This window comes from Humulus lupulus, chromosome 9 (assembly GCF_963169125.1).
Source record: "Humulus lupulus chromosome 9, drHumLupu1.1, whole genome shotgun sequence".
Taxonomy (NCBI): domain Eukaryota; kingdom Viridiplantae; phylum Streptophyta; class Magnoliopsida; order Rosales; family Cannabaceae; genus Humulus; species Humulus lupulus.
In genome coordinates this window covers 103542462-103614550 of record NC_084801.1, presented here as the reverse complement: position 1 = coordinate 103614550, position 72089 = coordinate 103542462, and positions in this window count along the sequence as shown.

Here is a 72089-nt window from a genome sequence, read left to right as displayed (position 1 = left end):
AGCTATCATGGCTTCGTGTTCTGCCTCGTTGTTGGATGCTGGGAACACGAAACGGATGGCGCTCTGGAGCTGGTGCCCTTGGGGAGATATTAGGATGACCCCTGCTCCAGCTCCTTTTTCATTTGAGGCTCCGTCTACATAGACCTTCCATGTGGGAAGTTCCGGGACAGGATCTTCCGGGAGGTCATTCATTCCCGAGCATTCCACAATAAAGTCCGCGAGAGCTTGACCTTTTATGGAAACACGTGGTTGGTAGTGGATGTCGAACTGGCTCAGTTCCATGGCCCACTTAAGCAATCTGCCAGAAGATTCGGGTTTTTGCAAGACTTGTCGGAGAGGGTGATTGGTGAGTACTTTGATGGTGTGCGCCTGGAAATATGGCCTCAGCTTCCGCGAAGCAATTAGCAAGCAGAGGGAGAGTTTTTTGATCATTGAATATCTGGACTCGGCGTCCAATAACCTCTTGCTTACGTAATACACAGGGAGCTAGATACGGCCATCTTCCCGGACAAGAGCGGCACTCACTGCGTGCTCTGTCACAGCTAAGTACAAGAACAACGCCTCTCCTTCGACAGGCTTGGACAGAATGGGAGCCCGGGTTAAATGTTCTTTGAGGTGTTGGAAGGCTGCTTCGCATTCGGGGGTCCACTCGAACTTCTTGTTTCCTCGCAACACATTGAAGAAGGGGATGCACTTGTCAGTGGCCTTGGATACGAAGCGGCTGAGAGCAGCTATCCTTCCGGTAACGCTCTGGACATCCTTATGTTTCCGGGGGGAAGGCATATCTATGAACGCCTTTATTTTCTCAAGGTTGGCTTCCACTCCGCGGGAGCTGACAATGAAACCGAGGAACTTCCCAGACGAGACCCCGAAAGTACATTTCTTTGGATTCAGTTTCATCCCGTACTTTCGGATCACGGCGAAAGCTTCCTCAAGGTCGTCACTGTGGTCCCCGGAGGTCTTGGACTTTACCAACATGTCGTCCACGTACACCTCCATGTTCCTCCCCAGTTGGTCCTTGAACATTCTGTTTACTAGACGCTGGTACGTCGCCCCAGCATTCTTCAAACCGAAAGGCATGACCACGTAACAGTAGACACCTTTGTCCGTGAGGAAGCTGGTGTGTTCTTGGTCCGCGACATGCATCTTGATCTGGTTGTATCCGGAGTACGCATCCATGAAGGATAAGAGTTCGTACCCGGAAGTAGCGTCTACCATTTGATCGATTCGCGGAAGAGGGAAACAATCTTTCGGGCAGGCCTTGTTTAGGTCCGTGAAGTCAATGCACATTCTCCAGGACCCATCGGGTTTTGGGACCAGAACTGGGTTTGCCAACCACACGGGATAGTGCGACTCCTGGAGAAAGCCTATGGACATCAACTTGTCCACTTCAGCTTTGACGGCTTCGGCCCTCACTGGGTCTAACGGCCTCCTCTTTTGGCGAATTGGAGTTGCAGATGGGTCTATGTTGAGTGCGTGGCACGCAACATTAGGATTAATCCCCGTCATATCAGCGTGGCACCATGCCAGGATATCCTGATTATCCTTCACAGTGGCCACGATCTTATCTGGAATGGCCGACGGCAGGTTTTTCCCCACCTGAATGACTTTGGTGGGTTCTCCCGGGTTGAGGATCACCTCTTCGACTTCCTCCATCGGCTCTATTTCTTTCTCGATTCCCACTCTTGGGTCGAGTTCGTCAAAGTATGCCTCCTGAGCACCCCTATTTTCTGGTAATTCTTCCTCCAAAGGAACGGCAGCAAACGTCTCCTGGACCGTGTAGACGGATCGGACGAAGACGTTATAACAGCTCCGTGCACTTCGTTGGTCTCCTCGGAGGGTGCCAATACGCCCATCGTCGCATGGAAACTTCAAGCATAAGTGGCGTATCGAGGTTATGGCCCCACAATCGATTAGGATCGGTCGGCCTAAGATGGCATTATACGCCGTGGGGCAGTCGACCACCACGAATGTGCTGTGCTTGAAGGCACAAGCGTCGCTTTCTCCTCTGAGGGTGACTGGAAGTTGAATTTTTCCCAATGGCATGAGTGCATCCCCATTGAACCCTTGAAGCTGGATGGGGCATGGGGCCAGGTCTATCTCGGTTAATCCGATCGCATGGAAGGCCGCTATGAAGAGGATGTTTACGGAGCTTCCGTTATCGACCAAGATCCGTGAGACCTTCTTATTGGCAATCTGGGCTTCCACCATGAGGGGATCGTTGTGGGGGAAGTGCACATGCCGAGCGTCGTCCTCCGTGAAGGTGATGGGAAGGTCCATCATTCGGGGACGTTGAGCAGGTGATTGAACCAAGGCGCACATCTCCCCGGTGTGTTCTAACTCCCTCAAGTACCTCTTCTGGGAGTTGCGGGTGCTTCCGGCAAGGTGCGGTCCTCCGGAAATGGTGGCTACGTGTCCGTCAACGGGTGGCGGAGCAAGGCTGGGCGAATATGGGTTGCCCGGTCCTGGAGCCAACAAGGCAATGGGCGCCGGAGCGGGTGGAGCAGAAGGGCTGGGAACTGAGACCCGGGAGCTTGGGGGTGACCGGTTCCAGGAGCGCTAGCGGTCCCCCTCTGTCCCGGGGAATATGCAGCTCCGTGAACTACCCCCTGTCCGGGATAGATAATGGGTATCCTCACCCACTGACCGAGGTGTCCCGCTCTTGCCAGGGACTCGATCTCATCCTTCAGCTGAAGGCACTCATTCGTGGTGTGCCCCACGTCTCCGTGGAACTCACACCTCTTATTGGAGTCTCGCGGACGCCTTCCTCCGTGAGACACTTTCGGGGGCTTCCTGTAGTTGACCATATTACAGGTCGCCCGATAGACATTCTCTCGCGAGTCTATCAAACTGGTATATTCCGTGAACTTGGGCTCATAGTCCTTCCGGGGTTTCTTTGAATGGTCTCCCCGGTTGGAGTTTCTTCCGCTTCGTTTGCTCCGCGATTGGCTCAAATTTCGTTCTGGGCCTTCCGCTTGCGGCTGCGGCATGCCTGGAGCGATACTACATCCGGTTTGTACAGCTCCGTACCCAGAGAAATGGGTTTGACTCGGCGTCTGAGCAGACGCGGAAGGCCCATACACACTTGGAGTGAATTGGGCTCCTGGAAGCGTGAGGGCTGGTGCGGGAGCTTGCGAAGCAAAGCTCGGCGCAGTCACGGAAGGCGTTGGAGCCGGGGGAACTCCAAAGGCCTGCTGGTAGGCATCCTCAAGGTTGATGATTCCCTGAGCTTTTGACATGAATTCGGACAGCGTTTCTGCCCGTCTCCTTTGCATTTCCCCCCATAGCAGGGAGCCGACAGTAAGGCCCGATTGAAGGGCGATCAGCTTCATGTCATCGCTGACCTTGGTCTTTGCAGCAGCTTCCATCATTCTCTGAATGAAATCTTTGAGGTTCTCATTGGGCTGCTGCTTGATGTTGGTTAAGGAACCAACCTCCATGTCGTGGTCGCGGGCAGCAATGAACTGCCTCCTAAACGCGGACTGTAGCTCCTTCCAACTGTGGATTGATCCGGGAGCTAATCTTTTCCACCAGCCCTCCGCGGACTTGGTAAGGGTGAGTGAGAAGCACATGCATTTGGCGTCCTCACTGACACGCGCCACTTGCATCATTTTGTTGTATTTAGCTAGGTGGGTACGCGGGTCTGTCCTCCCATCATATAATTCTATGTGAGGCATTTTGAAGTTATCCGGGAGGGACGTTTCCGCGATCCTCCGAATACATGGTTCCAAGTCTTCCTCCTCAGAGTCTGACAGGGCCCCACTTTGCTTCCGGACCAGCTTGGTCAAGGCAGCAATCTGTTCCTCGAGCCTCTTCGTATCACTCTCCGGGAGGTCATGTCCCCGGAGCTTGTCATTGATATGATTTCGGAGATCAGCTCCGCGAGGCCGGGCCTTTTCTCCTTTGGCCTTTTCATACTTGGCCTCCAACTTTCTTCTTAGTTCCACCGTGGACCAGCTATCTTCGGAGTGCGAGTTCGCAGCCCGACCGTCCTGGTTGACGGAATCACTGGGGCTGTTGTTCCTTCCCCTAGGCCTGGGTGCCTTAGCACTGGGCCCTTTAGGCACAGAGTGCCCCCTTGGGGCTGAAGGACGTCTGGGCTTAGGAGCGCCAGAGACCTTCTGCGCGCGGGGGGGGCAGTCGGCCTGGTGATTCACGCCTTTAGGAGGTGCAGGGGCGTCAGCGCGTACAGGCTCTCCAACTTTTTCTTTGCCCTTGTTAGGGGCGGCTTTGGATGGTCCAGCAGCGGCTGGATCCGGCATAGCGGCATCAGCACCACCTAAAACAGAGGCGTCCTCGTCCGAGTCGCCTAGGTCTCCGAACTTGCTTTGGAGGCGCTCCATTATGCGCTGCATTTTTTCGGAGAGGCGCTCCTGCTCAGCAAGCTTGGCTTTGGTGACCTCCAGTTCTTCGGCTACTTGGACCAGTTCTGGGTCCTTCTCATAGTAGCAGCCGTCCTTGTAATAACCGTCTTGGACATACTCTTCTTCGTCTTCTAAGTATGTCGTATCTTCAGTCGTCTCCTAGACAGAATTGGAATACATCGATTCCATTACTTGGTTCATGGCTTTTTTCCATTTCTCCTTTTTAGGATCATCCATTGCCTCTTTGAAGGCTAATGGATCCTCCTTGTCTGTATCAGAAAGAAGGACATGTGCTTTATGTTCATAGCAAACAGGTTGTCTCACAATCCTCCCATTAGGATGTTGCACTGGGGTTTCCTTTTTAAGTATAGTGGCTTCCTCAGTATGTCTTTTATCATTTAGAGACAATGATGGAATCTTATCAGCTGTGAGTTCCTCCAAGACTACTTTGCTCCGTGGTTTATAGTTATTCATATAGCCGTGTTCAAGGAAGGTCGTATTTGTTGAAACAAACACCTTTTGCTCCTTGGGACTATAAATGTAACCACCTCTTTTTTCTTAAGCATAGCCCACGAAAATGCATCCTTTAGACCTCAAATCAAGTTTCCTTGATTTAGGTCTAAGAACATGACCAGGACGACCCCAAATGTTGAATTGGTGCAAACTAGGTTGGTTACCATTCCACAGTTCCACTGGCGTTTTGCTTATGGTCATAGATGAGACTACATTAAAAATGTAAGTTTTCGTTTGAAGTGCATATCACCAGAATGATAGAGGAAGTGAAGAGTGGCTTAACATAGACCAGACCATGTCAAACAAGGTCCAGTTTCTTCTTTCTAAAACATTATTTTGTTGTGGCATTCCAGGTGCTATGAGTCAGAATAGAATACCATGCTCCAACATTAAATCTTTGAATTCCAAATCCAAATATTTACCACCTCGATCTGATCGAAGTGTTTAAAGAGTCTTACCTAATTGCTTCTCAGCCTTGACTTTGAAGTCTTGAAACTTACCAAAGATTTCAAACTTCCTAAGCATTAGGTAAGTATGACCATATCTAGAGTAATCGTCAATAAAGGTGACGATGTACTCATATCCACTTGTATCTTGTATGTTGATTAGACCATAGACATCGCTGTGTACAAGCTCTAAAGGCTCTTTAACATTATTGTCTTTCGCTAAGAAAAGATGTTGAGTCATTTTTCCTTCTAGACAAGACTCACAAACCAAAAGAGTTCCAACTCTTAGTTCTCTCGACGGTCCATCTTTTGTTAATCAGTTTATCCTGTCTATTCCTATATGACCAAGTCTAAGATGCCAAAAATATGTTTCATGCTCATTTGAAACATTTTGTCTTTTGTTTCATTTCAATTTAACTACTTAAAATAATTCTGAGTTATTTAGCGATTGTTCATTTGGCTTGAGCATATACAATCCGTTTGTATGTTTCACTTCACAAATTTTGAAACCATTCTTTGAAAATAACAATCACATTATTATTAAAAGAAATGCAAGAGACTATTCATGCAACATAGATAAGGAAACTAAGTTTCTTAAAAATCTAGGAAAACATAAACATTATTTAAAATAAGATACTTGTACCCAAAAAATAAATGGATTGTTCCCTTCTCTCTTGCTGAAACAAGCGCTCCACTTCCAACTGGCATGCTCACCACGCCATCAGCAAGTTCCCTTGATTGCTCAAGTATTTTCATTGAATAACAAACATGGTTAGTGACTCTTGAATCTAAAACCCAGGACGACATATCATCTTCCACTATACAAGCTTCAAGTACAAGTAAATCAGATTTACCTTTCTTTTTTAGCTCATCGAGATACTTTTTACAGTTTATCTTCCAGTGACCTTAAACTCCACAGTGGAAACACTTTCCCTTTGGTTCCTTCTGTTTGGAGTTGTTATCATTGTTGCTCTCCTTGGCTTTTGGTACCTTTTTGCATTTCTTGGTCTTCTTGCCCTTTCTTTTGTCCTTGTCATTGTTCTTCTTCCTCTTTCAGGTTTTATTCGTAGAGGTTGAAGGTTTCTCCCCTATCACATTTGCCTCAACCTTTTTGGTTATGGTTTTATTAAGAGACTCAAATGTTTGCAGTTCATTCAACAACTTGGTCATGTTGAATTTCAACTTATTCATAATATAGTTGGTTGTTAACACAGAGAAAGCAGGAGTGAGCGATTAAAGTATGATGCTTACTTGTGTACGCTCATCAGTGATGGTCTCATGTATTTCTGCTTCATGCATCACGTTGATCATGCTCAAGACATGTTTAGGCACAGAAACACCCTTCTTCATATTAGTAGTCATGTAGGTTCTAGTAGCCTCATGTCTACTTCAATTAGATTGCTACCACAACATGTCCTACAGAGATTCCATGTAACGTCCCAAAATTGCTAATAACGCTTAGTGCCTTGATTAGTGTGCTGGGAGTGCTTAATTGGGAGCATATGTGATATTATGTGATTTTATTGAGTATATATGTGATTATGTGAGTTACACGAGTTGTATTATTATATGACTGATTATGCATTTTTAAGTGTATTAAATGTGCTTAAAGGCCCGCTTTTGTCAAAAATGGGCATTTTTGTAATGTTGACATGTTGATGGTATAATTGTAATTATATGTGTTATATGTTTGAGACCACATTAATATGTGGATATATTTGAGATATTCAGCACGAGTCGGTCCTTTTGAGCAATTAGCGGAATAGTCATAACATGGATTAATACCCGTCTCGGGGTGGGACTAGGGGTATTTTTGTAATTTGGTGAATTATCGAGAAATATTGGGGTATGAGAAATATTATGGGAAACTATTGGTATTTGGAGGAATTAGTGGATTTAATTGAGAATTGTAAGTGAAATTTGAGGTTTAGTGGGAAATTGGTGTCAAATGACCTTTTTTCCATTGTGGGCTTTGGTGAGAGACTTAATAACAGGGGTATAATAGTATTTTTCCAATGAAATAGCTAAAGACTTAGCCGAAGTCTGAAGCATACCCTTTCATTCACATTTTCAGTCTATAGCCCTCTCTCTCACTCACTCTTTTTTTTTTTGAAACCTTGATCATAGACGCAATCTTTGGTGGGAATTGGAAGCTTGCTTTTGGGGATTAAGAGCTACTAAGCTAAGGATTCTAGCTGAGGAACAAGAATCCTAGGAGATAAATCCAACTCTTGAATCTTTTGATTTTTCTTTTGGTATTCTTGGAAGATATTTGGATTTTGAGTTTGGGTATGTTTTAGAGGATTTTAGTTGTTGTTAGTTGTGTACCTGAGTTGCTAATGTCATTTGGTGGTCGAAATTGGGTGGTATGCTATTTTGGGAAGGGTTTGAATCAGTTTAAAATTTCTGAAATCGCAAGTTTTCTGGGTTTTCGTAGTAGCGTCGCGGCCCGTTTGAAGTTGGGTTACCCTCGGACTACCTTGGCACTGCGACCCTTATTGGGCAGTGTCGTGGCGCAAAATCCTTATGAATTCAGGTTGGCCTCTCGGCCTAGTGTGGGGCCACAACACAAGTGTGGGGCATCGCTGTAACACCCTAGATAACTAACACCGTGACACTGTGTATTTTCAATAGTGCTTAACTCTCTAAATGAGTCATTAGGCTATAAACGTGCATCTAAGTGTTATTAATGGCCAGGGTTAAAATTATGGTAAAAAGGAATGGATATTTTATTAAAAACGTTAAGTTGTACATAGGATCTCGGAATAGTGCATACAATGCTGTTTACAATCCAAAATGGTCATTACAATTCAAAAGTTACAATCCACCGACCTAAGCGGCAAAAATAGGGTTAAACCCTAGTTCCCCTGAAACACTTTGGCCGTGGTCGTCAAGCGTCTGCATATATACACGTCGCCACCTAAGCTCTCCACTCAAGACTGGGTAAGCTTTTCTTTCCCTTTACGTGAACCATCTAGTACCCGTGAGCCAAGGCTCGGCAAGAGAACTTATTACTGCATGTATCCAAGTATTAATAAATGATCATGGGGTCCTATGCCATGAATACATGACTGTTAAGTCATCCTGGGGTCCTGCGCCCTAAGTAGATGAATTTTAAGTCATCCTGGGGTCCTGCGCCATGAGTAGATGACTGTTAAGTCATCCTTTGGTCCTACGCCTTGAATAGATGTCTGTTAAGTCATCCTGGGGTCCTGCGCCCTGAGTAGATGACTGTTAAGTCATCCTGGGGTCCTACGCCCTGAATAGATGTCTGTTAAGTCATCCTACAGTCCTGTGCCCTAAGCCATGTGACCATCATGTCACCTGGGCCTTTTAGCCCTCGCTCTGAGTAACTAGCCATAGACTAGCCAAGCGCTTTTGTTTTCTTCGAACATTGGGTAGGACGAGTGTATAATGCTCTGTTGATTAGATCTAATCATATCGACCAACACTCGTTGCGCTATTGCCGCCCTTGACTCATAAGTCGATTCCAATTGACTACTGCATAACACTATTGCCATTCCTAACTGATAAGTCAGAGCTTCACGACCAATACTCAACACTATTGTCGTTTCTGACTAATAAGTCAGTGCACTCACAATGCACAAAATGTCCATATATACAGCACTCAACATGCCTCATCAATAATCATGTATGTGACATAATGGTGCAGTTTTCTTACCTCAGGCTCGAGCATAAAATAAGTTAAGAATGACCCTTGAGCCCTTAGCGGTAATCTATTCATAACCAAATGTAAAATCCCATCAATAAGGAGTAAATAATGCTTCTCGGACCAAGTCCTAGCCTCTGGGACCTCGAATTCTACCAAACTAGGTAGTAGATTCGATCCCGAGCCTTAAAGTTTGAAATCCCGCCATTAAAACCTTATGTTGCCAAAAATGGCCAGGCTGGCCACGACTTGCCCTTAAGGGTCGCGGCGCACTCTCAGACAGAAAGCCCCATGTCTGGGTCCAAAGCACGGGCCGCAGAATGCCCACAAGGGCCGTGGTGCGCCACTAGGACAGAGCCTCACCAAGCCTCTATGGTTTGCACACCCCGCGACACCCAAGAACACAGCCGCGGCACGCCTATGCGAACCCAACACCCATGTTCCTTCTTTAGCCCAAACTCAACCAAAACAAAATCAAATCCATCCAAACACCCCACCCCATTCTCAGTAACAAAACTCAAACTTTAACATATTAAAATCACCACCAAAAACCCCATTCACAATCTAAAATCTCAAGCTTAATGACAGCCAAAACCATAGAGAAAACTAACTAAAACATAGTTTATAAACCCTCACCTCAGCTGTGAATTGGAGCCTTATAGCTGCAGCAATTCAATCTGAAATCCTCAAGCCTTAAATCCTTAAGCTTAGCCTCCAAGATTCTTTGTTTTTCTCAAAAATCAGACCAAGAGAACAAGACCAACCCCTTTGTTCACCATCGACCTTTAAGTCACAACCTAGGTCCTTGAAGTCCCATGGGAAAACTTGTCATTAGCCAATTGTCCCATTAATCATAATTAACATCTCATAATTCCCATCATTCCATAATTTCGTCCTCAAAATTTTACTTGAACAACTCGGGATACTGACTCTGCATATCTGACTCCAGCTCCCAGGTCACTTCCTCGACCTTGTTGTTCCTCCATAATACCTTGACCAAAGGTATAGTTATATTTCTTAGGACCTTGTCCTTTCTGTGTAGTATCTGCACTGGCTGTTCCTCATAGGAGAGATCTGCCTCAAGCTCCAGATCCTCGTAACTCAACACATGAGTCACATCTGACACATACTTCCAAAGAGCTGAAATGTGAAATACATTATGCACGATTGACAATGCCTGTGGTAAGGCCAACCTATAGGCCACCTGACCAATCCTCTGCAAGATATCAAATGGACCTACGAATATAGGGCTCAGCTTGTCCTTCTTTCCAAATCTTCTCACCCCTTTCCATGGCGAGACTCTAACGTAGACATAGTCTCCCACTTGGAACTCCACGTTCCTACATTTAGGATCAGCATAACTTTTCTGTCTGCTTTGAGAAGCGAGCATCCGAGCTCTAATCTTCTCAATGGCCTCATTGGTCCTGTGAACTGCCTCCGGACCCAAGTATCTCCTTTCTCCTGTCTCATCCCAATGAATGGGAGATATGCATTTCCTACCATACAACATCTCATAAGGAACCACCCCAATGATCGACTAATAACTATTGTTGTAGGAAAACTCAATTAAAGGAAAATACTTACTTCAGGACCCACCAAAGTCTAGCACACATGCTCGCAGCATGTCTTCTAATATCTAGATCTTCCTCTCAGATTGTCCATCTGTCTGAGGATGATAAGCAGTACTAAACCTCAACTGTGTACCTGTAACGCCCTACTTCCTTAGAGCCGTTACTAAGTAAGAGTAAAAACGTGCTTTCAACTCGCTAATCAAGGTTTTAAGTCAAACAGTGTAACTAAGCCATAAACAAAGGAAAGACTTGAGAAAAAGTAATTTCCATAGAAAATTATAAAAGTTTTACACTTGGGATCCCAAAATACAGTTTAGAAATATTTACAACATATAAACTGAACCAAGTCGGCTAGACGACAAAATCTAGGTTTATTTAGAAGCATCTCCCAAAATCCTCTGGCTGTGGCAGCCAGGCTGGCCAAACATGTACCCGCCGCCTCACGCCTGCTGTACTCATGGTTGGTTGATCTTCTCTTTACCCTTACCTGCACCACAGAGCATCTGTGAGTCGAAGCCTAGCAAGAAAACCCACAAACAGATAACATATGCAACACATATATCAAGCATATAAAGAGCCCACCAATGGCTAAACACATACGGCCTAGCCGTCCCAGGCGTTTACCAAGCCCTGGGTTCACGGACCATGCCGTGAGGATATCCTAGGTATCCTTCTAGGGACTCGCCCTGGCAACTCGCACTCCACGTGCTCAACGCTGCTCCGGGCCCCTTGCCGTTCTCGGCCTTGCACTCAACGTGCCCAATGTCGTTCCCGGCCCTTCGCCGTTCTTGGTCTACACCGTTCCCGGCTCAAGCCGACCATTCACATCATAATATACATAGCATAACAAGCAAGTATAGAATTCTAGCATAATCAGATAAAGGGCTACGCCCCGAAGTTCTAACATATTGGGCTCGGCCCTGCATATCAATTCTATTCAAACACGTTGGGCTCAGCCCTGCACACAAGCTCTATGGGAACAAGGGTTCTCTTACCTGAGTTCCGAGCTTTCTGAGCACCGATGCCCCGAGCACAGTCCTCTAGCGTGAGCCTCGCCGAAACCCTAGTCACAACACATTAACAATGTTCATCCATCAAATTCTAATCCAATAAATAACTTAGAGCCATATCCCTAACCTCCAGGTCCTTGAATTCTATCAATCCGGATGATAAAATCCTTCCCGAGCCTTACCCCTTGAGTTCCCAGGCCTAAAATACCCTTAAAACTCAAATTGGCACAAAGGGCCGCGGCCCCACCCACAAGAGTCGCGGCTAGCCTCGAAACAGAGGCTAGCACCTCACTGACCCCCACACGGGCCGCAGCGCGCATGAGCTTCTCGGCCTCCCATGGCTGCGCGCGCACACAGGCCGCGGCGCACCCCTCCTAGGGCCGCAGCTCTCACCTCCGAACCCAGAATTCCTCATAAGTTTTCTACCTTTTCTTCAAGCCAATCCTCACCAAAACCAGACTAACAATCCTAGATAATTAACACCACCATTCCAGCTCAATAATAGCACTAAAACCCCATTGAATCCTACTCCAAAACTCAGCTAAGGCACCCAAAATTAGACCAAACTTGACCAACATGCAATCCTCAAAACCAGCAGAAATTCAAGACCAAATCTTAATAATTAGAACTTACCTCTTACTGAATTAAGCTTCTGAACCAGTTCTCCCCATGCCTCAATCTTCAAACTTCAAGTTCCCTTAGATTTCCCCAGCTGAAAACCTTTCGCTTTAAGTTGATTTCCCTTAGGTTTCCCTTGAGTTTTCCTTAGAGAGTGAAAGAGAGAGAGGGAAGTAAGAACTATCTTCAGTTGGGAGGAAATATGAGTCGGTTTCTAAAGTTTCTAAACTATTCTCCTATTTTGTTTTACTTGACTTAAGTCTAAAGGGTTACCTCAAGGGCTCAGGGTACCAAAACGTCCCCGAGGGCAAAATGGTAAATTTCCCCAGTATTCCCACCTAGACATTCTATCCTCAAATATATCTCCAAATATTTATTTTCATGTCCCGATAATCCCATAACACACCTAGTAACCAAATTACCCCTCGACTCACCCCGAGTCCGAATCTCAACCCCGTTGTGACTCTCTGGTTAAGCGCTCCCCAGGACTGTCTCGGATCGTGCTGCACAGACATATCACATATATAACATTTATCACATTCATGCCCCTAATATCCAGACGGGGCCCACATGCATATTTAACTCACTAAACATGCATCACTATCATATACTCACATTAATTCCCCATTAACATATTAAAGCATATTAAATCATTTATTGCCCTCCAGGCACACTAATCAAGGCCCTAAGCTCGATTAGCAAATTCGGGTCGTTACAGTACCCATGGCCCTCTGCAAACTTTCCCAGAACTTGGAAGTGAATGTGGGGTCCCGATCTGACATGATCGACCTCGGTGCCCCATGAAGGTGCACAATCTCTCTCACATAGAGCTTTGCGTACTAGTCAATTGTATAAGTTGTTCTCACTGATAAAAAGTGAGCTGACTTTGTGTATCGATCCATGATAACCCACACCGAATCATGTTGACCCACAGTCTTGGGTAACCCCACCACGAAATTCATCGTGATGTCCTCCCATTTCCACTTTGGGATGTCCAGAGGCTGTAATAACCCTACTAGTCTCTAATGCTCAATCTTGTCATGTTGACATGTCAAGAACTTAGCTACATATTCTATCACATCCCTCTTCATCCTAGGCCACTAGTACAGCGATCTCACATCCTGATACATCTTCGTGGTGCCTGGATGCAAAAAGTATGGAGTAGTATGAGATTCATCCAGAATCTCTCGTCTGATAACAGTGTCCATCGGAACACATATCCGACCCTTGCATCTCAACAAGCACATATCTAACACTATATAATCCCTAGACACTCCAGCTAGGACGTCCTCTCTGATCTTGGTCAGCTGTCAATCATCCAACTGACCTTCCTTTATCCTTTCAAATAGCGTAGACTGTAGCGTAATAGTGGAGAACTGGCCTACCAACAACTCTATGCTAGCTATGGTTATATCCTCGACTAACTCTCTAGATATTAGTTTCATATTGAAAATTTGTCCCGGACCCTTCCGGCTTAATGCACCTGCTACCACGTTGGCCTTTCCTGGAAGATACATGATTTCACAATCATAATCCTTCACTAACTCCAGCCAACGCCTTTGTCTCATGTTGAGGTTTTTCTGTGTGAAAATGTACTTCAAGCTCTTGTGGTCAGTGTAAATCTCAAACTTCTCCCCATAAAGATAATGTCTCCATACCTTTATTGCAAAGACCACTGCTACCAACTCTAAATCATGAGTGGGGTATCTCTGTTCATACTCTTTCAACTAGTGTTAGGCATAAGCAATCACCTTCCCCGACTGTATAAGGACACAACCCAAACCCTGATGTGAGGCATCACAGTATATCACAAACTTCTCCTAATTTTTCGCGAGACTCATAACTGGAGTTGTAATCAACCTCTGCTTCAATTCTTGGAAGTTGTTCTCACACTTGTTTGACCACACAAAATTTTGATTCTTGCGTGTCAATTCAGTCAATGAAGTAGCAATCTTTGACAATACTTCCACGAAATGCCTGTAATAACCTACCAACCCAAGGAAACTCCTAACCTCTGAAGCATTCTTTGGCCTTGGCCAATCCCTGACCGCCTCAATCTTGGCTGGGTCCACCTTGATCCCCTTGTTTCTGACAATATGACTAAGGAAAGTTAGCTGAGATAACCAGAATTCACACTTCTTAAATTTTGCAAACAATATGTGCTTCCTTAGTCTATGTAGAACCAATCTCAGATGCTACTCATGTTCTGACTCTGACAGAGAATGAACCAGAATATCGTCAATGAAGACGATCACAAACTGGTCCAAATAATCCTTGAACACTCTGTTCATCAAATCCATAAAAGTAGCTGGCGCATTAGTCAACACAAAGGACATAACTAAGAACTCATAATTCCCATATCTATTAAGAAAGGCAGTCTTCAGTATATTTCCCTCCTTGATCCTCAGCTGGTGATAACTAGATTGAACGTATATCTTTGAGAATACCCTTTTTCCCTGCAACTGATCAAACAAATCATCTATCCTTGGCAAAGGATACTTGTTGTTAATTGTCAACTTGTTTTGTTTTCTATAATCAATACACGTCCTCAGAGAACCATCCTTCTTCTTCACAAACAAAACTGGTGCTTCACACGGTGAGAAACTAGGTCTAATAAAACCCAAGTCTAACAACTCCTGCAGCTGTACTTTTAGTTCTTTTAATTCTGCTGGGGCAATTCTGTAAGGTGCCCTCGACACTGGATCCATCTCTGGTGCCAGCTCAATCACAAATCCAATCTCTCTGTGTGGAAGCAACCCTAGTAAATCTTCTGGAAACACATCCAGAAACTCACAAACTAGTCTAGTCTCTTCTGGTCCCACTGAGATGACCTGTGTGGTATCAAACACACTGGCTAAGAATCCTATCCAACCATCTTGTAATAGATGTCTAGCACTCAGAACATATATCATAGGTACACGGGGTCCATCCACAGTGCCAAAAAATACAAAAGGATCCTCACCTTTAGGCTCAAAGGTTACCATTTTCCTTCTGCAATCTATGGTTGCCCCATACTTCACCAACCAATCCATACCCAAGATCATGTCAAAGTCAGTCATAACAAACTTTATCAAATCCACTGATAACTCTCTGCCCTCCACTGTCACTCGCAATGATCTGACCATCTTATGGATACTACTAACTCCCCAGTAAGTAATAAGGTCCCAAACCCCACAAGATAATAATCACATGGTCTACACAGTCTATCAATAATTCTACTAGCAACCAAAGAATGCGTAGCACCAGAATCAATCAAAATAGTATAAGGGGTTCCAGTACTAAAAAGCTAACCAGTACTACTAAGGGACAAGTCTCAGCTTCTGCCTGAGTCAATGCGAACACTCAAGCTGTGTCTGAGCTGTCTGCCTTTCTTGGCTCTTCCTTTCTTGTTCTCAGGCATTCCTTTCTCAAATGTCCCACTAATCTACATAAAAAGCATGCTCTTTCTCGGCACTCCCCTAAATGACGCCTCTTGCATCTAGGGCACTCAGGAAAAGTCCGCTAGACCTCACTGCCACCCTGGCGACCCATTGTAATACCACGTGGTCTTCTGTCTGGGCCTAGAGCTGGGAAGGCATCAAGAGCCTTCCTTTTCTGATCATTGGGGCCTCCGCCCCTACCTGAACCCATAAATGGAGGTCCCACCCTCCTAAAGTCTCTTCTGGTTATGTTATACTGCCAGATCTTGTTTTCTACATTGTCATCTGTAAGCGCCTTCTCAACCACTTGTCATAAGTAGTCACTCTAGGAACAGTGGTAATACGAACATAACAGGCTATCCTAGGTTGTAGCCCCTAGAGAAACCTCTCCCTTCTGGTCCCATCAGTGGGCACTAGTTCCCCTGCAAAATTTGCCAGTCTGTCAAACTTTAAAGCATATTCAGTCACTGACAAACTTCCCTGAAATAGTTTGCTAAACTCTTCAGCTTTTACAGCCCTGATGGCATCATTGTAGTACTTTTCATTAAACAGAGTCTGAAACTCTTCCCAACTAAGGGCATTGACATTTCTGGTCTGGGATATCACTTCCTACCAAATTCGGACATCCTCCCGAAAAATATATGCGGCACAAACCACCCTCTCGTTACCAAACACCCTCATAAAGTCTAGTGTAACGTCCTCCTAATCAAGGACCATTACACTGTGTACTTAAAATTGTGTCAGACTTGCTAATCAAGTCACTGGTTTAAAATGTGTAACTATGGTTATTGACAAGGGTTAGGGTTAAAATTTTTTATCAAAAGAACCGTTTAAAAAGTATCATACAAACATGGGATCCCAAAATATTACAACTAAACTTTTAAAAAGGAATATATACATCAAAAATTACATTTAGTCAGTCTAAGCAGCAAAAAATAGGGTTTCAACCATAGTTCTTCTAAGATAACCCCAGCCGTGGTGGTCGAGCAGCTGCAAATGTGCACGCCACCACCGAAGCTCCCCAACTCATGGCTGGTCAAGTTTTCCTTTTCCCTTACCTGCACTACAAAGCACCTGTGAGCCGAGGCCCAACAAGAAAACTCAACATATGCATGAATAAAAAATATAAACCTTGAAATACCCATTCAACAATAATCAGTAACATAAACCCAAAGACACTATCATTTAAATTCAAGAAAATGATCATTGGATCAACTACCTTAGAGTCGTTACTAAGTGAGTTTCAAATGGAAATTGTGCAACTAACTGACTCTACGAGGTTTCTAAAACCAAAAGTGTGACTAAATCAGAAGTTAAGGCTGTAGCTTTTGAAAATGCTTACTTTCATTGAAAACATTAAGTATCAAACGTCTGGGATCCCAAAAATAAGGTTTACAAAATATTTACAACTCAAAAATAGATTTACACCCGGTTAACTATCAAAAGAATAAGTTAATACAGCCATATTCAAAATGCCCCTAACCAAAGCAGTCGGGCAGGCCGAACATGTACGCGCCGCCCCCACGCTCTCCATACTCATGGCTGGTTGACTTTTTCTTTGCCTTTACCTGCAACACGGAGCACCCGTGAGCCGAAGCCCAGCAAGAAAACTCAAACAGTAAATAGCATATGCATATCATATAGTTAACATGTAATCCACAGATAAACAGGTCAACCATCAGACTAACCAAACACGGCCATGCCGCCCCAAGAGCCTTACCAGAGCCTGGGGTCTCGGTCCTCACCGTAAGGATACCCCACGTATCCATTGGGTCCTACCCTGACTATAAGCACTCCATGTGCTAAGTGTTACTTCCGGCCCCACTGCCGTTCCCAGCCTTCGCCGCTCTCGGCCTTAGTCGTTAATTTCAATATAATTACACATATTGTACAATTCGAAATAATCCTTAAAACATATGATAATTCAAATAAGGTTATATCCTAGCATGTAATACAGTCTAGGGCCATGCCCTGTAATAACACCATGGGCCCATGCCCTGTTCTCGAGTGCTACAATTTTCTTACCTTTCAATTCGATAGCTTGATCACTTGACTCCTCGAGCACGATCCCACTCGAGCCCTAGCGCTCACCTAAACACAATTCATAGGTCAAAGTCATCACCAAACCTCAAGTTCAAAACCTAGCCTCGGGACCAATCCCGAGCCCCCCGGGAAGTCATAGATCCACAAAACAAGGTGGTGGAATCAAACCCCGAACCCTAGGTCAAAATCCCTCAAAAATAACCCAAAAACCCCTTTTTGGGAACAGTGTAGCGCTACAGCGCTCAAAAGAGGGCGCTATAGCGCTACAAGCAGAACCGAACATCCCCAGAAACAGGACCTAGCGCTACAGCGCCCAAAGACTAGCGTTGTCGCGCTAGTTGCAGACAGGCAACACCCAATTTCGTTTTCTGCGATTTCTTTCAACCATTTCAACCCCAAACTTGTCCAAATCTTCCTCAAACCCAAAAACAAACTTATCAATACCTCACACTCATCCCAAGCATCCCAAGAACTCATAACCCAAGCTCAAGCAACCCAAATCTCAAAGACTTAAAATTCATACCGTTGATGGAAATTCGACCTTGAGTTGAACCCTAGACCTCCTTAGCTTGCTCCTCCTCAACCTTGGCCTGAATTCCCCTAAAATCCCCATCAATTTAGCTTAAATACACAGCTCAAACCAGTCAAACCCTAAAACTGAAATTTCTTGCTAATCCCTTGCCAATCTTCAAGTCTAGCTTAGGATCCTTGATGCTCAGCCTACCCTAGCTCTCCACTGAGCTTAACTCCAAGAAAAATGAAGGGAAATGGTGGGAGAACCACAAACCGATCCTTTTGAGACAAAACCCCTCTGTTTTTCTCTCTTTTCTTTTTCTTCCTTTTTCTTTCTTTTCTACAGCCTTATAACTCTTTTCTACCAATTCCACTAAGTATAAAGCTTCATTTAACTTATCTCTAAAAAGCTAAATGACCAAAATGCCCTCCCTATTAATTCTAAACCCTTTTGTCCATGTAGGGCCATTTTAGTCATTTTACCCAATTCCCACTAATTCCTCGAGTGTCTCTAATAATTTTTCGCTTGCTACCCAATACCTGATTAATCACAAATATATATATTCCTCATCATCACGATTAACCTCAATATATTTTCTAACTTCCCAATTAAACTCCCCAGGCTTGACCCAAGCCGGGTACAAATTCCCGCTTCGACTTTTCCGCTAACCCGCTCATCCTAGGATCGTCTCGAGTCACAGATCACAGAAATCAATACAGTTGTGCCCAAAATGGCCAAAATTACAAGTATGCCCTTTTCAGACAATCAGGGCCTACATGCATACTAATACTGATAGCCATGCATCTCAAATAGTCAAATAGTCATATAACATGCATTAAATCATAATCATGCATTTAACTCATCAAAGTCACACACATAAATCCCATTTTGCCCTCCAGGCACACTAATCAAGGCCCTTAAGCCTTATTAGCGAATTTGGGTCGTTACAACTATCCCCTCCTCATGAAAATTTCGTCCTCGAAATTTACCTGAACAACTCGGGATACCGCTCCCGCATATCCGACTCCAGTTCCCACGTCGCCTCTTCCACCTTGCTATTCCTCCACAATACTTTAACCAAGGCGATGGTCTTGTTACTCAAGACTTTGTCCTTTCTATCAAGGATCTGAACAGGCCTTTCCTCATATGATAAATCCTGTTCCAACTCCAAGTTCTCATAGCTCAACACATGAGTAGAATCTGATACATACTTCCGGAGCATGGATACATGAAACACGTCATGAACCCCTGATAGAGCTGGAGGCATTGCTAACCTGTAATCCACCTCCCCAACTCGCTCTAGAACCTCAAAGGGGCCAACAAACCTGGGACTCAGCTTGCCCCGAACGCCGAATCGTTTTACTCCTCTCAGGGGTGAAACCTTGAGGAATACATGATCACCGACTTGAAATTCCACGCTCCTGCGTCTCTGATCTGAATAACTCTTCTGGCAACTCTGGGAGGCGAGCATACGAGCTCTAATTTTCTCAAGTACCTCATTGGTCCTCTGAACCATCTCAGGACCTAAATACTTTCTCTCACCTGCCTCATCCCAGTGTATCGGTGATCTGCACTTTCCGTACAGCATCTCATACGGAGCCACTCCGATAGTCTCCTGATAACTATTGTTGTACGAGAACTCAATCAGAGGGAGATACCTACTCCAAGATCCCCCAAAGTCCAACACACAAGCTCGTAACATGTCCTCTAGTATCTGAATCATCCTCTCAGACTGTCCATCTGTCTGAGGATGATAAGCGGTACTAAACTGAAGCTATGTGCCCATTACCTTCTGTAGGCTCTACCAAAACTTGGAAGTGAAAGTGGGATCTCTGTCGGATACTATCGACCTCGGAGACCCATGAATTCGAACAATCTCCTTCACATATAGCTCTGCATACTGCTCCACAGTATAAGTTGTCCTCACAGGCAAGAAGTGGGCAGACTTAGTATACCTATCCACAATCACCCACACCGAGTCATGCTGACCCACAGTCTTCAGCAATCCCACCACAAAGTCCATGGCAATATCCTCCCATTTCCACTTGGGGATGCCTAGAGGCTGTAATAACCTTGCTGGCCTCTGATGTTCAGCCTTAATCTGTTGACAGGTTAAACATCTGGCCACATAGTCCACCACATCCTTCTTCATGCCTGACCACCAATACAAAACTTTCAAGTCATGGTACATCTTCGTAGAACCTGGGTGCAAAGAGTAGGGAGTGGTATGAGACTCGTCCAGAATCTCTCGCCGAATATCTGGATCAATCGGAACACAAATCCGTCCCTTGTACTTCAATAAACCCATCTCCGAGATAGAGAAGTCCTTAGTTTCTCCAGTTAGGACACTCTCTCTACGTTCCACTAACTGGGGATCCATTCCCTGTGCTTCCTTAATCCTCTCAAGGAGCGATGACTAAAGAGTAATGTTGGCTAACCTACCAACCACTAACTCTATACCTGCTCTGGTCATCTCTTCAGCTAATCTGTCAGATATCTGCCTCGAACTGTACAACTGTCCTGGGCCCCTCCGGCTCAATGCATCAGCCACTACATTAGCCTTCCCAGGATGGTATAGGATATCACAATCGTAATCATTTACCAACTCTAGCCACCGCCTCTAGCGCATATTCAATTCCTTCTGGGTAAAGAAATACTTTAAACTTTTGTGATCAGTGATTATCTCGCATCTTTCACCATACAGATAGTGTCTCCAAACCTTAAGCGCGAATACCACTGCAGCTAACTCCAGATCATGCGTGGGATATCTCTGCTCATAGTCCTTTAATTGTCTCGATGCATAAGCTATCACTTTCCCAGCCTGCATCAACACACATCCCAAACCATGTCTAGAAGCGTCACAATAGACCACAAACTTCTCATCATCTGTCGGTAGGCTCAGCACTGGTGCAGTAATCAATCGCCGCTTTAACTCTTTAAAGCTGTTCTCACATCGATCTGTCCACACATACTTGGTCTTCTTTCTTGTAAACTCTGTCAATGGAGTAGCAATTCTGGAGAACCCCTCTACAAACCGCCGGTAGTAACCTGCTAAGCCAAGGAAACTTCGAACCTCAGGAACACTGCTTGGTCTAGGCCAATCTCTCACTGCTTCTGTCTTACTTGGGTCGACCAGTAACCCATCCTTACTGATAATATGGCCCAGAAATGAAACTTGCGATAACCAGAACTCGCACTTGCTAAACTTAGCATATAACTTATGCTCTCTAAGCCGCTGCAACACTAGGCGCAGATGATGCTCATGCTCTGTCTCTGACTGGGAGTATACTAGGATATCATCAATAAATACAATCACAAACTTATCCAGATAATCTTTGAAAATTATGTTCATCAAATCCATAAAAGTTGCTGGGGCATTGGTTAATCCAAAGGACATAACCAGAAATTCATAATGCCCATACCGCATTCGAAAAGCAGTCTTTGGTACGTCCTCTTCTTTGATCCTCAACTGATAATAGCCTGATCGGAGATCAATCTTTGAAAACACTGTACTCCCTTGAAGCTGATCAAATAAATCTTCAATCCTAGGCAATGGATACTTGTTCTTGATGGTCAACTTATTCAACTCCCTGTAGTCAATGCACATCCTGAGCGATCCATCCTTTTTCTTAACAAATAATACTGGAGCACCCCATGGCGAGAAACTCGGTTTGATAAACCCCAAATCCAGTAGCTCCTGTAACTGAATCTTCAATTCCTTTAACTCTGCCGGGGCCATTCTGTAAGGTGCCTTGGATACTGGTTCTGCTCCCGGAACTAACTCTATGACGAACTCAATCTCCCGTTGCGGCGGCAATCCTGGCAGATCTGCTGGAAACAAGTCTGGAAACTCATAGACCACTCTGGTTTCATTCGGTCCCACTGCCGCCACCTTAGAGGAATCTACAACACTTGCTAGGAATCCTATGCAACCCTCCTGCATCAGGTCTCTAGCCTTTAGTGCTGAGATCATAGGCACCCGCGGTCCATTCACCGTCCCCACAAACACAAAGGGTACCTCGCCTTCTGGTTCAAAAGTCACCTTTCGTCGCTTACAGTCAATTGTTGCTCCATACCGCATTAACCAATCCATCCCTAGTATCATGTCAAAATCGTCCATATCTAGTTCAACCAGGTCAACAAACAATTCCCTACCGTCTATTACTACTGGTAATACTCTAACCCATCTCCTAGAGACTACCAGTTCTCCTGTTGGCAATAAAGTCTGAAAACCCCTATCATACAAAATACTAGGTCTACAAAGCTGATCAATCACCCTAGCAGATACAAATGGGTGAATAGCCCCAGAATCAATCAATGCAGTATACAAGGAACCAGCGCTAAAAATCTAACCTGTCACAACTGAGGGATTAGTCTCCGCCTCAGTCTGAGTCAAGGTGAATACCCTAGCAGGAGCGAGGCTGTCTCCCTCCTTTGGCTCCTCTTTCTTAGCTTGTGGGCATTCTTTCTTCAAATGGTTGACGCTTCCACAAATAAAACATGCCCTGGTCCGGCACTCGCCCTAATGTCGTCGCCTACATCGGGGACACATCGGAAAGTTCCTCCAGTTATCATTTCCGCCCTGACGGCCACCAATAGAACCGCGAACCCTCCTATCAGAACCATAAGGAACAAATGAATCTGGTACTCTTCTTTTCTGCTCACTGGGACCACTGCCCTGACTAGGCCCAGAAGAAGGAGGCACCGTCCTCCTGGTATCGCGCCTAGCAGCGCTATCCTTCCAGATCTGATCCTCAGCCCTCTCTGCAGTAAGGGCTTTATCCACTACCTGGGCATAGGTAGTAGTCTCCATGTTTAAGGTAATACTCACATCGCGGGCGATCATCACATTCAATCCCCGAATAAACCTATCTCTCCTGGCCGCATCAGTCGGCACTAAATCTGGCGCAAACTTCGCCAATCTTTCAAATCTCAGGGCGTACTCAGGGACTGATAACCTATTCTAAGTCAGGTTGATAAACTCATCAACCTTTGCCACTCGAACTGCTACACTGTAGTATTTCTCGTTAAAAATGCTCTTAAGTCTTCCCAAGTCATAGTTGCAGTATCCCTTCGCTGCCTTACTACATCCCACCATATTCGTGCATCATCTCTAAGCATATAACTGGCACAATCAACCCTTTCCTTTCCTTCAACCCTCATGAAATCCAAGATTACGGAAATCATATTCATCCACTGCTCGGCCCGCAGCGGGTCTGATCCACCCTCGAAGGTAGGAGGTTGCTGTTTTCTGAATCTTTCGTACAGAGGTTCCAACCTGTTCTCAACCACAGGCGGAACTGGAGCTGGTGCTACACTCTGCTGTAGTGGTAACCCGGTGACTTGCGGAGGAGCCTGCTGCCTCAACTGACCAAGTTCTTCCTCTGTTTTCTTCAATCTAGCCTCCATTTTGGCTAAAATCTGCTGCCAATTCTGAGGAGCAGATGGAGGGTCCTGACCCTGATTATCATCCTCGGCCCGATTGCCGCGGAGTCTAGATGATTGCCGAGGCATTATAACTAAATGCCTGCAATCAGTGACACCGCTCATCAGGCATGATAACAAGATCCAATTCCACCTCTCAATCTCAACAACAAACCAAGATCAACAATCCAAATAACATACAGATAGCATATAGCACACAACGGGCCATGCCCTGGCATCATGCATATGATATTTCACTCATCATGCTCATTATAATATAAGCAGGTAACCAAGGCATTCAAGCACAAATTCAAATACATTAATCAACCATACCAATCAACCCTGAGTCGAGCTTTTCAATGGCAGCGTTCGTACATGTTCGGTCAATCTCCAGAACCAATAAACCTTGGCTCACTCTGATACCAAGTTGTAACGCCCTACTACCTTAGAGTCGTTACTAAGTGAGTTTCAAACGGAAATTGTGCAACTAACTGACTCTACGAGGTTTCTAAAACTAAAAGTGTGACTAAATCAGAAGTTAAGGCTGTAGCTTTTGAAAATGCTTACTTTCATTGAAAACATTAAGTATCAAACGTCCGGGATCCCAGAAATAAGGTTTACAAAATATTTACAACTCAAAAATAGATTTATACCCGGTTAACTATCAAAAGAATAAGTTAATATAGCCATATTCAAAATGCCCCTAACCAAAGCAGTCGGGCAGGCCGAACATGTACGCGCCGCCCCCACGCTCTCCATACTCATGGTTGGTTGACTTTTTCTTTGCATTTACCTGCAACACAGAGCACCCGTGAGCCGAAGCCCAGCAAGAAAACTGAAACAGTAAATAGCATATGCATATCATATAGTTAACATGTAATCCACAGATAAACAGGTCAACCATCAGACTAAGCAAACACGGCCATGCCGCCCCAAGAGCCTTACCAGAGCCTGGGGTCTCGGTCCTCACCGTAAGGATACCCCACGTATCCATTGGGTCCTACCCTGACTATAAGCACTCCATGTGCTAAGTGTTACTTCCGGCCCCACTGCCGTTCCCGGCCTTCGCCGCTCTCGGCCTTAGTCGTTAATTTCACTATAATTACACATATTGTACAATTTGAAATAATCCTTAAAACATATGATAATTCAAATAAGGTTATATCCTAGCATGTAATACAGTCTAGGGCCATGCCCTGTAATAACACCATGGGCCCACGCCCTGTTCTCGAGTGCTACAATTTTCTTACCTTTCAATTCGATAGCTTGATCACTTGACTCCTCGAGCACGATCCCACTCGAGCCCTAGCGCTCACCTAAACACAATTCATAGGTCAAAGTCATCACCAAACCTCAAGTTCAAAACCTAGCCTCGGGACCAATCCCGAGCCCCCCGGGAAGTCATAGATCCACAAAACAAGGTGGTGGAATCAAACCCCGAACCCTAGGTCAAAATCCCTCAAAAATAACCCAAAAACCCTTTTTTGGGAACAGTGTAGCGCTACAGCGCTCAAAAGAGGGCGCTATAGCGCTACAAGCAGAACCGAACATCCCCAGAAACAGGACCTAGCGCTACAGCGCCCAAAGACTAGCGTTGTCGCGCTAGTTGCAGACAGGCAACACCCAATTTCGTTTTCTGCGATTTCTTTCAACCATTTCAACCCCAAACTTGTCCAAATCTTCCTCAAACCCAAAAACAAACTTATCAATACCTCACACTCATCCCAAGCATCCCAAGAACTCATAACCCAAGCTCAAGCAACCCAAATCTCAAAGACTTAAAATTCATACCGTTGATGGAAATTCGACCTTGAGTTGAGCCCTAGACCTCCTTAGCTTGCTCCTCCTCAACCTTGGCCTGAATTCCCCTAAAATCCCCATCAATTTAGCTTAAATACACAGCTCAAACCAGTCAAACCCTAAAACTGAAATTTCTTGCTAATCCCTTGCCAATCTTCAAGTCTAGCTTAGGATCCTTGATGCTCAGCCTACCCTAGCTCTCCACTGAGCTTAACTCCAAGAAAAATGAAGGGAAATGGTGGGAGAACCACAAACCGATCCTTTTGAGACAAAACCCCTCTGTTTTTCTCTCTTTTCTTTTTCTTCCTTTTTCTTTCTTTTCTACAGCCTTATAACTCTTTTCTACCAATTCCACTAAGTATAAAGCTTCATTTAACTTATCTCTAAATAGCTAAATGACCAAAATGCCCTCCCTATTAATTCTAAACCCTTTTGTCCATGTAGGGCCATTTTAGTCATTTTACCCAATTCCCACTAATTCCTCGAGTGTCTCTAATAATTTCCCGCTTGCTACCCAATACCTGATTAATCACAAATATATATATTCCTCATCATCACGATTAACCTCAATATATTTTCTAACTTCCCAATTAAACTCCCCAGGCTTGACCCAAGCCGGGTACAAATTCCCGCTTCGACTTTTCCGCTAACCCGCTCATCCTAGGATCGTCTCGAGTCACAGATCACAGAAATCAATACAGTTGTGCCCAAAATGGCCAAAATTACAAGTATGCCCTTTTCAGACAATCAGGGCCTACATGCATACTAATACTGATAGCCATGCATCTCAAATAGTCAAATAGTCATATAACATGCATTAAATCATAATCATGCATTTAACTCATCAAAGTCACACACATAAATCCCATTTTGCCCTCCAGGCACACTAATCAAGGCCCTTAAGCCTTATTAGCGAATTTGGGTCGTTGCAATTACATACCTCAACACAGAAACAAATATGGATAAGCATTAAATCACCAATTAAATCTTTGAGCTTAAAGGTTCAAGAACATTTAAAAACCAGCCCAAAAAGCTAAGAATTAATAGTCAGAAAACACAATTCAAAGCTTACCTATACTGAAGATTGAACCCACAAGCTGCAATTGAACTATTCCCCAAGTTTACAGCTCCAATTTTGTGATTTCTATTCAAAATCCCCTTAGCTTCAATGGTTTACTTTGGAAAGAGTCTTGAAAGAAAACTTTGAGAGCCCAAGGGTGAAAGAGAAGAAGAAAGAGTCGGTCAGTAGCCTCTAGGTGTTTCTTTGGTATTTTTGTCTTTAGTTCCCTAAGTTAAGTGGCTTAAACTAATCTCGAGGCTCAGGGTACAAAAAACGTCCCCGAGGGCAAAATAGTAAATTTCCCCAATATTCCCTCCTAAACTCTCTAACTTCAAATATATCTCCAATTATTTATTTCCATAACCCGATCAACCCATTAAATATCTAATACCGAAAATACCCCTTGACTCACCCCGAGTCGGGTATTGGGTCCCGTTGTGACTTTCCCGCTAGCTTGCTCCCTAGGATCACCTTGTGCCAAGTAATCCAGATAAACCCACATAATAATGTGGTCTCTCACATATATCACATATATACACATAAATATACAATTTTCCCCGCAACAGGCCAAATTACCAAAATCACCCTTATCATAAGAAACGGGCCCACATGCATATTTAATACCCCAAAATATGCACAACTAATCATATTATCACATAATTCACATTATTATAATTAATATAACAATTCAGTACATAATTCCATATATTGCCATCCTAGCCCCCTAATCAGGGCCCTAAGCCTTATTAGGTGTAACGCCTTAAACTCCAAGGACCATTACGGTGTGCCTTATAATAGTGATAAACTCACTAATCGAGTCATTTGGCCAAAATCGTGTAACTAAGTATGATTAGCGGTTTAGGGATTAAAAATTTCGGTTAAGATGTAACGTTTCATTAGAACGTTTACTGTATACATTGGGATCCCAAAAATATAATTTAAAGGTCTATTACAAGAAAATATTTACAACCAGCCGATATAAGCTGCAAAACAGTGTTTAACCCTAGGTCCTCTTTCAACCCTCGACCGTGGCGGTCGAGCAGCCGCATATGTACACATCGTCACCTAAGCTCTCCAACTCAAGGATGGTCCAGCTTTCTTTTGCCTATACCTGCACCACATAGCACCCGTGAGCTGAGGCCCAGCAATAAAACTCAATATACTCATGAACAGTAATAACATGATATCAAATCATAAGGCACACGCCTAGCAGATATAGCCCTATCCAAGCAGGCAAATGAGTTCACGTAATGATGAATATACAACATCAACCAATGATCATAATAATCATCCCGAGCTTTTAGCCCCAAATAGAAGAGTTATAGTAGTAATAGTCACTAAGGTGGGTTCCGTTCCCATTAGCCATGTGACGATAGAGTCACCGGGGCTTTATAGATAAGTGATCATTTCACTAGCTTAAACAAGATAGGTGTTTGATGAACTAGTCACCAAGATAACCTACCGCATGACCGTAGAGTCACAACCGTGGGATTCCGCTCCCTAGCCATATGACAAATAGTCACCTAGGCCTTTGGCCCTGGCTCTGAGTAACTAGTCCTAGACTAGTCAAGCCCTTATAATTTTCATCGACCTTAGGGTCGGTCTAGCATCAATGCTCCCAGAGTAATTCAATGCTGATATCAATTAGATCTAATCTTTTATCGGCTCTGCGTTCAAGACGCTTATGCCGTTTCTGGCTCTTAGGTTAGTAATACGCGACCAGTGCCGACCCTGACTAGTCAGTGCCATACACAAGTAAGCAATGCTACCAAACATATATCATATGTCAAATATCAAAATATAGGGCATTCATCATGCTTACTTAACAATTGCTAGCATATCTAGGATCATGCATAAACACAGAGACTCAAGCTCTGAATAATCTCATATTCAATAATCATGGCATGCCCTATTCACATGTTTCTCGTGCATCACATGCATCACATTTAATCACTCGGCATGCCTCAATAATATCCATATACAAGTAAGTAAGATTTCTAAGCATTCAAAATGCTATCATTGTCCACATTTAAACATCCAACATGCATCAAGAATAACCATGCATGTCATATACATAGGGTGCAGTTTTCTTTCCTCGGGTTCGAGCAAGAATTAGTAAAAGAACGACCCTTCACTACACCAAATACCACTTTCTATAATACATAATTATAAGCTAATTGGAAAATTATTATAATAGGCAACTAAGAAAGCGGTAAACTTAAAAGGGAGGGAAACAAAAAAAAAATGGCTGGGTATTGTTAAAATGGAGGGAAACCCACAGTTTCTGCCGAGCCCTATTCTCTCAAAACCCAATCCCTAATGACGCCTCTGCCTCTTTCTCTCACACTTGTTTCTCAGCTCCCTCTCCATCATTCTTTCTCTTGCTCTCTCTCTCTCCCAGAGTCTTTCTACCCTCTCTCCGTCGCGCGAGCTGTTGGAGCACACCACGCCAAAGGAGCACTCTCTCAACTTGAATTGCAGGCTCTTTCTTCCCTAATTTGTGATCGAAGAGAGTGAAGAAAATGGCGACCGGTCAGTTCAAGGCAGAGACTTTGTTCGATTTGATGAAGCATCACTTCGAAACCGAAGAGGATAAACAACTTTGCAAGAAAGTTAATATCGTTTACCGGATCAATCTTGCACCCAAGGTCTTATCTTTATTATTATTTTTATTTTTTGATAAACTAAAAAAGGGGAATTTTGATTTGGGTTTGTGACCTAATTTTTTATAATCTGGCTTTGGGTTTACAGAAAATTGGGTTCGATGAGGTCTGTTATACTATTGATCTGAAGAATGCGAAGGTCTTCAAAGCTTAGTTCTTTTTTCTTCTTTTTTAACTAATTTGTTTTTTTGGATTTGGGAATAATTTATATCAGAATGTATAATTGCTTTGTTTCATATTTTCTAAGAAAATCCTTTTAATTGTTTAACTTCTCTTGTATTGAGGAGGTTTTGCTTTTGTTTCACTATTTGGCCACACAACATACGATATATATATCCAGTTTAATTTGTAAAGTAAACCTTTTTTTAATCTCATTTGCCAATAGTTTTGTTTTGATCACTATTTGTGAAGTAACTTCTTAGTAAGAAAAAAGAAGATGCTCATTTTTGTGAGTTTTGGTCAAATTTAAGGAACATTGGAAGGAGAAGAAAAGCCTGATGCCACATTTTCCTTCAAGGAAGATGATTTTGTCAAAATTGCATTTGGAAAGATGAATCCCCAGATTTCTTTCATGAGGTTGGTTTACACCTCTTAATTTTTCTAAGTCAAATTAATCATTTACTAATGTTTACCTGAACAAACAAATCTCACAACCTGAACAAATATTCTAGAAATATATGTGTGTACCTGGCATGTATGAGCCGAAGACTTGGTTTCATGGGTGCACTTGATGATCCTCGAGAGTAAGCTAGAGAGGCTCCAATACCTGATGCCCACAATGCTCCTGCAAGAAAAATTAACCCACTTCATCTCATGCTTCTATTCATTATTGAAAATTTAGAATATAAAATAATCACTAAAGAAGAAGCCTATAATTTAAAATTACCAATGTTGGTGAACTTGTGTTCTAAAACCCACAACTGAATTCTTTCCATGTGGATTGGCTACTTCTTACCTCTTCTTTCTTTGATTTACACACCGAAAAAGCTAGCTAATTAATTTGATGGGATAGAAGGAATATATGATATCAGAGCTGGTTGAGTGTTGAAAGCAGGGGTTGGGTTGGTATTTATAGACTTGGTGTGCCCCCTTGGTTTTAATGGATATATGTCTTTATTGGTCCACTGAAAGACTCAAACTAGAGGCTTCATTTTACCACTGGTTTTTTTTTAGGTAAAAAGTATTTGAAAGAAAAGTGTACTTTTCAGATTACTTTTTTTTCTTCAAATATATATATATAATAAAGAATGTGTTGGGTAACTATAAGCACATGGATTTGCTCCAGCTGTTGAATTGCTACCCTACCCCTGCAATTCTTTCTCAAAGAATCTACAGTTTTTTTCCCCATTACTTGGTTCTTTGAATCTACAATTTTTTATTCAATTCCGTTGAATAATGCATTATTTGTTATATATACACACATACATGTCAATTGGAACAATTCAATATATATATCTGACAAGAAACTTGCATTATTATTATTAGAACCATAACTTAAAGAGGTACCAAAGCAGAGTGTACTAGTTGATGAGTTTGAGAGAAAATGATATATGAATGTCATGCCTAAGTGGGACGAGAGGTCCAGTAGTTATCACTGTCACTAGTAGTAGTGTTGCCATAAGCTAGTTCGATATATATCTTTCTAGCTATATAAATATATATATGTATAGATTTATAAATAGATAGATGTAAAAAAGTGTCGAGACTTTTCTGTAATGAAGTACTGAAACTAGTTTCATTCAAACACTGATTGTGTAACGACCAAACTACTATAGACCTTGGACCATTTAAAACTACTATTATTCACAAACACTAATCTTAAGAAAACATACGTATAAAATAACCATAACTTTATTAAAGCTGTAAAACAAAGGTTAACATAAAATTTAGAGTAGGATATGGGATCCCTTTGTTTTGAAAATAAAATAGAACATGACTTAAATCTTAAAATTCGTTACAAAACAAAGTGCGGAAAATACATGTAAAGCATAATTTTAAAAGACTTAAACAACTTCATCCTCGCATCGTTCACGCAGTCCACCGATTCCATTCTCCCTCAATACACATTCCCAGGCTGCCAAGAACCTTCCCGTCGCCGTAACTATTTTCATGCACATATAAAGCATAAAGGAATGAGCCTAATGCCCAGCAAAGAAAATCTACTACAAGCATGAAACAAAATCATACACATATACTATGAACATATATCAAATACTATAACACATATCATAATTCTAACCCATGTACATGGTGACTATTGGGATTTGCTAACTAAGCAACTATAAGCCTCAGACTACAATGAGGTTTGCTAGTTAAGCAACTATAAGCCCCAAAAACATAAAAGTGTTGGGGTTTGATATATAACAACTATAAGCCCCAAAACATAAAAGTGATAGGGTTTGCTATATAACAACTATAAGCCCCACACATACATATATCATAACACATAAAGTCACACTATAGCATAATCACAACACTTTTATATAAACATAGCACATATCACATAAGAACTATCCTATTTTCCTTACCAAAAATATTGGGACGATAAGAACAAGGTCGGGATTTTTGGAACACTCCTAAAAACCATTAATAGAGAGGTGAGTATTCTAAAAGAAAATAGATGAAAAGAATGAACTAAACCATCGAGTAAATACTTACCAAAAAGAACCTCAAGTTCAAAGAACTTAGATGCCTAACCAAGAATAAAGAATAGTTAGGACTTGAGTAACTATAAGAACTAATGAAACAATACAGAAAGGAACTAAGAATAGGAATACCTTTGAAATTGCTATGACCGAACTACACCTCGAAACCGAAATACACTACAAATCTTACTTCCCAAGTGTTTGATAAGCTTATAATGATAAAGCTTATAACCCCAACCCAAGCGTTTAGCACTCCAAAGTAAACCTAGCAGCTTGTAGACTCTGAACTCAGCTTGATGAATGAAGAAATGGTTGGGTACTAGGTCCTATTTATAGAGTTCAAGAATGAAAAGATCTTCATTTAGCTTGAATAAAATAATGGCTTTTTAATTGAAAAACATTTGAATAATCGTTCAGCAGAGGCTGAAGACTCGGTCAAAAAGATTCTGGATTTATCAAGAGGTTAAGGATTAAAATGAGCTCGGTTTCAAAATTATTCAAAAATCATGCACTGCAGCCAATATATCGCCCATGCTAGGCGATATATCACCACGACTGATATTCCTGAGGCTCGTCGAAGTTGTCGTGCGAAGTTACGTGTTTTTCGTATCCCCGTGTGGCGATATATCGCCCCCTAGAGCTACGATATATCAGCATACACTGAAATATTATACACGTAATTACACTTTTTCAGCCTAATTTGAATTGAGTAAACAACCTTGACTAAGTCCTTTAACAATTTCAAAGCTACTGGCAGACTCTAGGATTTTCAAATATTACTCTTAATAAACTTATTCCTCAAAAATACTTAATTTCTTATTAAACATACACATGACAAGTGTTAATATCTTATTGGGTCTATCTAAACCTTATAGTCTAATAAATATCATCTCCATAATCAGTCATATTAATCACACCTTAAGTTATAATTAATATTCTTAAACTATAGGTTAAACTTATAAAATCTACAAGTGTTACTACGAGTGTCCAACTAAGTCCCGGCTTGAACCAAAATCCACAGTTAAAAACATACTATAACTACTACTAGCTATTACTATTACTACTATCTAACTAGCTAAGTAAAGTTCTTGGACTCTAAAGATTTCCACACATTGCGCAGACAGTGAGATCTCCACAAAAGATATTGGGTCCAAATTTTTATTAAAACACAACAAAAGCTAAGGGAAATGGATATAGGTCTTTCAAAGTATTATTTCAATATATATATAAATATATGTATATACACATATAGATATTGGTCTATGGGTTTGATTTGCTATTTTGTATTGGAATGAAAGATAATTAAAAAGTAGGGATCTATTTTTGAACCTTGTTTACTTCAATCTACTAATTGCTTACAATAATAGAAGAAACTCTATTCTATTTTTGTTTTTTTTATAAGCTAATTTTTAGTTTTGTACCTCTATTGTTAGTGGTCTTGGAATTTAGCGATAGCCGATACTCTGTTTGGCAGTGGAATTTGTGTCACGTTACCAATTAGGTGCACTGTTCCTTGAGGTTGGTTTCAATATTTTATGAATCTATTGAAATGATATAGCAAAGTTTATTCCTTCCTTTTGGTCAACTGCTGTAAGTGATCTTTGTTTTCCTTTCCTTTTAACTTCTGTAAAGAGATTATGGCCTTCTGTTTTCTGGTTAATGAATTGTTTAAAAATAATGATTCTTCTTCTTCTTCTTCTGTACAGTTTCTGAATCACCCTGCTCTTGATGGTCTTTTAAGTGATAAAGATCGAAAGGTTGGGCTTTTATTTCCTTGTGGACTCTAGAAATCTATTATTGTCGTTGTTTAATTGATTTGATATGGTTTTACTAACATCTGAATAATTTTATTTACATTTCTGTTTGGAAATTGTATTTTAATAAGGGGAAAGAAAAATAAAACTAGAATTTCAAGGGATTTCATTTTCTCTTGTTTATTTATTTTTTACATACAAAAAATGACCTTATACACTAAAGAAAAAAATAATGAGAAAGATATTGTAATATATCTATATTTGCTGCTACTGATAACATATGTGCATTGTCCCCTGTTTATCCAAAGCATCTTCTGTTTGCTTATGTGTGGCATGTTTGTTTTATATATTTCTAATATTGATAATAGATTTAGGATTTTGTGTGATGATATATTTGTTGTATTCACATTTAAATAGCCCTGCTTCTATGCTGATAAACTGCAAATTCTTTCTACTATTATATAATCCATGCATTCTAAATATGATGAAGATAAAATGTATTCAAAATATGTACTGCTAATTATGTTTAATTGCCTCAAATGAATAGTTTATTGTGTTTTGTGTCCTGTTTTGTGCCTATTTTTATGTTTTGCTGCTTATTTTACCAGATGACCAGAGTGAGTTGGAAAGAACATAAGCAAGAATAAGTGTTGCTGCATCCTTAAATTTCATAGTATTCTCAAGAAAATCTATCACAACTAGTATATCGCCTCTGAGGTATTGTGTTGGTAAGAGTAATAAATTAAATTTAACAAAATAATTTGCTATATATATTTTAATAAATTGTATTAAAAAGAAACAATTACCATGGTGATTAATTATGTCTAAAAATTTAAAGTTATATTTATATGCCTGGCCACCTGTAACCTTTTTTCAGATAGAAGCATATATAGATATATTAGTTCATAATTAGTTCCATGCAGCAACCATTAAGCACATCAGTTTTAACAAAGTGTAGTTGAATGCTCTTTTCAAACATTTAATAAATAAATAAATAAAACTCCTTGGTCCAAAATCTACTACATACCCTACCATGTGACATACAAGAGGTATACACACTTAGATATGTTATCAAAAGACTGTACATACACATATGCATACATAGGCTAGCCCAATTGGAAAACGTTATTCACCACTGTTAGTTTCGACTATTCTTTCCTTAGAAATGTATGCAATTCAACATTAGAAAGTTTGTGAGCCAACTAGAATGTTTGACCTATTTTGCCACCTTCAATCTTGACAATATATACCCAAAATTTAATATATAAAGAATTTTATTTACTTATTGTATCATATAATTTTAATTTTGTATTAATCTTTTAGGTATTGATTATATTCTTTAGGTTGTGGATCGAATTGGCAAGGAGCATTGCAAAGTTAATTAACTTGATTATTAATTGCAAGAGGTACCGAAGTATGTTCTCTTAACTGTTTTATCGATATCATACAAATGTTAGAGGAGTTTGAATATCTTAAATATTCATTCGTAGAGAAGTAGGTTCTGAGATTAAAATTGTGTGATGCGGTGATAAGGGAAGGTTGAAAACTTGTGTGTCTTAGAGAAGTAGGTTCTGGAAAATTTGTTTGTGTGTTGCGGTGATATAAGGAAGAAAACTTATTGTGTATTGTTTGAATTTTTTTACATGGTATTGATAGATGGTTAGGTAACCTTTATATTGGAAATGATGTTCAATTCAAACCATAACTATCACCACAAAATAAAATTATTAGGTGAAGTTTTACAATTAACATAAGTCACAACAAACTACTAATCCTCCACATATTTTACTTAAGAAGTGAACAACAAAACATAATCAAAACACATAAAAGTTTGAAGATAGCTCCCATCTATTCCACAATTCATTATGCTCTTCTTTCTATTATGGCTTTGGCTTGCCCAACTACATAATCTGCAATCCCAGTTTGTAAAGATGAGTTAAATAAAAAAAAAGAGTACAAATAATATCAATAAATGGTAAGAAAAATTTGTGAACTAAACAAAGAAAATCTTGATAATATACAAGAAACATGCTAAGTTGTTGTAAGATACATTTCTGCACAGATTTGGTCAATTCAAATTTGTATAAAAGAGTTCGTGTGAGTTTTTCTATCATGAAGACTACATTATAGGAAACAAAAGAAACAAAAGTTTGTGAGTAGTGAACTCACATTACAGTAAGGCTGAGGTAGTTGAGCAATGACACCTGATATATTGTTGTGTTCTAATCTGTTGTGAAAATAACAGTCAATTATTAGAGAAGAAATACCTATATGAATTTTTTTAGCAAAAACTGATAAACTTGAGGATGAATACTTGACACAAACATAAATAATGGTTTATGCCATTCAATGTTGAGATATCAACGGAAAAAAAAACTTACAATGCTGAGGTATTGAACCAAGTAATTGGACAAATTTCAAGGTTGTTGTAACAAATGGTGCCTCACAGTTGGTCTCAATTATAGTCCAATTGTTTTTTAATTTCCAACATCCGTGAACTGAGCACAAATATAGAATCCTAATAAATCTAATAATAGTAAAGGTGAGACAGACTAAAAACAAACAGAGAGCCTTATTAAAAATCCAAGATCCCAAAATGATAAATCAAGTATCAATTATTAGAATTTGATCGTATTATATCTCATTAGTTACCAAGTAATGGATGTAACTGACACTTGTTGTCCCTGGAAAACCCAGACATGAAACCCACACTTTGATTTCTTCATCATAAGTGACCTCTCTAACTTGCTTAACCCACACTTTGATTTCTTCATCGTGATCTTCTATAGCATTAGTAGATCGCAAGAAGGCTCTTATGCGATCCAACTCATTTTTCATGAAAACAACTTCATCTCGTACCCCGCTCAAGAGCTTCACCTCATCTTCCAACAAGGACGAAAACTTCTCCAGTAGAAAACTCACCACACTCTCTGCCATGACTAGTTTCGATCTCCTTCGTCTGCTCTGTGATCTCTCTGTATTTTTTTTTTTTTTGAGATAACCTCTATATTTCTATAGGTAGAATGAAATGAAGACTTTGAGTCAACCAGAGAGACTTCGACTCAAACATTTTTTTGTCCATCAAAATCAATCATATCTTATCTTCTTTTAATATTTTAGATTTATTAAATATATATATATTAACCAAAAGAGAAAGTGTCATATATGTAAATAACAGAAATACCGAACTACTACTTCTGTCCATATATATACACTTTCACTTTGTTATCAAACTAATGAAACATGCATGAATACAAATTAGATCAGATTTTTTAAGTAAAATATATTTATATGAAATGAAGTATTGTATACCAAATAACCACTAAATATCTTACATTTTAAAGTATTTTATACCTAGGTATATGTGTGTATTAGCCTTTCTTGTCTCAAAGCCAACTTTCTTGCCCTGCCAAGTTTTTAACATGTTCAATTCATGATATGCTGAGTTCAAAGTTTTCATTTCAGGTGAGAAAACTAGAAGGAAAAGTGGACTTCAGCAAGGTAAGTTTCTGATAAAAAAAAAAAATCTGACCTTAATTTGTTTTGTGATAATTGACCATGACTGTTACTGCCTGTGACACACTTGCATATTCTGTGTTTTAATTAGAGCAAAACTGTATTGAAATGTATGATTTTCTGTCTTTAGTATATATATACAATTGTGTACATAATTGTATATCAACATGCATGGTCTTGGTCATGTATCAGAAACCCTTTCTAAAAAGTTGTATAACATGTCTCAAATTTTTAAAGCTCAGAGTTATATGTATAGAAAGAGAAGTTAGTTCAGTTGGGTATTTCTGTTGGTATTCTTAGTTAGGTGTATTTGTTTCTCACGCTGATTCCTGGGATTTGAATGCTCTTGCCGTTTCAGGGTTATAGAATTGTTGTATTGTTTGAGAGGATGGCAAGTTGATTCTGGAGAACAAAACACAACAAGGTTTTTCTGATTTTGCTTTCTTAATATTTTTACTTTTACTTTGTCTCTGCTGTTCTCAATGCTAGCTTTTGTGCTCTGGCAAGTTTTTAACATGTTCAATTCATGACTTGCACAGTTCAAATGTGTCATTTCAGGTGAGAAACTAGAAGAAGAATAGGACTGCAATGAGGTAAGTTTATGATGCAAATTTTTATCTTATGACGGTTACTGCCTTGACACACTATTATGTTGTATATGTTCTCTATTTTAACCAGAGCAAAACTGCATTGGAATGTTTGATTTTCTTGGTCTTTTCAGGAGTCAATTATTCATCTACTAAAGATACTATTAACAGGAGTATATAATTCTCAATTAAAAAAAAAGAAGGAGTATATAATTATGTATCAACATGTTTCGAAATAATAAGCTCTTCATACAAAGTACAAGTGAGTTTGGTTTTTCATACTTCATAGCATAGCAGCTTATATATAAGAAGATTCAAATTGCTGAAATGTTGAATCTTGGAAGAAGAGCAGCTAAATATGAAGATTCAAATTGCTGAAATGTTGAATCTACTTAAAGGACACTTGGTAACAATTGTTTCTCGCACTTGTATAACTAAAAAAATTGTATTTTTGAAATGAAATTAAAGTTCTAAGGTCACTTGAGTATAGATAGTTGTAGTAATGTGTGTAATATATTAACTTGTTTATTATTTAAACTCAATTATTGTAAATTTGGTCATGTGTCATGATATTATTGACTATTTTAGATGAATGATATGATATTTCATGACCTCATTAGTTTTTCTTTTATGTTTTATTTACCAGATTCAACAAATGAAGTGCAAAAGAAAATATAATTTGGAGATCTTTGGTGTGCTGACATTTGGAAGATCATAAATTCCTACCTTTACTTTTGAATATGCAACTGTTTAAGACTAATTTGTTGACTATTGTGACAATATTTTGTTTATGTTAATTAGGGACTGTTGAATATCTTAAGATTTTTGGATTGTTTTTAAGATAATCTTGAATGTATTTTGACACAATTATTTTGTTATATGTGTTATGAACCATATAATTGGTACTCAAAAATATATTTGTACAATGTTAAGGGTGTCTTAAGTATATTAAATGAAGCGGGTTTGAATTAAAGCAATAAAAAATAATTATAATGTAAAAGTTTATATAATAATAATTCAAGCTTATCCAAATATTAGAATAATAAAAAAAATGTGTTATTGTATCTTTTACAATAACACTGGTTCATAAGTATAAAATTATGTTATGCAAACTATTTTCTATAATGCAGAAAGTGTGTTATTATAAAGTGTATCATAACACTACTATATAAGTACAAAAAAGTGTTATATAATATATTTATAAATAGCATAATGAAATACTTATCTAACTATTAAAATAACACAACAAAAGTGTTATATTAGGCTATACCATAACACATGTCTATAACTATGGAAAAGTGTTATGCAAAGTGCTCCGACCTACTATAACACTACTTTCCTTAACACATCAAAAAGTGTTATGGTATATATTTGATAATACTTTTTCGGTCTCATTGAAAGTATTTTTTCTTGTAGTGCTTGAGAACGATCAATCCTTTGATCCTTTAGCGATCACCTAGTCATAACCAAATATGGAATCCCATCAATAAAATAAATCATAAAAAGGTTTACAATCTAAAACCTCACTCCTGAGATCCATCCCGCACTCTCGGGACTCTCAATCTACCCAAACGGGGTAAAGGAACCAACCCCCGAGCCTTAAAAGTCATCCCGAGCCCTAAAATAGACTAGCTGGAAAATGCACTAGGGCTGGGACAGTGCCCCAAAGTCAGAGAAGCCCAAAACTTGCCCTGCCTGGCGCTGGAGCGCCAGGAATGGCGCCCGGGCGCCATCAGCAAACCAGAGAAAATTCTGGTCTTCTCCCCTGCGATTTCCCTTGAAAACCAAACCTCCAAACCAATCCCAAACTTCACCCAAACATAAAATTCAATCCCTAAACTTCATCAACATTACACCCTCATCAAAACCCAAGAAATCTTACACAAAACTTCCATGAATTCTCACAACTAACACCTCAAATTCCTTTGACTGAAAACCATAAGAAAAACAAGGTAAAGCTTAAGTTCATGGATGAAATCTTACCTCAAGTTGGATTTGAGTCCTCTTCAATGGATGAACTAAGTTTCTAAGCTCCCACCTTTGATCTCCTAGCTTGTTTCTTCAGGTTGGCTTTCAAAAATCAAAAGGAAGAAGGAGAGAAGAATATATACGGGAGGGAGAGATGAGGATGATAATGATGCTCTATTTTTACATTCCACAGCCTTCTAATGGCTTATATCAATCCTAGGGGTGAAAAGACTAAAATACCCCTAGGTCAAATAAAGGTTTCTAAAGACTCCCAAGGGTAAAATCGTCATTTCCTGCCTATCTCGTTAATTATAATTAACACCCTCCAATTCCCATTATTCTCAATATTCTCAAATACCAATAATTCATATCCCATTACCTTTTAATTCCCGACAACGTTCTAATCACCAAATTATCCCTAGACTCACCTCGAGCCCCGAAACCAACCCCGTTATGACTAGACCGATAACTTGCATTCCATGTTCGTCTCATGCCAAATGGCTTGAACCAATCCACATATAATGTGATATTATTTATAATTCACCCACATGCATGAAAATACACAATCACGCCCTCAACAGGCCAAATTACCAAAATGCCCTTATAATTAAATATGGACCCATATGCATGCATTTATCATCATATAATAATATAATTCACATAAACATGCATATAATCATTTAATAACATGATAAATCAATTATGGCCCTTTCATCCTCCTAATCAAGGTCCTAAACCTTATTAGGAAATTTGGGGCATTATTAGGTAATTCTGGGATGTTACATCTAGGATGGTGGTAACCATGCTCATCCACTACTCAGCCTTGGCCAGATCTACACTACCCTCAAAGACTAGAGAGTGTTGTTTTCCGAACCTTTCATCAAGAGGTTCCCATTTACTCCCAGCCTCTGGCAGCTGCTCAACTGTTGGCACCATCGTAGGTGGTGCCTCTGGCAAAATCTTCCCTACATGAACCTGTTGTTGTCTTAGGGGGCAGATTTATTCTTCCTGCCTCATTACCCTAGCTTGTAAATCAACAAGCAACTGTTGCCAGTTCTCAGGAGAAAGCTCAGGGGTCTAACCCTGTCTATCATTTTGGCCCTGAACTTTCTGGCCAGCTGATGATTGTACCTGCCTGGGAAGCATACTTTCAACTTATACCTTGCTGCAATATCAATGTGGCTAGTTAGGTAGTGATAACTAAACCTCTTGTCATCTCACAGTCTAAGATCAAGTAGAAACTCATCCACGCTCAACAGTCATGCTAATAAGCATGTCGATTCATAAATGTAACAACTATCACTTAACACTTAGCAATTAAAAATTAACGATGCTAATAAGCATGTTCTAGCAATATCAATGCTAATAAGCACGTTCTTTCTCATCATGCAAAAGTCAAGGGCCAGGCCCTGCCAGTGTATCCCATGCATGCAAGTAAAGCATTTACATTATATTTAAGCAGTTGAACAAATAATTACATAAATAGTTACTGAACCATGAGTCGAGCTTCTGTTCAGTGGCGAGTGTACATGCCCAGCCAGTCTGTAGGAACCCTTAACCTTGGCACGCTCTAATACCAACTTGTAATGCCCTAGATAATCAAGACCGTCACACTGTGTATTTTAAATAGTGATTAACTCGCTAAATGAGTCATTAGGCTATAAATGTGCATCTAAATGTTATTAATGGCCAAATTCCAGTCCAAAGGAATGAATATTTTATTAAAAATGTTAAGTTGTACATGAGATCCCATAAATAGTGCTTACAAAGTTATTTACAATCCAAAATGGTCATCACAATTCAAAAGTTACAATCTGTCGACCTAAGCGGAAAAAATAGGGTTAAACCATAGTTCCCCTAAAACACCTTGGTCATGATGGTCAAGCGGCCACATGTGTACACGTCACCACCTAAGCTATCCACTCAAGGCTGGGTAAGCTTTTCTTTCCCTTTACTTGCACCACATAGCACCTCTGGGCCACGGCTCAACAATAAAACTTATTAATGCATTTATACAAGTATTAATAAATGATCATGGGGTCTTGTGCCCTAAACAGATGATTGTTAAGTCATCATGGGGTCCCGCGCCTTGAGTAGATGACTATTAAGTCATCCTGGGTCCTGCACCTTGAATAGATGACTATTAAGTCTTCCTCGGCTCCTGCGCCCTGAATAGATGAATGTTCAGTCATCCTGGGGTCATGCGCCCTAAGCCATGTGACCATCAAGTCACCTGGGCCTTTTAGCGCTGGCTCTGAGTAACTAGGCAAGAGCTTATGTTTTCTTCGACCATTGGGTCAAATGAGTCTATAATGCTCTTTTGATTAGATCTAATCATATCGACCAGTGTTCGTTGCGTTATTGCCGTTCTTGACTCATAAGTCAATTCCATACGACCAGTGCTCAGCACTATTTCCGTTCCTAATTGATAAGTCAGAGCTTCACGACCAGAACTCAACACTGTTATCCAAAAAATTGACATTGATGACGTGGAAACTGATCTCTAGACACGTGGCTAACATCTGGAGGAACTCTGCTAGTGCATCGAACAGAAGACGTATTAGAAACAGTAAGCAGCCCAGTCTTACCTGCGACCAGTCTGGTCGATGGTTCCGCATGCAATGTAACATTACTGTGAAGATCTTTGTAAATCCCAAATTTAACTCACACAATCTCCTGAGTATCTGATTATTCAGGAGAGAATATCTGTAACGATCTTATGTAATCCCCCTTGAGCCTATAAATAGAAAAAGAGAGCTCAAGGAAGGGACTTTTGGGCTTTGGAATTATTGAAGATTAGAGTAATTCTCCTTGGAATATTGTATTGTTCTTCAGAGGTTAGTGAAACTCATTGAACCCTTGTTCTTTGATCACTCCTTTGATTCTTATATCAATAACAGTCTAAGTGGACGTAGGTCATTACCAAATCCTGGGGTCGAACCACTATAAAATATCGTGTTCTTATTACTTTTTGTCATTGGATTCTTCTCAACATATTCATTCACATCAAGCATATTCTAACTCCGTGTCAGTTGACCAAAATCTGGGTCAACATTCTGGTGCTTTCATTGAGAGCTTGATTTATCATTGCTGAGAAAACTAATGGCAAAAACTGGAAGGAAAGCTAGACAGGCAGCCCCTGCTGCGCCATCAAACTCACCTCCTCCTCCCCCTGCGAGTGTGGCATAGGATGAGCCACATCTGGACTTTGAGGAGGAAGAGATGGATGATGCAGCGCTGAAGAGTACCCTGGGGGCATTGCAGGAGGAGCTGGCTAGTCTGAAAGCCAGTCAAGAGACTGCTGCCAAAGTTGTGGCGCAGCAGCAGCAGGAAATTGAACAGCAGCGCGCGGAATTAAGCGAAATGCAGGCGGAGATGGATCGCCGCCAGAGCGAAGCCATGGCACCCCTTGAGGCGGTCTTGCAACTGGCAAGGAATCAGGCCGCAACTATTTCGCAGCCTGACCAACCTGTCAATGGGCCACCCCAGAGGGGTCCTAATCCCAGCCCACCGATCCAGCCTTCGAGTCCGCAAAGGCCCAAGCAGCCTCCGGTGCCCCATGACGATGTCCCGCTGGACCCTGAGGCACATCCACCATCCCAAGATGGTCGCGGAAATCCCCCGCAACAGAGGCAGAATAGGGTCGAGCATCAGCCTCGTAGTCCTAGACGCCGTAGGGGCGATGAGCCAAACCTACCGTACAGAGGTTAGTATCCCCCTGGTAACAGAAGGGACTCAGAGTTAGGCTCTGCGGTCCGGGGTCCCCCACGACATGATAATGCACGGGGACGCCACGACCAGTGCAGGCCGCCCTCTAACGTTCGAGATGTTTCAGCCAGGGATGGAAATCGAGGGAACAGTCAATCCCACCATAGCCAATCAAGGTTCAGAGATGGCCATGGATATAATGAGGCCGACTCAAGCAAGGGAAACACTGGCCGAAGGAATGAAGAAAGAGATAGAGGCAGGAGCCAGGTACCTCAAGATGACCAGCCCAATAGACAGGACGCTGGGGGGCAGCCCAAGCAAAATAATGTCTTCAACCGGCTCGGGGGTAGCGAGCAGCGGAGAAGAGACGAAGATTTGCGTGACGTACTCAATGATCGCCGCGAGCGGCATGGCAAGAACGTCCCCCCAGCAGCAGAGGCCACAGCGATTCCTGCCACTGTACAGGCCCAAATCGCTGTGGCCTCTGCTGCTGGGGGGAAGGATGTCGTATATCGACCACGATAGGAGGAAAGGCACTCCTTTTGTACAGAGGATAGCTAATGCAGAAACTCCAAGCAAGTTCAAAATGCCTACACTTCCAAATTTTGATGGGTACGGAGACCCAGTATCTCATGTCAATAAATTTGAGATACAAATGGACATTCAGAAAGTGTCCGAAGACGCTCGGTGCAGGATCTTCCCTGCAACACTTTCTGAAGCCGCGCAGGAATGGTTTTTTAAGTTTCCTCCCGCAAGCATAGTTTCCTGGGAAATGTTCGTAAGGGAGTTTTACGGATAGTTCTATGCAGGACGTGTGCATCCGACCGAAGCAAACCAACTGGTTGAAATTCGCCAGCAGGATGGAGAATCAGTGAAGGACTACAACCAGTGCTTTATGCGAGCGGCGGCTGGAGCGAAAACGGTGGGGGATGAAGGCAAAATGATGGCCATAACCGCAGGGGTTAAACGTCATTCTCCCCTCTGGAAAAGTCTCCAAAAGAAAGGAGAGAGAACTACCCAGGAATTTTTGGACCGGGCTGATCGCTACATCAAGCTCGAAGAAGCCATTGCCGACGATGGAAAACCCTCAAGCAAGGATAAGAAGGCTTCTGAACCCCCTAAAGCTGCCAATGGTTCCAAACCTAATGGCAACGGCAAAGGCAACAGGAACGGCAACGGCAACGGCAATGGCAAGAATGGTGGAAAACGGCCGTATAACGAGCCTTCCACCTTCGACAATAAACGAGCCAAGGGTAATCGTTATGAACCTCGGTTCACTAACTACACTGCCCTCGTTGAGTCACGGGGAGAGGTTTATCAGGCCACAAATTCTAGTGTGCCTTACAAAAAACCTGGCCCCATCCAAAAGGATATTTCGAAGAGAGACACTACCAAGTTCTGTCGTTATCATAACGACTACGGACATGACACCAATGAATGCAACCAGTTGAAAGAAGAAATCGAGTTCCTTATTAGACAAGGACACTTGAGAAGATACGTACGGGCCTCGGGAAATTTCCAACGAGAAGCTCCAGGTAGCAACGAGTAGGCGCCCACGCGCCAACGCTCGCCACCCTTACAGCCTGCCCCCATGACTGGCACACTCTTAACCATCTGTGGAGGCCCGCACCTCGCGGGAAATAGCGGAAAGGCCAGGGAACGATATGCTTGGACTCTACGCCACGACCAGGACATCGAGATGATGACTGTGGAGGACTGTGCACCAAAAAAGGCTCGGGCAGAGGAAGGTGAAATAACCTTCTCTGACGTCGATGCCCAACATGTCCGTTTCCCACATTCTGATCCGCTGGTCGTGGACAACCAGATGGCCAACATGATGGTGAAGAGAGTGCTGGTCGATACAGGAAGTTCAGTCAATATCTTGTATAAGTCTACACTGGAACGCATGAAATTGCCCGTTAAGGACTTGGAGCCCTGCAACCAAACGATATACGGCTTCTCTGGAGAAGGACTCGCCCCCGCCGGATTGATCAAACTACCAGTGACGACGGGTACAGCGCCTGCAACAAGGACATTACTTGCCACTTTAGTAGTGGTCGATTGTCCTTCAGCGTACAATGCCGTCATTGGAAGAAGATAAGGGAGCGTGGCCAGAGCAACTACCTGAAGTCCTCTTGTCGTATAGAACGTCTCACCGAACAGCGACAGGACATACCCCATTTTCCTTAGCCTACGGATATGAGGCGATGTTGCCTATCGAATTAGATCCCCCCTCACATCGACGTCTAACATACGACCAGGACCAGAACAGCCAACTGATGATGGAATCCCTAGACTTGATTGACGAGATACGGGAGAAAGCCCAACTCCGAGTTGCTGCGTACCAGCAAAAAGTCGCCCGGTACTTTAACTCCAAAGTTAAAGAAAGAAAATTCAACGTCGGAGATTTGGTGCTACGACGAGCTTTCTTAAACACCCACGACCCCACTGCTGGAGTACTCGGACCTAATTGGGAAGGACCTTACCAGATTGAAGAAGTCCTTCATCTGGGCACCTACAAACTTGCACGCTTAAACGGGAATCTCGTTCCACGTTATTGGAATGGAGAACACCTGCGCAAGTACTATCAGTGAACAGTCCTTTTTAAAGGACTGGCTTGTATTAATTTTACTTTTTACAAGTTTTGCAAAGAGGGTTAGCCACGCTGTATGGCTAAACGCTCGTATATGTAAGTTTCTATCTTAGAATCACTCGTAAAGACATGTTTAGTCCATTTTTAATACGAGATTATAAGGGACTGTGCGCAGCCAGTCATTCTTGCCAACCTTTGTGAATTTATATTTACAAGTATTTGTTCATTACGTGTATTGTTTTGCTGTATTACAAGTATTACTTTTTCTCCCAAGCAGAAATGTTCGAACAGGTTGTGGTCAGGGCAAGTGACCAAGGACCTAAAGCTCCTCGATCACTTGGGGGGCATATAAGGCACATCGATAGCAAAGCGTACCATGAGGTATGTAAACACATGAAAAAAATGAGTGAAAGCATGCTAAGGTACTTAGAGTATTTTTCAAAATTTATATTTTGTTAAATCAAGCCAAAGTACTATGCTAAGTTCGGTCATACGGACAAATGTTATAATAAATGAAAATGTTATAGCATCGTGATGTAATCTTTTACACCGAAAGCATCACTGCTTGGATGTAACTGTTCAAATAAAAGAAAAGGTTTGCTGCCCATGCAGCAAATTCAAAAAAAGGAATTGTCTTTACATCACGACCCGTGGGTCGTAAAAACAAAAGAAAGAAAAAATATTAAAAAAACCTCAAGAGGCATTGGGAGCAGGAGGGTCTTTATCAGCATTCTGGTTGGCAGCATCCTCAGCAACTCCTTCTTCCTCTATGCCAGCAATGCTTGGGGAAGCAGGGACCCTAGCTCTTGCCTCCTCTTCAACCAGTTGGGCAGTGCAGCGAGCCAGCTCAGCAGTCCTGACATCTTCTGAAAGATAGCTGAAGTCGGCACCCTGATTGTGTTTCCAGAAATTGTAGAAACACCGGAGTGTCTTCCTCTTATATCTTTCCAGATTCTTGGAGTTGTCAAGCTCCAGCTGCTTTACTTTGCCCTCAAGAGTGGCAATGGCCTCGTCTTTGGACTTATGCTCCTCTTCCAATCTCTTGATTTCGCAATACTGGGTGCGGCTGGCATCTTGATACTCCTCCCTCTGCTTAATTATAGCTGCCTTCGTAGCTTCAGCCTCTGATAGCTTTGTCACCGCGGCATCCCTCTGCTGAGCCAGCGCCTTCAACTCCTTTGCGTGCCTGGCCTCTGCAGCCGAAAGTTCCTCGGCTGCCTTCACCTGGTGCCTCTCGATATCCTTTGCCCGAGCCTGTTCGATGATGGATTGGGTGCGAGTACGAGCAGTAGTGGCAGACAGCAAAGCCTGAGGACAGAGGATAAAGTTAGAACCAATGGCAAAGACTAAAAGACTAAGGCCGAAAAGTTAAAGAAGTACTTACGCTGGCTATTTCATTCAGGGTCCTGTTCAGAATTAGGTCGACCGTCATACTCTCTGCCTCAACCATTGCATCCTTGACGCGGTCATTTTTCCCGATGTGCGCAATACGGTCTTTGGCTGCTCGTACGGCACGGCTCGAGAGTCTGGCCCCAAGAGTTTCTTCCCGCTTGTCTTGTTCCCTGCTGGGCGCAGCCGGAGGAGGGTTCATTGGAGCAGGGGGAGTCTCCTTCTCAGCAAGGGCCAGAGGATGAGCAGAAGTTTGTCCAGTTTGCACGCCCCTAGGAGGGTCTTCTGTTCGACTCTTTTTGGCAGTCCCCTGGCTCGTCTCACCGTGGTGTCTCCGTGACGACTTTCGCCGAAGCTGAGGAACTTCCTCTTCCTCCTCAGCCTGGTATAAGTCGAAGACGTTGGGAGTAGCCATATCTGCACACAAGTAAAAATGTGCAAAGGGTAAAGATAAAAGCAGATGAAGACTCTTTATCAAAACGGAAAAGAAGGTCACAAAGTTAGTACCCGAGCTACAACTACTGGTCGCTATACTATTGAATCTATTAGTCACACACTCACTATCTGGCATGAAGAAGTTTGGCCCTAGATTTGGAGTATATGTAAAGTTGCCCTCCCCATCAAACAAATGACAAGGAATTGGCAAGCTATTTAAAAGAAAAATAACTTTACCATTTTCATCAGAGGATTCCCCCAGGTCCACAACTGGCTCTTTGGCCTTTTGTTTCCCCTTGCCTTGGGGAGCAGAAGGCCTTTCTGCGGAAGGATTGCCCGTGGGCTCCCTGATTGTAACCCCCGTCGGCCTCCTTCGAGGAGGGGACGCAGGAGGTTGCTGCTCGGGAACCCCCTTGGCAGTGGCATCAGCTACCACGGACCCTCTTGTTTCATGGCGAGGAGCCAGGAGGCCAGACAGCCTTAGGTTTTCATCAGTAACTAGGGACTTGACGCTTTTTTCTGCATCTGTCATCCTGGCCAGTCTATTGGACCTCAACACCATGTTTGGTGTTGGGGTCGGACGTAACCATGGGCCTGAAAGACAAAGTACAGTTTGAGAAAAATGAAAGGGAACTCCTTGATTAAAAGTATCGACCAGTCAAAGACGGTACTTACCTCCTCGAGTGAAGGCCAGGTTGTTGCTGGTTATGTCCGGAGTAAGGAAGTACTCCTTACTGTACTGCCCCACGTTAGAAATGTGCGTAGTGTCACTCAGGAACGTCCGGTTTGTCTCCTGGTGACAGAAGTGGAAGAAACCCATCCCATATTGTGCGGGTTGGATTTAAGGTCGAAAAGATAATTGACCTCGTGGGGAGTAAGTTCTGGCCATTTTTTAAGTTTGTACAGGATATAGAGTGCGGCCAGCATTCTATATCCGTTTGGAGTAATTTGGAAGGGGGCGACGTCGAAATAATTAGCCACCCCCTGATAAAAAGGATGTAGAGGGAGGAAAGCCCCCGCCTCTATGTGATACCAAGACCAAGCGCTGTCTATACCTCCGGGGAGGTTAGCCCTTTGTTCTGCGGCAGGAATTTTGATGGAAACCCCTGTGAGGGGATACTTCCTGAAATAGTTAGCAACCATCCGAAGGGTCACTACGCTGGTCGGGGAAATATACCACTCGACATCAGGCAGATTCTGATGGCGAGGGTGGGCTCTAATTTGGATATTAGGGTCAGGAACAGGATTGTTTCGACCGTTGGTCGAGGGAACCCTAGCCTGCGAATCAGGCTGAGCAGGAAGGTTTGGATTATCGTCGGAGTCAGGTCTTTTCTTGCCTACGGATTTGGAACGAGCCATTTGAGGAGGAGAAGGACGAGGTCTGGATGAGGATCGAGAAAAAGGAATCTCGTGGATTCGGGCGGCCGGTTGTTCTTCGCCTTCGAGCAGCTGGGCGAGAAGATCGTCGTCGATGGGCCGTTCACCTCCCCTCAAATCTGGCATCAATGTCTGCAAATAGAAGAATGGGGAGGTGAGGATGGAGAATTTTTAAAGGCTTTTTAGAATAACGTTGGTCGAGTATAAAAGCCAAACTTTTATACAACAGCATTCTAACAAAAAGCTAAATTTTTCCACACGAACAGTTTGAAAACGGATCAAAGGGTGAAAGTAAAAAGTTTTTCAAAAAAGCTTTTTCAACTCCCCTTAGGGCGGGAAAAACCTATTTTCCAACTAGCCTAAAGATCGAATTTTTACTTTGATTTTACGTCCTAAAAGTACGATCCTAACTATCAAACTAACTCGTAAATCTTTTTACCCACAAGCATCTCAAACCAGAAACAGATGAACTGAAACAGTCGACATACAAAAGCATGCACTGCGAAAATACAAAACATAAAAATTCGCAGACTTACCAGAAAAAAGATCGTTGAGAAGGGTAGAGAGTCTTCGGAAGTCGAGGTGCTTTCAAGATGAACTTGGAAGGTGCAGAAGGACGGTTTCTGGGAGAAGACAAGAGCTCTAGTTTTAGGGTTTCTGGAAAGAGTAGTGGCGTGCATAAAAAGAAAAGGAAGATTTCGAAGATATTATATAAGTTTGTCTGTGGCATTAAAAAGGTGTAATCATCAGTTTCCCTTTTTCGAAATATGGGGAAGAGGAATGGCCGCCGAATTATTACTGGGGAACCGAAAGGTCATGATTAGATAGCAGTAGGTTGCTTTTTCCAAGAACACACGAAGGGTTCTAACACGTAAGGCGAGGTTACCGAAGGGTCGTTCGCTCAAAAGTTTATTTATTGCTCGTAATAAATAAACTTGGGGGGCAAATGTTATCCAAAAAATTGGCATTGATGACGTGGCAACTGATCTCTGGGCACGTGGCTGAAATCTGGAGGAACTCTGCTAGTGCATCGACCAGAAGACATATTAGAAGCAGTAAGCAGCCCAGTCTTACCTGCGACCAGTCTGGTCGATGGTTCCGCATGCAATGTAACATTACTGTGAAGATCTTCATAAATCCCAAATTTAACTCACACAATCTCCTGAGTATCCGATTATTCAGGAGAGAATATCTGTAACGATCTTATGTAATCCCCCTTAAGCCTATAAGTAGAAAAAGAGAGCTCAAGGAAGGGACTTTTGGGCTTTGGAATTATTGAAGATTAGAGTAATTCTCCTTGGAATATTGTATTGTTCTTCAGAGGTTAGTGAAACTCATTGAACCCTTGTTCTTTGATCACTCCTTTGACTCTTATATCAATAACAGTCTAAGTGGACGTAGGTCATTACCAAATCCTGGGGCCGAACCACTATAAAATATCGTGTTCTTATTACTTTTTGTCATTGGATTCTTCTCAACATATTCATTCACATCAAGCATATTCCGACTCCGTGTCAGTTGACCAAAATCTGGGTCAACAAGCACTATTTTTGTTTCTGAATAATAAGTCATTGCCACTCACAAGTAAGCAATGCAACAAGGAATTCAAAATGTAACAAATGTCCATATATAGAGCACTCAACATGCCACATAATGGGTGCGGTTTTCTTACATTAGTTTTTAGCGTAAAATGAGTTAAGAATGACCCTTGAGCATGATCTTGACCTTGAGCCCTTAGCGTTACCCTAATCATAACCAAATATAAAATCCCATCAATAAGGAGTAAATAAAGGTTCCTAGACCAAGTCATAGACTCTGGGACCTCGAATTCTACCAAACCGAGTAGTAGATTCAATCTCGAGGCTTAAGGTTTGAAATCCCGGCATTAAAACCCAAGGTTGCCAAAAATGGCCAGGGGCAGCGACTTGCCCCTAAGGACAACAGCGTGCCTCCTAGACAGAAAGCCCCTTGCCTGGGTCCAGAGCATGGGTCGTGGCATGCCCTCGAGGGTCGCAACGCGCCTCCAGGATAAAGCCTCACCAAGCCTCTTGGGTTCGCACAAGCTGCAATGCCCAAGAACACGGCCGCGACACACCCTTGTGAACCCAACACCCCTGTTCCTTCTTCAGCCTAAACTCAACCAAAACAAAATCAAATCCTTCCTAACATCCCACCCAAATCTCAGCAACAAAACCCAAACTATAACATATTCAAATCACCACCAAAAATCCCATTCACAACCTAAACTCTCAAGCTTAATGACAACCAAAACAATAGAGAAAACTAACTAAAATAGAGTTTATAAACCCTTAACTCAGATGTGAATTGAAGCCTCTTAGCTGTAGCAATTCAATCTGAAATCCTCAGCCTTAAATCCTTAAGCTTAGCCTCCAAGATTCTTTGTTTTTCTCAAAAATTAGATCAAGAGAGCAAGAGAAGGAGAACTATCGAGAGAGATAAAGAAGGAGCTGAAGATTCTGAGTGTTCCACTCCACTAGGTTCTGAATATATCCCCCTTAAGCTAGTAAATGAACCTTTTACCCCTTAGTCAAAACCTAGGTCCTTGAAATCCCAAGGGAAAACTTGTCATCAGCCAATTGTCTCGTTAATCATAATTAACATCTCACAATTCCCGTCACTCATAATATCCTCAAATATTCATTTCATCACCCACCCAATCCCACCAATGTACTAAGTAACAAATTACACCTAGGCTCACCCCAAGCCTGGTAATTAATCCCGTTATGACTAAACCGCTAACTTGCTTCCTAGGATCGTCTCATGCCGAATTTCTCAAATAAAATCACATAATAATGTGATCTCACCCATATATCACATACATGGACATAAATATAAAAATATAGCTTTATAATAATACAACCCACATCACCATGCATATAATCATGTAATAACATATTAAATCTATTATTGTCCTTCTGGCCTCCTAATCCAGGCACTAAGCCATATTAAGGAAATTGGGACGTTACAATCGCGACGTTAAATGTTGATCATAAGAAGTGTTGAGTTTGGGTATTGGGAAACCCAATCATAGAGATCGTGAACGATTCGACTACCCTATTTAGCAGAATTTGAGGTCCTAAGGGCTAGGGCTTGGTACTGAAGCTCTACGACGGTTCAACTCTTCATGGATATTCCTTAATGTGTTGTGACTAGGGATTTACGATAGGCTCAGGAGTTCATGAATACCCGGGATTTAGACTGATCTACAAATGATCATCTATTATGATAAGAATTAAATCTTTATGGCAAACCGTAAGTATATAAAGATAGTTAACTCATATCGATCATGTCATATATAATATCTATAATATACAGTACCTTATCCAGATTTATATCCACATTAGTAATCAGAATCTAGACTACTTGCATTCCGTATGTTTAATCCGTACTAGTAACCATTCATTAAAGATTCCTTACATTAATATGTTACTGATTATTTTATTCATTGTATATGATCTTAATTCTCTTGTACTAATACAAGATCATATCCTCTTAAATGAATATGGTATTTTCTTGATAGTCATATACATTATTCAACTAATCATTATAACATTCAAATATAATAAAATTCTATGTTTATTTAAATCAATAAAATATATTTTACATATGTTTAGGGAATAAATCCTAGCTCGGTGTCCCTTTGGTGCACCTTAGTTCTTAGGTGGCGGAAGGTCTCTCATGAAGGCCCTTAGTTGGTCTCCATCGATGTGGACCTCAACATCGAGCCACTTTCCTAAGCATCTTGATCGCCTTGGTATTTTTCCTTGTCCGAACCAATTGAGGAACAATTGCTTTATACTTACCCTTCCCACAGACGACACAAAAATTGTTGACAGTGAGAACTCGTCAACAAAGTTGGGTTAGAAAATGCAAAGCTCGGTTAGAGAATGAATAACTTATAATGAAATTAGCAAGAATTTAAAGAACAATAATGCATAACAATAATTGAGAAAAGCCTTTGTATTTCTCTCTGGTTCAATCTTATAAGAATTTTCCAACCCATTTACAAATGGGGTCTGGAGCTATTTATAGGGGCTCTAATGGCCCATAGTACATGTGGTCCCAAGGGGACAAGGAAAGGCACTGATGCTGTAGGTGGTATTGGTGTAGGAGGTAGTGGTGTTAGGAGAGTGGTGGTCTGACCTAACCTATGTTAGAGGCATGAAGGGGGTGCTACAACCTCTTGTACCCTTTCGTGCGTCCTTAATTACATAGACACTACTCGTCTGACGTTCGGCAAGAGACGTGGTCATAAATTTGATTTGTCTTGCTCATACATGTCATTTATGCTAGCATTTCTTGTACCTTGTGATATCCTTTAGCCTTCTCAAGGAATGCATGGGCTTAGGTCCATTTTACATTCCTATAAGGTCTCATGAGTGACTAGGCTTGGCATCTCGCGAGGTCCAATTATATAAACATCTCTTGAGGTCTGGAAGGGTGTCTGAGTTTGAGGGATGCTTCTTGCACTTGAAGAAGGTGTGACTCAAGGACCTCGTAGGTATCAAGGATGATGTGCCCCTCATACATCTCACATACACCAAGGATCTCGTGCGGCCAGGGTGTAGGCGCGAGATAGGTGACCTTTCTAGGTCGTGTGGAGTGATTGGCTCCAGCGTAGGTGGAGATTTGTGGGTGCCTCCAATGAGGGTAAGGTCTCGCATGACCCCCGCGCGCGATGCGACATCCTTCCGAGTGAGACATGTGCCTCACGTGAGGTCTATGGACCTCTGGTGAGTCTTGTACGTGAGATGGTGGGAACTTCAGCCTCGAGGTCACATCGTCATATGGTAGCGCGTTGGACTAGCAGGGCCTGGGCACCACGCGTCCTTGAACTATCTTGCAAGGCCTGCCTTGAGTGGTCTTTTGTGTGACCTCGGGCCCCGGGTGTCATCCACCCCTCATCATCCTATTGATTGTTTTGAGTAGGGTAATTTTTAGTATCCATAGCTAGATAATTGAATCGCCAACAGCCCGAGTTTACATGCTGGGCGAGGTGTGAATCTAGGTAAGTTGAATCGATCAAATATTTAAGTGATCTAACATGTAATATGATATATTCAACATTTTATGTAGAAGATACTCCTATTACGTAAGGTTCATAAAAAGGGTTAGTGAGTCGTGACTTTAGATTTCCTTACCAAGCAATGATTATATATTTCTCTTTATGTTGCAGGAAACAAAATTTCATGTGCTTAATTAGTATATGGTAGTGAGTTGGAGTTATGAAGGCTTGAAGTGTGCATATCTAGAATACCAATCTGAGGTTGAGGAGCTAAAGCATTTATTTTATGTTTTTAAGTTTTATTAGTTTGAGCTTTTACAAGTTTTAACATTACAAGCTCAATTATCATTTTCTATTTAAATGTTTCCAACATTCAATTATAGTCTTCAATTTTAAGTTATGGGATCCATCAGGTCATTTCTAACAATTGAATTTTTTTTCGCTTATTATTTATATATTTAATAAAACTTAGTTTTAACAAACATTTTCAAAGGTAAAAAAAAATTATACATTCAAAATAACAAGTTTACCGTTTGTTCCACTACAAGAAAAAATGCTTTTAATAACACCAAAAATGTGTTATCAAAACATACCATAACCCTTTTTGATGTGTTAAGACCGACTATGTTATCGTAGGTTAGGGTACTTTACATAACACTTTATCATTGTTATAATGATGTATTATTATACTGTCAACGATAACACACTTTCTGTGTTATTTTAATAAATAGATAAGTGTTTAATTATATTATTCATAGTAGATTATATAACACATTTCAATACTTATAAATTTGTGTTATACTACACTTTAGTATAACACATTTTTTGTGTTATACTACACTTTAGTATAACACATTATTTGTGTTATATAATGAAGTTTGCATAACAAAATTCTTTGCATAAAAAGTGTTATTGTAATAGATATTATAACACAATTTTCGTATTATTTTAATATTTAGATAAGTTTAAATTCTCATTATATATTCATTTATATAAAACTAATTTATTCTATTATATTTTATTTTTTTTTATATAATTAAAATTAGCTTTCTAATATATACTAGCATCATCAAATGAACTTGATTTTCAAATAACAAAAAGTAAAAACATTCAACATTGTATTAACAATCCACAAATTAGTTTAAAACATTCAACACTGTCATCAACAACAAAATGTTCTTTTAAGTATTCAAGTAGTCTTAAATATTCAACATATTGAAAAGTTACTACTTTCAACACAAAATATTCTACAGCTGCCCAACACAAAGCCTTCAAAATTAAGTATCCTTTTCTATTTCGCTTGTCACATCTGCAAAATACACAAAGAAATATTTTATTGTTGTTATCTAGCATCACATATTACTTCAAGAAAAATGCTATGGAAATTATATCCAAGAGAGGACACCACATACAAAATAATGAATTCACAACTACACCAAAGAAAACAAAGAAACCAAACACTAAATTATAAGACATTGGTTATTTTTTGAGTATGAAAATGTACCTCTTGGAATAACTTTTTTAGAAGGCCATGCAACTGTGGAACCAACTGCTTCTTGTATTGTAAGCATAGAATTATTAGGATGAAATAAGTAAGATTCTGGTACAATATCAACATCAACCCATACTCGCATAAAGTCTGGTCCAAGAGGCTTTCCATGTACAGTTATCTTTGGATCACTAGAATCCCAACGACCTTCAGCAACAATTACATCTGCCCAGTCAAGCAAGTAGCAAGCATTCATCCCTTCTCTAAAGTTATGTCTTTTTTCTAGTGCAATACTCTACCAAATTGATTTTAACGACAATATATTAGTTTCTGTATTTGTTCTTCTAAAATGAAAATTTAAAACAATAACAACTTTGATAATTTACCTTAGCGGACTGAATACTGTTTGACTACGATACATTGCGAGACTGTCCTTTGCTTGGTGTCACTTTACCACCAACATAAATGTAAAACCAAGATAAGTTTCATGGGAAGAAAAGAAAACTAAGGTTTATAAGTGCAAGATAGAATTACCACCAAGTGTTCTTTAAGTAGATTCATCATTTCAGTCATTTTGAGCTTCATATTCTGTTGCTCTTCTTCTAACTTGGAGATCTTGCTATTACACATATTAACAACAGTTAGCTTCGACCTTCTTACGCCTCTTCTGTGTCTGATTAAACGACCAGATTTTGGGTTACCAAACAATTTTGTCAAGGCATCCTCACCAGCGTTGTCTGTAGTTCCAGATTTTGGGTCTTCATGGAGAATCTCATTCAATGAACCCTGCATATAAATTAGTATAACTAATGTATGCATTATGGAAAATAAATATAAATTCACCAAAATTAAATGACTAATACTCACAAAAATATCAGATGTCGTTGGGTTTACAGGTTCACCATTCTTCTTGGTATGGGCTCTCCGAAAAGCATCGATTCTAGATATTTTAACATCCTCATTCTCTTTTTTCTACACAATACAACAATAGAGATTATAAAATAGAGACTACAATAATTGAAGCAAAAATACAAACAATATAAAACTTAATTATTACCATATCATCGATTGTTCGAGAATATCCTCTTCGACTTAAGGTGTGTGGAACAGCTTTCTTTCTTCTCTCTTGGTATTTGGCCCTTATATCCTATTTAATAAATAAGTAAAAGAGGCATAATTATATTTAATTTAACACCAACAAAGATAAAAGAGGCAGCAACATCACTTCTTACATCATATTTCTTACCAAATGTTCTTTACTAATTTTTTTGGCAACAAATGCTCTCCATTCTACATCACTTTTTATGCAATCCGACGTTAAGGCTAGTCGTTCACTCTCATTTTTTGCATTGATAATATCCTTTACAAGTCTAGATTTCCCATCTCTCCATAGTTCTGCCATCATTTCAAAGCACATCTTTTTTTGCCAATCATCATGTAAGCCATATTGTGCCTACAATAGAATATAGAGGGCTGAGCATAAAATCCGAAAAACCGAAAAAACCGTGTACACCGACCTATCGAACACCGAAAAAACCGAAACCGTTTAAACCGAAAACCGAAAAAACCGCCGACGGTGCAAACCGCCACTGTTCGGTTGGTTTGGAAATTTTGGGTGAACCGACCAAAAAAACCGAAACCGACCGAACACAATAAAATAATAATATAATATTATATCATTTTTAATTATTAAAATTTTTAATAAAAAAAAAAAAAAACATAGGGCACTTGTAAATGTAATTATGTTCTATATATTTATGTTTTAAAAACACACAAAAATGGATTCTAACAATCCAAAATTTTTAATTTTTTAACTAAAACTTTCAAAAAAAAAAATTAAAAAAAAAAAAAATCAATTTAGTTTGGTCGGTTTAACCGACCAAACCACGGTCCAAAACGGTCGGTTTTTTTTTAAACTGGTTTGGTTCGGTCGGTTTTTGGATTGCACCAATCCAAACCGAAAACCAAATTCTGGATTTTTTTTTGTGAAAAAACCGCCCAAACCGACCGATGCTCACCCCTATATAGAATAATATATTATATGTTTAAGTGTAGAGCTCAATATATAAAAATAAATACAGTCATAAAACTTGTAATTCTACTTGAATAGATGCCCAAAGAATATCTCTCATAATTGGTGAAACTTTCCTCCAATCTGAAATAGTGTAAGGAACAACCTCTCGCACAAGAGCGCCCACAAAAGAAGAAAATTGCACTGAGTTAGTACCAACTGGTTGCCCTTTTTCATTCCAATTTATTATCCTTAAGTCATTGTTCCTCTTGGTAAGATTTTCCAATAGAGTTTTTCCCCTTGTCTTCTTGGCTAAGTTCATTACATTTGCATCTACATCTTGAGGTATTTCTTCAATCTCAGTTTGATTTGCCTCATCAGTTGTATTTTGTAATCGAACAGATTTTCTAAGAGGTTGTTCAAGTTCTATCTTAGCCACTTCTTCACATTGTGCAGCAGCCCCTTCTTCAAATTCTACACCAACCCTTTCCTCATCAGCTATCTCTTCATGTTCCTCCCTTACTCCCTTATCTACTTCATAATTAAGAGATCTTCTAGTTTTTGAACTTCCAAGTGACATCTCCATGTCTTCTACATCATCATTTGGATCTAGCTCTGTATTATAGACCATACGACGAGTTGCTGCTCTAGTACTAAGAGCAATTGGTGAGTCAATTACAACTCTAATAGGTGCAGAAAACCTACGAAGAGCACTCTTTTTCTTTAAAACAGGGCTTCCAAGCAACATATCGTCACAATCAGCTTGAGTCTTCAATGATGCTTTTCGCTTTTTGGCCACAAAATTGCTTAAAGCACCTGGACGAAGGTTTTTTTTTTGGAGATCTTCGTAATGTACTCATTTTTCAAGTTGGAATTGCTGCAATATAAAAAGAAAGATAACATAAGAATATAAATCAGAAATGCGGATCACTAAAGAGTAATAAACATACACCAAAACCATAAAACTAGAATTATTTCATTCAAATTAAAATAAAATCATAAAGTACACCATAGAGAGTAATAAAACCAGATTTGTTTCATTCAACAAAAGAGTAATAATACACCAAAATTACATACAAAAAGTGTAAGCAGATTTGTTTCATTCAAAGTACATAAGAAACAACAGGAAACTCAATTTTCTTCATTGGATTCAAGTCCAAAACACCCTCTATTTGAATCCTTTAAAGCTATATACCAATTACTTGACTCATTCTCCCTTGCATAAAAAGCTTTTTTCACTTGTGAAGCTAATACAAATGGATCCCTAATGGATTGAGCTTGTCCTATATTAAAATTTACAAGCGTATAGAACTCTGACTTCTTCACACCCATTCGAATATTCGCCTAATCGCACCAAAACAATGGCATCTTAAAAGTACGATAATCGAGCATAATTATATCCTTGATAACACCAAAATACTCTTCTTTATCATTCAATTGCCCACTGTCATGTGCTTCCAAGTATACACCGTTGTTTTGAGTTGTTTTTTCAGCTCCTTTTTTATGGAATCGAATTCCATTAATCATGCACCCTTTATAAGAAGTGACACCGCGACTTGGACCTTCAGCCAATTGAGCTAACATGTCATCTACTTTTTTCAAGTTAGAAATCTGAAAATAAAAATATACTTGTAAGAAATTTGTACACTAAAACAAAACGTAAACTTTTATCTTGGCAATAGAATACAACCTTTTCATAAAACCACAACAGGAACCCTTCAGAATGTCGATTCCACAACAAAGTTTGATTGTTATTCAAATTTGAGTTCCTTTCTTTTAGCTCATCCATATGGGCATTGAGAAATGGTTCTACAATATCTGAGTTAAACAGCACATACCGATGTGCTACTGCCAAGTTCAATCGATCAAGTTCAAAGCACTCTGCTGCTGATAGTGGATTTTCTTCTAGTAATGTACTATCTTGATTATCATTTTTCTTTAAAAATGTTTCACAAAAGCGTACACATTCAACAACAAGATAGCGATTTGCAATACATCCTTCTAGCCGTGCATAATTTGCTACAAACCCTTTCAATACTTTCATATATCTCTCAAAATGGTACATCCATCGAAATTGCACCGGACCACAAAGTCTAACTTCTCATGCTAAATGAACAACCAAGTGAATCATTGGATCAAAGAAAGAAGGAGGGAAATATTCTTCTAGTTCATAAAGAATTTCAAATGCTTCTAGTTCCAATTTCATAATTTCCTCCTTATCAACCACACGCTGACACAATCCATGGAAAAACTTAGAGAGCCGAAGAATTGTCTCTCTACAACCTTATTCCATTAAACCTCTTATAGCAATAGGCAATAGTTGTTGCATAATCACATGACAATCATGAGACTTAAGTCCTGTCAGCTTCTGTTTCTCCACATCTACACAGTTTCTAATGTTAGAGCTATATCCATAAGGCAATTTCAAGTCAAATAGCCTCTCAGAAAGCAACTTCTTATCAGATTTTGATAGAGTGTAAGCTGCAGCAGGAAGACGAGTAACACCATTTTCTTCATACGGATGGAGATGAGGCATAATTCCCATCTCTGTCAAATCTATTCTCGAGTTGTAGTGATCTTTAGATTTTCCTTTGCAGTCGAGCAATGTGTTAAGTATGCTTTCACAAACATTCTTTTCAACATGCATAACATCAAGGTTATGACGAACAACTAATATTTCCCAATAAGGCGGCTTAAAAAAAATAGACTGCTTCTTCCAGATTTTTTTAGTGTCTATACCACGACTCCTCTTTTTTCCCTTTCCAAAGTCATTATTCACTTTGCTTAACTGCTTAGCTATGTCAAAACCTGTCAATATAATTGGACATTGTGGTTCTCTTTCCCTTGCCCTAGTTGTTGTATATTTCTTCTTTCTATAACGGTGTTCTTGTGGTAGAAATCGAATATGATTGCAAAAGGACATCTTTTTGCTATGCTTCAACCAAACAACATTTGAGTGCTCACCACAAACAGGACAACCATACTTCCCTTTAGTCGCACATCTAGCTAAGTTTCCATAAGCTGGAAAATCATTTATGGTGCATAGCAACATGGCCCTTAAATTAAATAACTTTTTTGTAGAAATATCATATGTATAAACACCATTCCATAATTCAAGTAACTCATCTATTAAGGGCTCTAAGTAAACATCTATGTCATTCCCGGGTTGTTTAGGTCCAGGAATCAACATAGATAGAAAGGTAAATTCATCCTTCATGCACAACGTAGGTGGCAGATTATATACAACGAGCATTATAGGCCATAAACTATATGTGGAACTCATATTTTTGTAAGGATTGATCCCATCAGCAGCAAGTCCTAATTGAAGGTTGTTAGGTTCAAGTTGAAAATCTGGCCATCTCTCATAAACTGCATCCCAAGCCTCTGAATCTACCGGGTGCCGCATTTTCCCGTCTCTTATCTTATTGGTTGAATGTCATTTTAAGCTTAAACCTGTCTCCTCTTTTCTAAACATCCTTTGAAAACTTGGTATAATAGGAAAATATCTCAACAATTTGGCAGGCTGCCCTTGTAGAATCTCTTTTGTCTGTTCATTTTGCTTCCATCTTGGATATTAACAAGTGGGACATACTTGGGCATCAGCATTCTCTTTTGTATACAAACAACAATCATTGACACAAGCATGGATATGCTTATAGCTCAGATCAAACATCTTTAGAAACTTTTTAACTGCATACATTGATGTCAGTAGGAGATTATCTTTCGGCAACATTTCTTTGATCATCTCCAACATATCACTAAAGCCAACATCTAAGATTCCATGCTTTGTTTTTAGATTATATAGCCCAACGATAGACAAAATTTTTGTATACTTTGAACAACCTTCATACAATGGAGATTCAGCATCTGCTAATAGACTCTGAAAATCACCATCATTGTTATCGTCACCAAAATCATTGGCGTTACTTGAAAATAGTCCCGCTGCATGAAATAAATCATATTCAAAACTTGTGTTTGTCGTGCTGCTTTGAACTGGATCTTCCCCATGATGAAACCATGTTTTGTAAGATTGGTCCATGCCCCACAAAACTAAGTGTTCGACAACTTTGTCTGAAAGTTGATGTCTTAGATTGTGACATTTGTTGCATGGACAAAGAATCTTGGCTGGAAATCCGAGATTCGTCATGGCTGTCTTAACAAACTACCTAGCTTTTTGCTCATATTCCACCGTTGCTCTAAACTTTTAGAGCATACTTCAATAATCAAGCACTGACACTTAAACTTATACCCAAAATAAACTATATGATTTTGTTTACTAACCTGTTAAGATGGATCCAACTTTTATCCATCTCCAATGAATTTGAATTTGATGTTGTTCTCTTAATAAAATCTTGTTTTTTGTCTAGGTTTAACAACTGTTAGACAAGACAATCACATTATTTGCGGTTGTAATTTCAGGGTCATGACAAGGTCATTAACACACATGCTTTTAAAAGAAAGCATGCCTTGGTTGAATTTCAGGTCATCTTAAAAGAGAATTTCAAGTCTTTCCATTCCATGCCTTGGTGGAATTGAATAAAAAAAGTGAATGGGTCATTGTTTCAAATGGGCATGTTTGCTTTAGAGTTGGTTTTTATTTTTGACATTGTAAAACTCTATTATATTTACTGAATTTTATGGAATTTGCAGCTTATGTAACAGATGCAATGATTTTTATATCTTCATGTTTCATTTTATGTATCTACTATATGTCTTCAAGTGGGAAATGATTGTTTATATGGCATCTTAATTTTTACATTTTGTTCTTTGCTGAAGACTTGATTACTGAATTATTTTGCTTAGTACTTAGTGGGCATCACCCCACCGTAGTTTTAGGATTGGACAAATCTTTTGGTTATCTATATGCATATTATGCTTTTCAAGCTGAAACTCGATTTAGAACACTCATCTAAACATGACTCAGACTATATTATAATTGGCATTGCGAAGAAAATGGTAAGTAGCACCCACAAATAGGTGTAACGTTATGTTTTTTTTATGCTAAACTATATTCTTGTTGGTTAGTGTCTGTGTTCATTGAGGAAAAAGAATTCGAATTTGGGATTTATGCTAAACTATATTTTGTTTTTTCTTTCAAGTGAGAATTTTGGGAAACCATTATATATTTTGTCTAGCCTTCCTTTTTATTTTTTAGTTGCAATTTTATGAACTTCTCCAAAAATTTACGTTGCCTAAAATGAAAGCATGATTGTCCTAAAAGTGTTGGCAAACACGAGTTTGAAATAAAGAAAGGAGATTGGAGCTGTCCCAAGTAAGTACCCGCTGCCCATAATGGTTCAGTGAAATTAGCTACTCATGGATTATATTTCATAGGATTCTTCCCAGAACTTTTTACATTGAGAATATTATATTAAGTATAATTAAGTTGAAGGATATTACACTTTCATTACAATTTTAAAGTAAGTTCTATTTTTATTACTTCAAATTTTCCCTAAAAGTGCCCATTAGTATAGTTTTCTATCTACTTTTCTAACCACACCTATCTTTCTTTCTTGTTGCTTCTTTCCATGTGTCCTCTCCACTTCTTCTCACCACTTTCATAAAAAAAAAAAGTTAAAAATCTATAGATATCTATGAACTAACTCTTTTTTGTCTTCTATGCCCCATAGATCTCTTTCTTTTTGGCCATGTCTTTTTTTCTTTTCTTAAGTTTTATTTCCAATTTTGTTTTTTTGTCCCAAATTAGGGGTTAGGGCAGCATTGTGTTTAATGATTTATTGTTCATATATTTCATGCATTTATAACTTGTAAGAATCATATAGTAGCATACAGTAAAAAATAAATAAATACCATTCCTTGACCATAATATTTTGAATCAATCATCTCACTTTGAATTTAGGGTTCTAGAGAAAATGTGTTTATGAGAAAGACTGTGGCTATATCTCTATGCATCCTTCTCTCTCTGTCTGCCTCTCATCTTCTCTGCCCAACTCCATTTGTTTGCCCTACCATTTTCTATCCATTTAATAGTCTCTAGTTCAATATACACTTCTTTATTCAAGCCTTTTTAGTAATTATCTTAGTCTTTACCTCGCTCTCTTTCTCTATCTCTCTCTATATATATACATACACACACTCACTCACACACACATAAACACATGTATATTAGGAATCGTTGGCATGGAAAAAGAGGATTAGGGTGAGATCTTTCCAACCCATATTTTTTTGTTTTTTTTATTTATATTATATTTGGCAAAATAAGTAACAACATTTGTGCTTGAAATGAATATCAAGAGATTCTAGTGTTGTTTTTAATTTAAAAATCAGATTCTAAAATGATAGCCACTAACTAATTGGGTTTGGATCAAAGACAATATTTTAGCTTGGGTTATGGCTGAGGTTATCGACTATGGTGGGAAGAGATTTCAAGTTTTCACAATATCACTATGGTGGTGAAAAGCCTTTTTTTTTTTTGCTGCAATAGAAACAAATTTTTTTCTAAAATATCAAAATGTTGGGTTTAGTTAAACTGTAACCACTAAACTGTGAAGTTGAGGGGAAAACATTTTTATCATTATATTATATATATATATGTAATTACTCTGTTCAACTACTACATTAGGAAGTCACATGTCTATGATTATTGGGTCATGAAAACAAAGATTTCTAGGATGCTCAAGTAGATTCATGAGTTAGTAGCGTAAAAAACCTGAGATATATAAGCTGAGATCAGTTCTTATACAGCTTTGCAGTACATTGATAATATCAAAAGACCATATCAGATTGCATAAAATATTTGCCATCACATTTTTCAAACTGCTAAAGCTAGTGGGTGTCTTTCAAAGGCTTTGGAGTGTGAGAAGTTGGAAGTATCACTGTGAATGTAGACTTGGTTTGCAATGTTTTCATCAGCTCTCGGAACTGAAATTACATCTAATATGGAAAAAATAAGTCTTTTGATGAAAAATATGTTGGGTTTTATGCCCTTATAAAACCATGTCGGACATGTAGCACGATTTCATATTATCAATAAAAGTAGTAGAAATCATTTAGTTTGACAGCTGTGCTGCTTGCTTGTTTTAAGACATGATTATTGAAATAATACAAACATTTATAAAATCCCGAACATATGGATAGTTACAATTATAGTGACTAGGTCACAGTGGATTATAGTTGTAATTATATGTTCAAAAGAACGAGTCCTAAGATTAGATCAGTGCATTGGATTTTCACTGATTAGGCAATCTACGATATGATCTACTTACACATTCAGGGTGTGATGTCTTGTCCAAGGCTTCAACCAAGTAGATAAGATCGGATGTATTTAGTTACATCGGACTAGGACCGATATTGATAATTTATTGATAAATAAGTATCGTTGTTATCAAATCTAATCAATTTCACAACGTTGACCATATATTAAGTCGATCTTAATTCTTAGTGATAATATTCTGCTAATTATATTATTTAAATCTTTTGACTTGTTCGTTACCAGCTTACCCTACGGTCTAGCCCATACTTACATCTTGGAGATTTATTAGTGTAATTGAGTGGGAGTATTATTCATAGATACGAAATCTATAACTTCTGTATGAGAAGTGAAAACATGATTTCCTTAATTGCTTTGTTCAAAAGGTTAAATGATTGAGATCTTATTTCTGTGATTAAGTTCACAGAAATATCATTTATAAGGAACTTAGTGGGAGTTAAGGATAAAATACTGATGAGGGGTAAAACGGTAATTTGCACCCAGCTCGCTAGTAAGTCATCGATAGAGGATTGACTAATTGGAATGGTTATAACAATGGATAACGTATTTATGGTTTTGAAAATACGTTCTATGAATTTAAGAGTTCAATTCAGAGTCTATAGTGGAGTCACGAGGAATTAATAAGGTAGTGAAATTATTCGTAAATAAATTCACGGTAACTTGTTGGAGCTTGATTTCATGGATCCATGGTCCCCGCATCACCTTTGAGTAAATCATCTAGAATGTCTCAATTAATTGATTTAATTATCAATTAGGATTTTTAAAGTTGACTAGGTCAATTTTGGAAAATTTACAGAGATATGAGATTTAGAGAATAAAAGAGAATCTTTGGGTAAATTTATTAATATTGATAAATTGGTATCGATATAAATAAATAATATTAAATCAAGTTTCAAATTATAATTAGTTAATTTGACTAAGGATTTAATTAATTAATTAAAAAATAAATAAATAAAAGGTTTTGAATTTAGGCCCAGTTGGGATTTAAATTCAAAACAAAGAGATTGGGCCCAAGTCCATTTATGGCAGCCCAAGGCTTTTATTTTTGTTTATTATTTTTAATTAATTTAAATTTAAATAAATCCCATTAAGTTGCCTATATAAGGAATATGATATCTAGGGTTTTAAAAAGAAAGCAAGTCAGTCTCAGTTGATTTGGGTAAGTGAAAACCTAGACACTCTAATCCTTTCTTAGCCACATTCTCTTCTTCTTTTCTAGATCTCTATCTCATGTGTTGAGAACCAGCCCACACTAGTTCTAGGTTGATCAAAGGCTTGGTGAGGAAGACTGTGTTGCTGATCTTGTTCAATCTCTTGATAATACTCTGCTACAGAAAGGAATCAAGGGTTAGAGAGATTGAAGGATGGAGTTGTTCCAGTTCCGCTGCATAATGTAAGTTTTTACTTTACTCTGTATTTGTATTAATTTCATAGGAGCATGTTCTAGGAATTTGCATGTTTGTTTGATAATATGTAAATTGCATGAAAATAAATAAAGATCCTGCAATGAGTTTTTCCTACAAAATAAGGATCACAAGTATAGAAAATGCTCCAGTAAAGTATTTGGAACTCGCTATATTAAAGCTCGAACAACAGTTAGACAAATGGATGATTATTAAATACTAGAAGAGTGCTGTTGCAGAACTTCCAAACTGGAGACATTGGTAAAGCTTTCTTCTTTATTAACATATTATATTCAATCTTTCCCATATCAAGAGGACTTTTAAATGACTTATTATTGCCTAAATCTTCTGTATCTAATGACATTATTGGTGATTACATGACCAATCTGTTTTAGGTAAAGGAAACATTCACAATTTTTTTGTTGCCTAGACTCTTTGGACATAATTCTCTGGTGGTCATCAGTGGATAATGCAAAAATACAAACATATTTGTAGTAGTGTCTTCTTCGATTATCTTTACTTTTGTGAATACTTTAAATTGATGTGATAAAGGTAATAAAATGAAGTCTATTTATATTCAAGTTAGGAAACACAAGTCTTAAGTCACTATCTTACACACAACTCTAAACACAGTTACCACAACTACATCACATGCTAGCACTTTTTTTTTATTTTTATGTTTCACAAACTCACAGGTCTAAATCTAATATTTCTATTACAGATTACATAAATCTATGAATAACACCACAAGTTCTGTTCCAACTTCTAAACATGGATACTCTTCACAATACATGTATCAGTTTAGTGTTAATTCCCTTACTCATTAAGTAGCTTTGTGGATTTTATTTACTTTTAAATAGTGTCCTTTTATATTTCTTTTCTCTGTTTTCACCTAGTTTTTGATCATTTGTAACAAAAAATATGAACTGAGAAGACCCTTTTTCTCTTTTGGTTGTTCATTGGGTCTATATTCTTCTGAATGTGTGGTGGGATGTTCTGTTTTATATCATTGGCATGATTGTTGCAGCCATCCTTGCTAAATTTGAATTATATGTCAAGGTAAACATATATTTATATATTATTAATTACTTATTTATTTGTGGCAATTAAGTCTATAGTTGCATTTAAGCCTTGATTCTCTTAAAATATAATTTAAAAATTTATGGTAGCATCCAACTTGGTTTTGCACTAAGGAATAATTTTTGCTAGTTATATATTAGTATAACTTGTTTTTATCTTTGATTATACATATAATTTTTCTTTGAGTTATTTTTCGTCAATATTTATGGCTGAAAAATCTAATCTATACATATGGAAATAATGAAAACAATATGACTAAATGAAAAGTCTAGTCTATACATATAATGAAAAATCTAATCTTTACATATAAAAGCTTACCTAACCATCTATCAATACCAAGTCAAAAAATTCAAACAACACACAATAAGTTTTCTTCCTTATATCACCACAGCACACAAACAAATTTTCCAGAACCTACTTCTCTAATACACACAAGTTTTCAATCTTCCGTTATCACCGCAGCACACAATTTTAATCTCAGAACCTACTTCTCTATGGATGAATATTTAAGATATTCAAACTCCTCTAACATTTTTAAGATATTAATAATAAGAGTTAAAAGAACATAATTCTGTACCTCTTGCAAATTAACTTTGCAATGCTCCTTGCCAATTCGATCCACAACCTAAAGAATATAATCAATACCTAAAAGATTAATACAAAATTAAAATTAAATGATACAAAAGAACCATAAAATTAATGAAATTACTTCTTATCGGTTGAAGGTCAAAATAGTTTATTTGGTAGGGTTAAATTGTTAGAGCTGAACATAAAGATGTGTGTGAAGCCATTCTACATGGTAGTATCTTATCTTCAAAGTGGTTGGTAATTTCTTAAGATCAGATGAATGAAACTAACCATCAAATTTGATTAAGAAATATACACATATATATACATATAAACATGTAAACTAATTAAGTGGCTTTTAATTTCCTATGATCATGTGACAAATGCTATTAATGCTTACAAGTAAACCAGGGATGTTAGACACAGAAATTGAAGCAACACGCCTAAATTTATGTCTTGGAGAATAAAACTTATAGTCTCGAGCAGACACAGCTACTTCATTTCAACCAATCAATCGTTTAAACCTGCAACATGAGCAATCCAGTGAAGTCAAAAATAGAAGAAAAAAAAACAAAAAACAAAAATTGAGCATTCTGGCATTTAAATAGTCAAACCACTGAAGGATTTATGGGAACAATACATAATAGCTTAAAGCAATAAGCATGACGGAGCATTATGAAAACATTAAGTGCAAATAACAATCCTTCCTCTTAACATGAAGATAAACACAAATGGGTTACTGTCACCAGAGAGAAAAAATGGCCCAAAAAGTAATTTGATACTAATATCAAACATCAATATCGATAAATTTACTTATTTAACTTTCATAATAAGCATTTGATCATGGAAGATCTATAGAAAGACTAAGTATAATAGCTAATATATTTGCATAAGGAGATTGTGCATATGTCATAGAGGAAAATAATGTAAACATCATAGGAAGTAGTTTTACAAAAAAGCATGCAGCAAATTATATTGAGGAGTTTCAAACAAGACAATCTGATTCTATAAATCTTAAAGCCATATTAGTGGTGGCAGTAAATCTAAACATTATTCCAAATGTCAAGGTTCGTTTATCCTGTTATGAATTATGCAATCTCATTCTCTCTGGTCTTTCTTCAGATTTCATAAGTGAAAAAATGAGAAGCAGTAGGTGTTGCCAAAAAGCAACCATGAAGTCATAGATCTGTTTTAAAAAGCCCCAACAAAAGTCTAGGCTTATGACCCCTAACTTGAGGCAGAGGGAAAATCTTGAAAGTAAGTTTGATTTATCTTTCGTTGTTGTTGTTGGTAATTAATATTTGCTTTACTGCCTGCTGCATATGCAACTTAGTTAAAATTTGTCAATAGATATTAAAACTACCTTTGAAATCCAAAATTTATCTAATTCAATCTTAAAATTTGGGGATAAAATATATACACACACATTTACTTTAAAGGCATTTTAAGTATGACTTAGTAAATTTTGACAAAATGGATAAGAGAGTGTACCTATTTCACACAATACAACAGTAAATTTTGATTGTTTTCTGAATATATGGGATTAAATGGTACTTTTTGCATAATTGAATTTTTTCTTTCTGGGGATGATTGAGATGTTATTATCCAATAATTTTTTTTCTAGGGGACACTTATACTCTAATAGAAATTACAGAGTATATACTGAATATACTCTGGCTTCTTGTATATTAGACTCGTCTCATGTGTGTGCCATTGAATAACAAAATCGATTTTATTTATTGAAGCTAAAGCTGCAGAGGACATCAGCTGGGATGATTCTATGCAATTCGACTTCGACACTATAAGGAAGGCAACCAACGAATTTTCTGATGAAAACAAACTTGGAGAAGGTGGATTTGGAGCCGTTTACAAGGTAAAATCATAACAAAGAAAGTGGTTTTCTGTTCATAATAAAAGTTTATATATCAAAAAGATATTTGATCAATATCTTGATTGAGATTTGACTCATTCTCCTTGCATATTATTCCATGTACTGCTTCTTCAGGGTAGGCTATGTAATGGATAATATATAGCAGTAAAAAGGCTCTCCAAGACTGCAGGATAGGGTGACGAAGAGTTTAAAAATGAAGTTAAGCTTGTTGCTAAACTTCAACACCGCAATTTAGTGCGACTTCTAGGCTTCTGCTTATTACTATGAATATATAACTTACTTTGCTTATTACTGCCCTCATCAGAATAGAATAGGCTATTGAATTTGAATGGTGTCGACCATCTTTTCTCCATATACTTGAATAAATTCATTCAAATGAATTGTGTGTGTGTCCGTTTGGGGTAGGTAGAAGGGAGGAGGTGGGTTTTGAGGCCTATGTAATATCAAGTCATCTTTATTAGTTAGCAGGGGCCAAATATGAATAGAGTTTTTTTTTCAGCTGCAATACTCATTCAACACTACAACACTGCAAGTTCATCGACCCAATGCCCAGATTCATTGCAATACAACACTACAACACTCACAGCAATAAATTCAACACTCAAACAATGACCCACAAAGTAGAAAAAACTCAAAATCAAATGAATGCTTCAAATGAAAAGTCTGAAAATATTTCAAATCAGCAAATGCCCAAACCATACCTGGTGAAAGCTAATGTAGTTTAGGTAACCCAAGTCTTGAATTGGTCGGAGACTGATTGAGGAAGGGAGGTGCGACTGAGCCAAGATCGAGGGAGTGAGGCCTCAGATTGAAAAATTTCCAACAATCTGCAAAAACCCATAATTAATTTTGAAAATGCTGATAACTTTTGAGGTTAATGCTTCCAATAACACCTAAAACTAAATATACTTACTTGGCTTGCCAAGACCAAAGAGAAGGAGTGAAACCCAGAAGCCCAATGATTGGAAACCGATTGACAGAGAGATAGAGAAAGACGAGAGAGAGAGAGAGGAGATATGAGGGATGGAGGAGACTTAAGCTGAGAAATAAGGGATGGAGGAGACTTGAGCTGAGATTTGAGGGATGGAGGAGATTTGAGCTGAGATTTGAAGCAGGGATGGAGGAAACCGAAGCAGGAGTGAGTTCAGAGACGTACTATGCTTAGCCGAAGAAGAAAATGGGTGAGTCCAAAATTGGAAGGAATTATTCTGAAAAAATGTATAAGTGGCGGGCTCCCAAAAAAATTACCGCCTTTTTCATTAACTTTGCCACATATATAATATTTTGCATAATACTTTTTTATTAGTATTATATTCATGTGTTATGAAAATGAGTATTTGGTGTAGTGTTCGCTGGTGAGTAGTTAGTTGTTGAAGGTGGGTTGTTACATTTGGTACCAGTGCCAAAGGTTGTTAGTTTCCATAGACCATTCTAGTATGCATATTAAAAATAATGAAAAACATAACTTATTGCTTTGTAAGTATTTTTGTTTATTTTAGTTGGTTTTTCTTTAGTTTGACAATTTACTCTTGTATAGGTGTACAATGGTTAGTATTGGCTATCCTTTAGAGGACAACTAGGATCGAAAAGGAACGTGAGAGACAAGGATGAATAGAGAAGATATTAGAAAGATTGCTATCATGAGGATTGACTCAAATGACAAAAGTGACGATTTTGAGAGATTGATCAGCCACATTGCCAAGATCAATATGTGCATCCAAGCAATCATCATTGAAGAAGGCCTAAAGGAACCTTAGGAGAATTATGAGGCAGTTAGGGCATTCAATGGCACCATGGATAGAGTTTGGTGAGAGGTATAGAATGATAAATCCAAATCTAGAATGAGTAAGTATTGGAAGCTTATCAAACACGTTGTGGAAAAGTATGTGAATGATGCAACCAAAAATATGATATGTATACCGCTGAAGCAAGAAAGTGGATTCCTAAAGGGAAACGTTCAATGTTCGAAGAGGAGCCACATAAATCAATTTTGGAGTATAGGTACCCAAAGCAACCAAATGTTTCATATAAAGTGTCAGACGATCTTGCCAGGAAGCTTGGGGTATTTGGTTCGATCGTGGGGTTGAAGAAGTGATTCAAAGGAGAAGGAGAGAACCCCCAACTAGATAGGCACAGGCCTTGGCCCATGAACATGCAACTTGTGCATGGGCCATGCAAATGTACGTGCATGCATGTAGGTTAGACGGTGTCTCAAAGTTTGGATGTTGAATTCTGGAAAATATCTTAGGATTTGTCCTGAGGAGTGCCTCCTGACTTCTATGGGAATTTTAGTAATTTTGACCC